Here is a 72,089-nt window from a genome sequence, read left to right as displayed (position 1 = left end):
TGTCCAATCCAGATAATGACCCGCTAGATAATTTTTTCTCCCTGTCAGATGCATCCACGACTTCAGATGATGATGATACCACCAACAGGGATTGGGCCGAGTATGAGGCCGGATCAGCCAGTCAAGGTGAGATTGATGACTGTGCAACAGGGGGGGTATATGAATCTGGCTCCCTCAGATGGTACAGTTCGGAAAAGTAAGATTTTAAGCAGACAAACGACCTCTATGGGTTCCGTTCTAGCCGATAATATCTCTGACCCCCAGGTGGAGAATCTGGTCTGGGATTATTCATTTTCTACTGCACAGCCTTCTGTCCTTGGTAATGATGAGGGACAAAGGATTTTCACCACAGGCAATCCCCCCGATTCCGTGAAACCAATTACTTTGGAGATGATCTATGATACGATGCTGTCACACAGGGCTGAGACCAGGCTTGAGAATGCTAGAACACAGGGGGTTTGTCACAAACTACAAAATGCTATCAGACGCATAAATAAGACGAGTGCCGAGATTGGCACCCGAGTAAACGAGACAGAAAATCGAATATCTACCTTGGAGGATGACTTAACGATACAGAAAGGCATGGTTGACGAACTAAAGAAACAGAAAGATGATACCTCCTGGAAACTAGCCGAACTTGAAAATCAGATGCGGCGTAATAATTTACGTGTTTTGGGTATCCCGGAGGGGGAAGAGCGGGCTGATACGAGGCAATTCATTATCCAATTATTTGGGGAGGCTTCCTCAATGGAATTGGGAGATTGAAATACAACGAGCCCACAGATTTCCTTTCCATAGCAAGCAGCAAACAACCCGTTCTGGACATGACCCTGCCCATTCTCGTGCCATTTTGATTTCAATTAATAACTTTCTTGCGAGAGAAGCTGTTTATGATTTGGATAGGCCGAACCAAAAGAGATTTGCTAAAGGGGTTCATTTTTTTGTTAGACCTGACTTTTGCCATGAAACAGTTGTCCGTAGATGGCAGTTTCGTCAGCTGATACCTCTCTTTCAAGCTAAGGGGGGCAGGCGTTTTTACTTAATCCCGCAAAGCTAAAGGTTGCATATCTGGGTCAGAATAAGTTTTTCTTCTTTGAAATACAGGCTAAAGAATTTTTAAATCAATTGGGCTCTGGGCGTTGAAAGGTGGTGTGGTATATGATGATCTGTTGATTAAATGTATGATCTGTTTTCTTTAAGGGGGGGGTACCACGGGAAGGGTGTCAGCACCAGCTTCCCATCGTTAGGGACCTAGGTGCTATTGCCTCAACAATGGGAGGGTATGGTGGGTGGGGGGCGGTTGGGTGCAGGGGGGGTGGAAGGAGGGTGAGTAGGGTGTGGGAAGAGGAAGGGGTGGGATCCGGAGGGGTACTAAAAAAGAAAAATTATGTTCCGCAAATTGATTTTGGATTTGTATTTTTCATTTTTGTGTTAGGTTTGTTTTGATTTTGTCTAATATTTTGCATGATCGAGACTTTCTTGAGTGGTTCTTTAATTTGCAAAGTTAAATGGCTAATTTGAAGTTAAAAATTGGTACGTATAATGTTTGTGGCCTCAATAATTTTGATAAACGGAAGAAGATGCAGGCTGAATTAAAAATCATTAAGCCTGATATTATGTGTATACAGGAAACACATATTTCTTGGTCCCACAGGCAAAAATTAGCTGATTTAGGATATGTTATATTGGCTGCCTCTAAACAATTGGATACGACAAGGGGAGTTGCGATATTAGCTCGACCTTCTTTAGTGAAGTCAGAACGCTCTTTGGTAGATATACATGGTCGATGGGCTATTTTAGAATGCTTAGTGGGAGAGATACGGTTTACTTTATGTACCGTGCATGAGTCTAACTCAGATGAGGCAAATGTTTTTGACTATTTGAATGGGGAGCTCGCTTTATGGCCCTCACCACTAATATTATGTGGAGATCTTAAAATTCATTTGGAAGGTGGCTGGGCGAGCTCCTCTTCTCAGATATATAGGGGTCGTAAGCCTAAGGTTTTCCAGGCATTAAGGAATTTGATGGGCGACCATGGGTTGGCCGATGTCTGGAGTTCCGTATACCCTCAAGATCCTGGGTATACGTTTTTTTTCTCACCTCATAATCAACTATTTCGACTGGATTATTTTCTTACTCCTGCTGCTTGGGCCTTTTCTAGCCAAATCCAAGTTTTTCCTAGATTATTATCTGATCATGCTCCGGTAGTTATTTCTTTTTCCAATATTGTTATCACTAGACATGCTAAGGCTTTTTCTTTTGATAGGAAACTTTTGTTTGATACCCTTTTTTTGAGTCACATGAAAAAATGGATCCCTGACTTTTTTCATCTTAATCGTGGCACAGCTGATTCTTCGGTAGTTTGGAACTCTTTTAAGGCATGTTTCAGGGGAGAGGTTCTTAGCTATGGTCTCCATGCACAAAAACTATGTAAACAGAATATGTTGCGGTTGTTTACTCAATTGAGGAATGCTGAGGTAGATCTTTCAGCCCAACTTCGGGTAGCGGCTATCCAAAGGATAGTTTGGATAAATTAGCATGCTGCAAAGCGGATATTAATCGTGTATGGGCCCAGGAGATTGCGCTCAAGCATCATCTCTATAGGAGGCAATTATATGAGTTTGGGGAGCCATCAGGGAGATATTTAGCCCAAGATATACGCGCGAAAAATCAATCATCAAAAATCTATTCTATTTATAATGATCAAAATATATTAGTTTACGAGCCTCAGGCTATTATGAAAGTATTTCAACATTTTTATTCTGATTTATATAGCCAGCCTGATATTGATAATCTTCCTTTTGATCTTGGGCTATCTGCATTAGAATGGGATAAGCTTGATCCTGTAGACACGGAGAGATTAGATAGGCCATTTTCTACTGAAGAAATTGAGCAAGCACTTTTTAAACTACCTTCTGGTAAGGCGGCAGGACCAGATTCCCTTCCCACGGAGATTTATAAGGTTTTTTTTGCAGAACTCCGTGAGGATCTGCTGAATACTTTTCAGGTAGCTAGGATGGGATCCTCGCCCCGATCATGGGATGAAGCACATGTAGTTATATTCCCTAAGAAGGGAAAGCCTCCTGACCGGCCAGGATCTTATTGGCCGATATCCCTGGTCAATTGCGATGGCAAACTATATGCCAAACTTTTGGCAAATCGAATGGCTCCGCTCGTTGCTGGATTGGTATCACCGCATCAGCATGGTTTTGTACCGGGGCGAGGGACAGTTGACCATATTAATAGGATCATTGCACTTCTCTCCAGATTTTTGGGTCTCGTCCTGCTCGACGCCGAGAAGGCATTTGACCGGGTCTCATGGGGTTTCCTATGGGATATAATGGCACGGTCGGGATTTGGCTCTGGATTTATACGTGCCCTGCAGGTTTTTTATCAGACCCCTATGGCAAAGATATGCGCAATGGGTATTAAATCGGAGGAGGTTCAGATTAGCAAGGGGACCCGTCAGGGCTGCCCCTGCTCCCCACTTCTTTTCGCTTTTTATATTAATCCATTCATCAAAATGCTTGAACTAAGCTCTCAAATTCCCCCTTTTGTAGCTCAGGATATTCCGTATAGTGTTCTCGCCTATGCGGACGATATAGCTGTGGTTACGGCCAATTTAAATATCGCTTTGCCTGCTATAGAACAACTAGCGGTGTGTTTTTGGCAGATATTCTGGGTACAAGCTCAATAATACTAAGACACAATGTTTATGTACAGACCGATCTATAGTTTCTGACACCAGGATAGTGGAGGAAGTAGTTTATTTAGGTATTAAGATTAGACCCAATTTGGATGATATGATCACGGTTAACTGGAAGGATATTTTGAATAAAACTAAATCTGCTTTGGACTCTTGGCAGAGTCTTCATCTTACCTTGGTTGGTAGATCTAACTTGTTAAAAATGATTATTTTACACAGAGTTCTTTATTTTTTTCGAGCTGTTCCTCTTTTGGTTTCTAAACCTCAGATTTGCCAATTACAGTCGGTATGTGAAAAATATCTTTGGGCCCCGGGGGAGACTCGTAGAGCTTCACGGTTGATGACGTTACCCTTTGCTCGAGGAGGGTGGGGAATTCCGGATTTTGCATTATATCAGATCTCTTGCTTGCTCCATAATATGCGTATTCTATTGACGGGTGAGGAAGTTAGTAGTGTGGCAGAAGCTCCATCGATCTATCAAATAGTGCTTGGTACGTTTGCTAAAAAATGCCTGATATCTGAGATCGATGGTAGCTATTATAAACGCACTCGGTTTAAAATTATTATTTCTGCTTTCACTGTTTGGAAATCCATCAAAAAAATGTGTAATATCCCTAAATATACAGTATATACTCCTCTTACTGCATCACATCTTCTATCTCTCATTTTTGGAGATTCGGTTATGCGATTTTGATACTCTAAAGGGATCACAAGTTTGGGGGATTTTATTTCAGAGGAGGGTGTCTGTTTGTCTTTTGATGCACTGAGACAGAAATTTGATTTACCTAATAATCAATTTTTTAAATTTCTTCAGATTCGCGATTTTCTTACTAAACGCACTACTCAGCTGACATCTATTCGTATTATTGATGTTGTCAGATCTCAACTACGTATAGGATCTATCTATCAGATGCTTTTAGAATCTAGATCAGATGATATCGATAAAATAAACGAGGAGTGGAGATGTCGGCTTTCATCCTCGTCTACAAGTATACAAGATTCTATTAAGATTGCTTATTTGCTTTTTTACTCTGCCTCACTAAAGGCTCAACATTATAAAACTATCTTTAATTTATACCACACTCCCGCGGTGATGATGAAATGGGGCAGCTCTTCTCAATATTCTAATTCTGGGGAATGTTTTCGTTGCAGCGCATGTAATGCTGATATAGTACATGTTTTTTTTCCCTGTCCCTCTTTGTTACCTCTCTTTAACCAAATTACAAGCTTTTTGTTTTATGTTCTGGACAAACCTATTTCATTGTCGTCGAGTATGATCTTATTAGGGATAGGGGGAGAGTTTACTCATGGCCATCCTCTTTTTGAATTTCGTTATTTTCTTTTTATTATAGCAGCTGTAACACGACTATCAATAGCCACAGCCTGGCTTCAACCGCAGGCACCGAGCTTTGATTTGTGGCGTACCAAGTTATTTAATTTATATAATTTAGAAACTAGTATGTATTCGCTCAAAAAACCACGTAAAAGGAAATTTGGCCTCGCTATTTGGCGCCCGTTAAAAGATTATTTAAAGGATTAATAATTGTGTTTTGTGCTAATATCTGTGATAAGGGGGGAAAACTCCTGTCTTGTATTGTCATGATATGCTTTTTGTTAATTGTATGTTGTTATTGACCATTTGAATTTTCCCTGTTTTTTTTTTCTTCTTTGTGGAACAAAAAAAAAATAAAAAGAAAATTATAATTTGAAAGATGCATCAGTACAATATAAAATATGTACTGTGTAAGATGTTGTAGGCATATACAAATGCCACTGTAATGCATGTGAGAGAGCTGGGGCCCACTATTCAAGCAGATAGACTTTTTAGCTGCTTGAGAGGCAAGAGGGAGGAATAAATCACAATCTAAATTTTAATACAATGTATCAAATACAGTAACACAATAATCCACTCAACAACTGAGTCCGAGATTAGTAAAATTAGTAAGTAATTATATATTTAGAAACAAATTGATATAAATCCACCTCAGCATTATTATATAGAAATACAGAACGAACAAAATGAGTCCAAATCTTCTGAAGAGATTTACCCTATATAACAAAAAGCAGACAACTAGTTCAATAATGATGATGCAAGTAATCAGGAAAAAGAATTGTATATTAAATTATATCAAGTAATTCTAAAAAGTGAGCATGACCATGCTTTCTCTCCCTACACTTCCTTAAAAGGGACAACCATAAACTAAGAAGTATTGAATAAGAATGAAAATTAGACAGGTGTCAGCTGTCAGAGTCTTCAGTAGAAGAAACTCCAACCAAGGGTCAGGTAGCATGAAGCCACTCAAAGCAGAAGCAGAGGTCTGTACCTCATAAAATCCTAAAATGTCTCTCTGACCCTCACTATGTTCCAGTGAAATACATTAGTTGTACTTGAGGTGTGTCACATGTTCGTCTCCAGTAACTTTTCACGGTTCCAGCACAAATTGGTTACTGGCACCACCTTTCCCACATTGATAAGTTGCTACCCCTCTTCAGTCAGGATAGCTTGACACCAGTGGCGTAGTGAGCACAGGACCCACGTCTGGGCATACCCTTCCCACATAGGGCGAACAGCGAAACACACAAGACGATGGACGGAATGTTGCACATTGGCAAAACATTCACCCCAGTCACAGATCTGGGTTTAATCCATTGTTATTTTGCTAACCACGCCACCTCAGTTCAGACATGGCCATATGCAAATCAGTCTTGACCCTGTGCCTCATGGGAACAGTCCAGCCCGAACTGCCAAGCCATGTCTTCCCTGGACCGGAATCAAGCATCCTAGGACCGGTTTCGGGGTTTTACCCCTCTTCAGCCAGGATAGCTTGACTCCAGTGGTGTAGTGAGCACGGGACCCACGTCTGGGCATACCCTTCCCACATAGGGCGAACAGCAAAACACACAAGATGATGGACGGAATGTTGCATATTGGCAAAACATTCACCCCCAGTCACAGTTCTGGGTTTAATCCATCGTTATTTTGCTCACCACGCCACCCCAGTTCAGACATGGCCATATGCAAATCAGTCTTGACCCTGTGCCTCATGGGAACAGTCCAGCCCGAACTTCCAAGCCATGTCTTCCCTGGACCGGAATCAAGCATCCTAGGACTGGTTTCGGGGTTTCACCCCTCTTCAGCCAGGATAGCTGGATTCCAGTGGCACAGTGAGCCCAGGACTCACGTCTGAGCACACCTGGCGCACTTAGGACGAGAAAGCAAAAGACACACAATTGATGGACGGAATGCAGAACAAATCAAAACATTCACCCCCAGTCAAGAGATCTGGGTTAAATCCATCATTCTTTTGCTCACCATGCCACCCCAGTTTAGACCTGGCTATATGCAAATGAATATGGCTATATGCAAATTAACAATGGATTTAGGCCCAGATCTCTGTACTGGGGTGAATGTATGACATTGTTCTGCATTCTGTCCATCAACTGTTGTTTTTACATTTGTAACCCCGAGTGGGAAGGGTATACCCAGACATGGGTCCCATGCTCTCCATGCCACTGGAATCAAGCTATCCTGGCTGAAGAGGGGTGAAACCCCAAAACCGGTCCTAGGATGCTTGTTTTCAGTCCAGGGAGGACCTGGCTTGGCAGTTCAGGCTAGACCTTTCCCATGAGGCACAGGGTAAAGACTGATTTGCATATGGATGGGTTCAAACTGGAACGGCATGGTGAGCAAAAAAACGATGGATTTAGGCCCAGATCTCTGTACTGGGGTGAATGTATGACATTGTTCAGCATTCTGTTCATCAACTGTTGTTTTTGCATTTGTCACCCTGAGTGGGAAGGGTATGCCCAGACGTGGGTCCCGTGCTCTCCATGCCACTGGAATCAAGCTATCCTGGCTGAAGAGGGGTGAAACCCTGAAACCGGTCCTAGGATGCTTATTAACAGTCCAGGGAGGACCTGGCTTGGCAGTTCGGGCTGGACTGTTCCCATGAGGCACAGGGTCAAGATTGATTTGCATATGGCTGGGTTCAAACTGGAACGGCATGGTGAGCAAAAAAACGATGGATTTAGGCCCATATCTCTGTACTGGGGTGAATCTATGACATTGTTCTGAATTCTGTCTATCAACTGTTGTTTTTGCAATATAATTTCATATACATCAACATGAATATAATTTCTTGTTACACTTATAAATGCTTAAACATTAATCTACACATACATTTCACCAGTTTCACAATGAGACACATCTAAATGCTAAAGTATCCTAAAATATCAATATGTAAATATTACAAATGCCTTTATTAGTCACATTTCTATGCACACATAAAACTCATTAGAGTTCACGTGGAGTACTTTAAATATACAATACTCCATCTTTTCTTTGTAACATTAATCACACAGAATACATCCAAGTGCTGACTATGCGTGATTATTACTCACTCCTACAGTATCTTCGGATGGGATCAAAATTATGCTACTCCATTTGCAACCACTATTCCTTTTCTTGCTGGATATATAGTCCTTGTTACCGTTGCAAAACATAGAGAATAGCTGCCTGCATCTTTTCACTACCGTGCATCCCAATGGTTGAAACCAATTGAAGGATGTGGGCACATTGTCAAGTTCATCAGTGATGCATGGAAAAGCTCAGGCTGTGTCTCTTTGAAATTTTGCCATTCAGTCAATAATGATCTAGTTAAGTTAGGCACGCATATGTATTGCTCATGGTAGACTGGTGCTCTTCCACTCCAAATGCCTCAATGGTGAGTTCATCACAAGGGCTTCCTTCATGTCCATAAAGGTGGTAACCAGTCCCATGAGACACTAATGAGGATTCCAAGTTGGTTTGAATTGCCTCTTGAGCAGTATGGATGGCTGTCAACAACAGTGGCAGTGCATGTCTGATACTGTATGACGCTCTTGTCAAACTCTATGGTCTGGTCTTCAATACTATTGGCATCCAGACATACTTCTCTTTGCAGGTTGAATCTTAGTGAGTGACTGACATGGATGCGGTTTCTCTGAGGGGCCATAATACCATGTTAGGAGTGACCTCAGGTGGTGCATTGGTGATTTACTCAGATAACAGTGTCACAACTCCATCATCAGTGCATTATAGAATTGGTGTCTCTGTTCTTACAAATTAAAAAATAAGGCTGACTTTGCCTGAAGTTGGTGTACCACCTAGACAGAAGGTTAATATTTGACAATGTACGGTGCTGCTACATCATGCACACCATGATTGGGGTACTAGACTTGCACAGATGTACATAAGTGTGTGACATGATATGGATGTGCAGCCTTGCAATGTTCAATGGCCATTCACCATTGATTTTCTTATTGTTACATGCCATAGCTTCGATGGAGCACACATTGGGGCTGCAAGCCCTTTTGTTCACACTGCAAGAAAGTGGAATATGTGTTGGCTTTCGAGGCGTTTGGATGCTGTGCGAACACCAGTCATACTGGTGTGTATGAGAACTCTTCATGCTCTAACAGAATGTAATACTTCACAGAGTCATATAGCTGCTGTATTATTTGCACTACCTTTGCTATTCTTTACACTTGAGTAACACATTTGTATCCCTATGTGATACATTACATATTTGATGTATGTATGTGAATGGGCAATATGTTCAAGGTGATTGGAATGATCCTATCCCTCACCTTTCTTCTAAGGTATGCGTGTTCATTTCAGGTGGGCACAGTGTGTTTGGAGGGTTTGGGTCCTAAGTATGGAGTGGCTTGCTAAGAGAATGGACGGGGAGCAGAAGCAGATAAGGGTCGGGTGAGGGGAAAGTGGATGCAACACAGGGTAGGGTCGAGTGGTGAAACAATACTGGAGGGAATGTAGAAGAAACAAGGTGAGGGCTACAGGGGACGCAAAAACAACAGGTGGCAGGGCGGGGTGAAAGCAACACGGGAATATGATAGAGGGTGTGGGTTAGGGAAGACATGGAAAGAAGCACGTGGGTAAGTGCAAGAGAGAGAAGGGTGAGGAGAAGCAGTCAGGCAACAAAGAGCAAATGGAGTGCAGGGGGTGAGATGTGCATGAAGGAGATGGCTAGAAAACACATGCACTCTAGCGGAGTGCTTCGCAAAAAATAAAAAAAGTAGCAGATGAAAAGTAAGCAGTGGAAGCAGTGATGCCAGCCAGTCAAAGAGATTGAAATGAGAAAATGCTTCATGGGAGGAAGAAACACTAGATTGACAAGCTGGCACAAAAATAAGAAGAAGGAACATGAGAGTGACAAGGAAAGCCAATTAATGGCAATCAATAGAGTGCTTCCAAGCCCCTTTATGTTATTGGTAAGTCACAATATGCCTAGCGACACACAGTGCATGCACTGTCTAGTAGCCTCACATGTGCTGTCTAGTAAGCTTGACCTACAAATAGATTTGAGACCATCAACTGCAAGGTTCACCTAGGACGCCAGTTGCTGACTGCTAGGCAGGGATTGCTCCTCCACCCTGGTTAAGATCGACCATACTTCCTGTGTAGTTTAACTGATACACTTACTCCTTGACTAAGAGTCACCATGTCAGAACCCCTTTTAGGGGGTCACAGAGCCATTAGGAGCTACTGGGCCCAACTGTAAGGATTTAGGCCTTTTGCTGCTAATGTCTTGATGCCCATTTACTATGGGTCCTGAACAACTAAGCCAAGTACCCATCCACCACTTGACTCTCAGTAGTAGCGTGGATTAAGCAGTACAAGGATTCTCTGGGGCGAGGTAGATGCAGTGGTGTGAACACAGGCTCACTACCCAAAAATACGCTCACCGGCAGCAATGAATTATTGTCCAGTCAAATATTTGCTGTTATGAAAAAAGGAGTGTTCATATATGAACACAAAGTAAACTAGTGCATACACAAACAATACACACATTACCCTGTGTTCGGGGCTCTAGTGTTTGCTCTTTAGTTCACTAATGTTAGTGGTTATTCCCTATTCACTATAGGCGACATTCAGGTTAAGCCCCACTAGTAGTCAGAGTCTCAGAGTCCCACTTTGACTCTTTCAAAGTCAAAAGTGTTCCAGCACCTGAAGCACTTTGCCACAGAACAAGTTCCCTCAGGGCCTTCTAGCCCTACAATCTGTCTTACCCGCTCCTGCAGGGGTTGCGCAATTATAGTTTTAGGAAGCGTTTTACTCTTGGATGACGCTGTGAGCTGCAGCAACTACTGTTCGTTAGTAGCACTCAGAGCTCTATGTGGGAAGCAGACGGGCATCCATGGTGCTTCCTCCAATGAGATGGCAAGGTCCTCTGACCTTTCCCACAGGTGGGGGGTTGATTACCCTGGTTCCGATCATCAGTCAAGGACTAGGGTGCCCACAGGTCACCACGGCAGGCTGTCTGCTCAACGACGGTTTGAACCAGACAACGGTCCTTCTCCTTTCTGGTGGTCCCCTCTGGCATAAGGGATCACCGACCTTACCCCACGGGCTGCCCAATTGGCACAGCAGTAACTTCCTTCACATGGCAACTCAACTCCTTTTGGCATATGGGGTGGGTGTCTTCACTCCACACATGAGCTACGACCCCATCGGCACAAGAGTAATCTTCACAGAGGCCCCTGTAGCATACGGGGTCGCTAATTTCAATCCGCATATGGAAGTCAACCCAATTGGTGCAGCAGGAGTCTCCTCACACCTCGCTACAGGAATCCACTCTCCAGAATCCCCTACTTGACCTTGCTCCCCCCATTTACTGTCCTCTTCCTCACAGAGCACACTGGTCTTGTCAAGCAGGCAGGCACTGGTGATCCAGACTCCAGGGGCAGGTAGTCTTGGATTTCCCTGCTGTGAGACTACCAGGCCTTAGCCCCCAGTCCTTGTCTCAGGCAGATGTTTTGCAGAGACCCTCCTCCTCCCATAGCCCAACTGGCTGCTTGATAGTTAATTATTTTGGGGTCCTCAAGCCCTGCTTTATATAGTCCTTTTCCATTTCCAGACACCATGTAATTTAGTGTCTGAGTCTTTGACGTTTGTGTTAGGGGGTTTGCTTCCTTTTGAAGTGCCCACTCCTCTTCCCTGCTCTCCCTCCAGAAAGCAGTCTGTCACCGCTGGAGTGACTAAATCTTACAGCTTCACAACACAGGCTATGGGAGTGACTAGAGGTTCACACCTGGGTGTCAGCCACAGTAATATGTGTATCAAAAGGATACCCCAGGGCAATTCTTTATGATTTTCATATCAACCCTATCTCCTTCCTGAGATGTACCCTAGACCCGTTTCCAGCGACTTCTCCCTGATTCAAAGAGCACTCTTTGAAGTGTACTGAACAGCCTGGCGCTTCTTCCTCCGGTGTGTGTCCCAAACAGGATGAAGCAATCTACAAATCTGTCTGGGAAGATTCCTCCACCTCCTCATGCTCCTCCAGTCAGCCCTGGGTCTACCAAATGAAACCCAGAGTCCATCCATGTATTGGACCATTCAGACCTACACATACACATAGCACATGCATACAACCACACTCGCTCTGCACAGTACTAACTACTAACTTGATGTCGGCCAATAGTGAGTTAAGCACATGACAGCAAAACTTTACATGAGTGGGCCTGTAGGTCTCCCTCCAGTTACACTGATAAAAAGGCCGGTTCACTCCTACTGATCGCTATACAGTATGCTGCCACCACCTGGTTCGTACGACTTAACTCCTGGTAAAAGCAGTATCCTTTCACCATCATGAGGGTAGCACTTTTAGCACCTCTCCCAGTCCAATAAGACCACAATCCGTGAGGCAGGCTTGTGTCATGGCGTACACACATGATCTGTGTTCACCCATGACACCATAAATCTGCAACAGGGCTCCAGATACCAATGCAGCTTAGATCAGGGGTACACGTCCATCACCATGCGAGGGACTTTTCCGTCCCAACACCCCACCAGAGCAACGTGGTAAAACCTGCCGTCTAGAAGGACAAACTCCTAAAGCTTCACCCACCATCACTTTGAAGACAAAGTGCTCCCCAAACAGCTGCTTGGCTTTTTGTTCACTTACCTGTTTTATTTCCAATTAATTTATCCTTGTTTTTCATACTGTGATCACACCACATATGCCCTTTATTCAGTGTGTATGTACAATATATTTATAATGCATTCTGCCATTAATAGGATCTCCACACACTGCTTTTTTTGTGAGACATGCAAAAAAGACAAATAAGTATAAGAAATGCATGTGAAGTAAGAATTTATGGTTCATTACATGTTTTCATACTGTAGCTACCAGAAACAGCCAGTCTGGTATAAAAGGTGTCTGGCTTGCAGGACAGATTAGTGTAATAGAGTTGCTGAAAAACCATGCACGTTTATTTTTCTATGCACATAAAACTCCTTGCTTTAAAACTACACGCATATTTCATATTCAAGTATCGTAACGAGACTAAACTAGGAATATTTCACCCGCATCACACTGATGTGGCTAATTTTCTTTTCTTTATATGTAATTGGCAAGAAATCGTATCTTCTTTAGCACCCTCTGCTGTCCATAATGGTGTACTATTGTTTAAAGATACACAATGGATAATACTACATAGCCTTCTTTGTCTTCGATTGCTTTATTTTGCTTACTGATTTAAAAGATATGTTTAATGCTACACGTGGCCTATCACTTCACAGCGTCAGTTCATAACGAAGGGCATAGGAAGGCAAATGTCCGAATTCCACAGAAATAATAAAGGGGCTCCTGGTCTGATGGCATTCATTTTAGACATTTACGTCTCTAATTAGTTATATTTATTTTTGCTTTTTTATATGGTGTATTCATTAGAATTTATTTTGTGTTTTGTGAAAAAATTCACCCCAATCCTGTATATTTCCTTATCCATTTAACCGCTAAAACTATACTCGCAATAAAATGTCTCATGAGTCTCATGAATGCCTATATGCTGCATCTCTCATATGCATTAAATTCATATTTCAGTTGCATTTTAGTTCACATACATATTTGCAACTCTTAAAGCTTCATTAGGATTGCTTGACACTTTTTTTTATTAACTTCCCTGCATTTCACTCTGCACATGATTGACCACATCAAAGACCGCTCAAAAGAAGACATATTTGTTTATATTTCTCCATGTTCAAAAATAAATATAGACAAAGAAATGGATAGTTTTCTGTCTGTATTTATCTGTAAAAATCAGTAAAAACTGAAGACTGGCAGTCTTAATTATGGACCAGTCTAAGATGCAGGCCAGATCTCGATTAGCTATTCTTCACTTGCTCCCCCTAGGATTAAAGGTTTAGTTGAAAGCCTGACTGAGAAGTTTGTTTTCCCGAACTAAGGGTTACCAGCGTCCAATTAAAGTTAAGGGCTAAAACTGTCCCATAATTTCAGATTCTGTCGCCCCAAGGGTCTTTTGTCAAACCTAAATCTTTCGAAGACAGGCTGTTTCATCAGCTGGGTCATCTGATTTCAACATATGTACATATTAGGCCATTGTACTGCTGTCTTAAAATGTTTACAAAGTTTTCATGGTATACACCAATGGGGCCAAAATGTTGTCTCCGATAGGTGGGACGTCGAGGATGTAATTGTCAAGTGAATAGCATGTCCTGGAAGGTGACAAAAACATGTTTTAAATCCATAGGTTGTAGCACAGTGGTTGCTACATTACATAGCAGTGTTGAAAATAAGGACCCTCATCGTGACATGGACACATCATTGAAATATAGACATTAGACACAGGAAATAACAAAATAAGGCATCACAGATTTATAGTCATAAACCTCTTCAATTGTGAGCATGTGGCTAAGTGACAGGTGTCATGTAAGGCCGGGGAAACGGCCTTTTCAGCCCGTGTCGTTCCCCTTAACTATAACAATGCTTGCCTGAACCACACATCTGCCTTATCCACGCCTATGCATGGCTAAGGCAGATAGCAGTCTAGTGTCCAAATGGGTGGGGAGAGAAAGAGGAAGTGTTTGAACAGCAAGATCTGGATGCAGACAGGTAAGTGGGGCTGGGCCTGGGTTGGGGGAGTAGTTTTTAGGGGTGGGGTCAATTTTAAGGCTCAGGGCGGGGCTGTTGGTGTAGTTTTTCCAAGGAGGGCAGGGTTTTGGGGCTCAGGGCGAGGGGGAGGGCAGGGGTAGTTTTAAGGGCTGTGGCTGGGTTTGGGGTAGTTTTTAGAGGTGGGGCAGAGTTTTAGGCCTCAGGGGAAGGGGTAGTTTTATAGGCAGCGTGGGGTAAACTGTGGGACTCAGGGTGGGAGGGCTAAAAACTGGTTCTGGGTAGTTTTTGGTAGGAGGCAGGGTTTTAGGTCTCAGGATGGGTGGAGGAGAAGGGGTAGTTTTAAGGGCAGGGCGGGTTGGTTTTAGGCCTCAGGACAGGGTGGTCGAGGTAGGGGAATAGGATTTTAGGGTTTAGGGCAGAGAGGAGGGGTCGGGCAGTAGTGATCTTTACAACGCATATCCCTTTACCAATCATGCCCTTACAAGGAAATTTCATGGTAAAGGCTTGTGTGGTAGAGGCATGCGTGGTAAAGGAATACATGTTTAAGACACATTCATGGTTGGGACCGTGTTGTAGAGGCACGTGTGATTTAGCCATGCGTGCCTCTGTCATACAACTGTAAGGCTGTTATCTCAGCCTCAGCCCACCTAAACATGGTGCCCAGTCACTGCTGAAATGTGCGTGAGTGGTTACTCTTCCAATTCAAGTCTATGGATCGACTAGCAAGCAGGAGAGACAAATCCAAGAATGTGTATTCAGCCCTGAATGTTTTTGAGCATTTGAAGGGACCGAGGATATTGTGCTCAACAAGCATGGCACCAGTGCACCCAGGGATTCCATACAAAAGCTGCACTGCCATTTTAAGAAGCTAGAGAGGTGCAGGCAACTCCAAAACATATGTAACAGGTTAATCTCAGGAACATAGCATCTGGGTCATTCAGGAACTGCATCAGGGGCCCATTTGTTCAGCAATTTGGGAGTCAAATATGCTCTATGGATTACATTAAATAGAATCATTTGAATTGTGAGTTACAGGAGAGTTTATAGGGAGATTCAACGATCTTGGTCCACTAAGATTCATAAACGGCCCTACCCATGTCTAACTCACTTTCATCCTGTGTTGCCGAGAGATATACCTGGTATGCAGTAAGATGTCCCTGTAAAGCCAAGCAATTAGGCACCTGCCTGAACCGATGGTGTGTAGCGACTGTACAAGCATATGTTCAAGTGGCGTTGCGTCTGTGACAGCCCATCAGGTTCAGCAAGTTTACATCAGTTTCATTTGAACTTGAAAAGTGGCCCCAATGAAGACCGCAGACCTCCACCAGTGATTTAAAATGGATGATCATTCCTCCCGTAAGAGAACGCCCTCTGTGCTTAAGCCCAGATCCTTCCTTGCAGCAAAGGTGGCCCTGGGAACGTCCTTCTCAAGTTCCAGTGTGTCACAAAAGGGGATGCAAGAAGCATAGGGAGTTAGATGCATATTAATGCATAGACACAACAGATAGCAGCACAGCACAGCACTAAGCAAACAGTTAGTGGTGATCAGAGAAGCCGAGAGACCGGTAAGAGCAATCTCTGCACATCTGCAGTGGGGACTGAAATCTCCACTAATAGTCGACTAGCCAGCTACCTGGAGGCCCATTGCAATTGGGCTGCTACATAATTACATTTGAAATCAGGATCACCCAGGCTGACCCAGCTGGATGGTATCTTCAGTTTGACAAGGCAGACTCTATACCTAATTGAACTCCATATTAGCACGTCTAACGGCCTGTCTAGAGACTTTTATATATGGTCTATGAAGCAGAAGAGGAAGGTTTGAAAACAAATTAAGAACCCTAGGCAAGATGATCATCTTAGTTAGAAAAATATTGTCAATTGTGGAAAGGGGGAGCAATTTCTGGAACCCCACCTGTGCAAGCACGGCTGCCACCATTTTGTTAAGGTTAGTCTCCAGTAGATCGCTGCTGGCACCGCTGTGGTGTATGGTGATGCCAAACAACTGGAACGAAGGCGGTGACCATCCAGTTTCCCTCCCATCCATATCCAGTGCATGCCTAGGGCAGTCAGGGGAGAGCAGAAAAAGATTGGACTTAGCCTAGTTGATACCCAGTCTTGATAACTCCTTAAAAATTGCAAGTATATGGGATAGCAAGAAGAGGTTGACACATATATCTCTGATGTAAACTAGTACATCTTTTGTGTATAGTGAGATCGCATGTGTGGCATCCAGGAGTGGAATGCCCTAGTCCCACCCCAGGGATCGCAATATTGTGGCTTGTGTCTCCATAGTGAGAGTGAACAATACGAGGGAAAGCGTGCATGCTTGCCCTCAAACCAATATGGACAGGAAAAGTGCAAAAGATGAATGTGCAGATCCTAACCCTGGTAGCAGTACCAGAGTATGACAATTTAATTCAATGTAGCACTTTATTGCTCATGACAAATTTCTTAACACCCCAAATAGATAGGGCCACCACAGGGTGTCAAATGCTTTTTCCAAGTTTAGAACCAAGCATGCAAAGTAAAGTCATGAGTTGAGTGCCACGTCCATAACATGCAATAGTTGCCTTATGTTGAGAAAGTAGGACCTGCCAGGTATGAATCCATTTTGGTCCCCATAGATCAGTTATGGCAAGCAAGCAAGAAGATGACAACACATATTTTACTAATTATTTTAAAGTCTGGACTGAATATTGCCAAGTATCTATAAGAAGAGACGTCCATAGGACCCCTCCCTTGCTTGGTAAGTGATACAATCATCTCATACTGTAGGGATTAAGGAAGCCAGCTAAACACCACCGCAGTGATTTAGCGTTTGGTTAGTCTGGCAGCCAAGAGATCAAGGTAAGTGCTATAAAACCCCATTGGCAGGCCGTCGAGGCCTTGCATCTTACCAGTTACCAGATCCTTGATAGAGCCGCAGACCACTTGGTCAGAGATCACTAAATCCATTGAGTCAATAAAATCTAATGGGATGTTAGTCGTACGTATACAGTCCAGCATCATGTAGATGTTGTCCACAGGAATTACTCAGCCAGGCCGTAGAGGGGCCTATAATATTTGTAGACAGTGGCGTGTAGTTCGCCTTGTGTGTAAACTGTCTCACCCAAGGACCATTGTATGGCAGTGATGGTGGTAGATGATTTGTCATGCTGTACAAGGTGATCAAGGAGTTTACCTGAATCAGAATGAGTTTTGGCAGTGCATGTGAGGGAGTCAAATCAGGTGAGATTCAATTTCCTTGGAAGGCATACTGAGCAGCATCCCTGGAGAATGTGTCAGCTTTGAGCAGTTCAAATTCACTCATTTCAAAGTCTAACACCTTATAGCTCCACACCTTTGCATATATGCAACAGCTATGGACTAATCAATTGGGCAGGGTTTGGGTCTGGGTGTTCACATCAGAGGAGTAATCACTTACCACACATAGGGTGAATCTTCTAACAAACCCAGATGAAGGTTCCACGTGGGGACCTGTTCAAGGCCAGTGCAATAATGATGAGATTATGGTCAGAAATAGTTTTACCCAGATACTCAACATTAGACACAGCCATGTGCAATGTTACAGAGAGTAGAAAATGATCAAGACAGGCATGCAAGTCATGCGAATGCGAGTAAAAGGAGTAATCTCTTTTGGTTAGGTTACGGATTCTCTATATGCACCAGAGAGACCAATGTGGTCACCACTGTAAGAATGACCAAGCTTGTTTGCAGGTGAGTGTGGTAGTGAGGGATGCGATGTATCGAGGGAGGGATTCAAGGTACAATTGAAGCCACCCCCCACCAAGGACTCAAAGCATGGGGTCTCTTCTGCTTAAAACTAGGGACATGTCCGAAAAGAAGGCCACCTAATCTGTATTGTAATATATATGTTGCCCAACAAGATGGCAACTCTAAAAAGCAACCCTGCCACCAAAACATATCTTCCTTTCCTGTCCATCTGTACTGTAACTGGCCTCAACGGGACCCCCGGATGCATTCGGACTGGCACACCACTCGCAAAGGCAGAATAATTGGTATAAGAATATTGACTCCTCCACCTTGTTAACTACATTGCCCCCCAGGATCCGTAAGGTGGGTTTCCTGAAGGAACACAACTTGTGTACCTCTACGCTTAATATATGGATATATGTGATGTCGTTTTTTGAGGGTGTGCATGCCGCGCATATTCCAGGACATTATGGACAAATTTTGATTGGGGCCATTATAGATAGAGTAGTGTACTGACTGGAGTAAGCTCCACCAGTGATGCCACATGATAATGAAGATGCAAACCATGGAACCGCTGGTATATACTCATGGTCTGATGGTAAAAAAGTCTAAAGCCTAAGTCTGACGGTCAATCACAACCTAACTCCACATTCAAGGGGGAAGGAAAAATGCCTTTTCACCAAAAAGTGTACAGAACATAGAACAGCGTAGAAACTTCCCCCAAACAACATACTGAGCTAAGGGAATAGCAGGGTGGCAAAGGCAATGTGACAGTATGTAATTTCATGTATGGGATCTTTTGGGCAGTGCTTGAGCTGTAACAATGTAAGAGAAAATTAGTAATGAGCACAGGTGAATTTGAGTACTTATTCTGGGGTAACACAGGCACTGCCAGTTAGATCAGGTCATCAGCAGTCCGGAGGCCACTAATGAGGGTAATCAGTTGTCTCCCACCGAGTCTGATTCTTCTGCCGATGTCAGAATATCACATCAGCAGCAGCCAGCAGAGCCTGTTAGTTCTCAAACTGTATTGTGGAGGGTGTAGTCAATGAATGGGACCATTTTGGTACACTAAGGGAGTGGCTACTGCACTGGCCATGTCACGTGTGCAAAGTTGGGCACCCACAGGCCGCCATCTGCCAGAATGTGCCTGTCAAACTAGACACTCACCTCCTAGGAATCTGTGAAGAAGTGGCCAACTGGTCCATGATAGCTCTCAACTTTGCAGGGAAGATGAGGTCTTAATGCTTACTGCAGAGCCAGGTCTCTCAGATGATGCTTGACACCATTAAAGTAGGCATGCTTGTGCTGGACAGAAAAGTAAAGTCAAAGAACTGCCTAACTTTATTGAAATTAATGTTGGACTGGACAGCTTTATGAGAATGTTGCTGAAGATTATCTCTGTCCCGACAGTTTAGCAGACTGGCAATCTGGGGGCATCAGGAACCTGGCACTCCCCACCTTAAAGTAACTAAGAGTGAGGCCGTGATAGAGATAGAGATGTGAGGCAGTGAAGAAATAGAGGAAGCAGAAGATTCAAAGAATGTTGATACTGTGTATTACCACAGTGGAAGAAAACCATAATGCAAGTACTTATATCCAAGCATTGTGCACATCAAAAACAAGATTGGGCCCACCAGGAGGAGGAGCATAGTCTCAATGGCCCAAAGCAGCGGCTAATCCTAAGCCTTCTGTCTCATAATGCCAGTCTGGAACCCTGGAATTGTGTGAAAAGCCACAAGAAAGCCCCAGTGAGAGATGCTAGGCCCAAAGCAGAGAGGGGTCAGAATGGTGCAGGAAGGCTGGGCTGCTCCGGTTCGAGGTGATCATGCTATGGAGTTGGGATGGTCCAGTCATAAGAACTACTGATGCACCATTTCAGGTAGGAAATATGGTCCCCAGCTATCCCACCAGGGTCATAGTGAAGGGGAACTTACAATAGATCAATTTGCCAGTCCTCAGCATCATCCACAACAGCATTCCCCAAGTCTGGTCCACAACCAAGGGTCAGAATGCATCACAAATACTTTTTTAGGCTGTCCTCAACCGCGCCACTGGAGCCGCAGCAGTGCAACTGACCTAGGGCTAGGTGCGGCCAATGTGGCACCAGTGGTATGAGGTCCACTGACATGAAGCAGGGACATCCAAGGGCAGGTGAGCTCCCCGTAAAGGAACTTCAGGGTGTCACCATCCTGAAGCCCTAGTGGGCCTCAGTGGTCCTCACCGGAACCGGAGCAGAAAGGTGGCATAACTTGGCTCTTGCCATGAGGAGGGCTGAGGAGACCCTCCATGGAGCTGACTCAGGAACCAGCAAGGGACGGCAGTGTTGGCGGCCAGGAACGGGAGGAAGGTCTAGCAACTGTACAGAAGTGAGAGCTCTCTGTAGCAGGGTGGATTTATAGCAGCAGTGCTGCAGTGTGTCGAATAATGGTAGATTGAGCCGTACAGTTGGAAAGTGAGCTTAAGAGCCACTGCCATGATGCTTGGTTAACCACGTTTTCATTTCAACTATTTTATTGTTATACAACTGAAAACATATTTGATTCTTTATTCATGCTGTTAGCATATTTATTATTTATTACTTAGATGTGTGCTATCTATAAGCTCTCCTATAGAAAGGCCAGATGTGAGTTCACAGAGAGCAGTAATAATGTGGTCTACAAGATGGCTTCCTTCTGAGGTGAATGATGGTCATGGTTTAGTTTTATCAAATAGAAAACTGCCTCTTTGACACCTACTAAGCACACTAATGCTTAAAGTTTGCAAGTGACGGTTTAGATTGCTAAGGGTCATGCTTACGGCTGAAATGACAGCTGTGGTTGGTCCTGGAAATTTGAGGATTTCCATTGGTTCAACGGACATCTTTACAGACATTTTACCCCAGTGCAGCTTTTGCAACCATGGCGGGCATGAGCCTCCCTAGAGTGGGCTTTCTGATGCCATTTACATCGGCTTTGGATCTACATGAAGGATGTTCTCAACTGTGTGTCTGGCAGTAGCTGTGCCGATATGAATAGCTCCTTGACTCAACCTCTAAATGGGGCAAAGGAAGAGACAGGTGAATGTGCTAAACCGCTGCCAATCAACCCTTATATCAGTCAGACAGTCAAACATAGCTTTATTTTAGACCGTAGTCTTTAAAATATTGGTGAAATAAAACTCATTAGTCAGACATTATAAAAATAATGCAGCTCAAAACAGGCCAAGCCTGCAATTAAAAAACCAAAATGCAACTGTCCAACAGTACCATAAAATATTTATTTTTCCTAAAACTTCATTCACAGGCAGTAAAAATCACCCTAAGGCACAGGTTACATTGCTTTAGATCTCCTTTAATATTAAGGCTACATTTACAAATGTTATCCTCATTTAACATGGAGCCTTGACCGTCAGATAGTAGGACATGGTTTACCCAACATCTAAATTTCAATAAGCATCGTCTTAATCATACATTGGTCAAGTTCTCCAAATAAAGAAAGGTCGCCCCTCCATCCACAGACTCATCAAGAGGGATATTGATTTCTTATTCCTTAAATAACTTTGATCTTCATCTCGAGCCATGTGTTTAGTTAATATTTTAAGCTCAGTTTAACTCACCCCTATCTGATCAATCTCACCTTCTATTGTTAGCTTCTAGCAGAGATCTAGGATTCTTCATCTTACTGATATTGCCTAAATTAGTTCACTTATCATAATTTATTTTTTACATAGCAATGAGATTCTGGGAAGCTCCTCGCTATTTATCCTGTCATATGGCTGATAGGGACATTGTCGACACCGCTAAGTTAGCATGTGCTCTGCTGCCATGATGCCACTTTTGCGCACGTTACTACATGGCTTTATTTGTGCAAGACGCTGTTTGTGCCTTTCACATGGGAACCATCTGCTTTGTGCGTTCTCTGTCTGTTCCTGGAGTTTAGTCTGATGACGGTGAGCAAGGTCGATAAACAATGCTCCTTGTTATTCTGTTCTGGTCAGTCCCTAGCACCTAGACAAAACACGCTAACACAGCTGCGGCTGCTGAAGGCTCATGCTTTGAAATTATGGGAATGCATGATTGGTTAACACATACTTGGAGAGGGACCTTTCTAGAGAGAAGAGCCATACTGTTCCTATGATGGAGATATACCATCTAGGGACTGAGGTATGAGGTCTGCTGACAAAGCCCAGAGATCTTCTATTATATAATAATACTTCTTCTTACCAAGGGGAGGGTGGTTAGGCCTTATGGTCCTTTAGCCACTGTCTATATAAGATGACATCTCCCTTTACAATCTATGGACTTGCTACAATGCTAGCTGTCTTAGGATTATGTGTTTTGCTGCTGGTAGTGGTTCGTATAGTGCGTTATAGAGCACGATAGTTAAAATAAACATTTTCAACTATAACAGTGTCTCTGCCAATTCTTATTGTGGACAAGTACGAGTGAGCGAAAAGGTACGTCTCGTTACCACGATTCCTAAGAGAGTCAGGAGTGTTATGTTCTGGGGTGTCTTATCATTTGTATCTTTGTGATTCTATAGGAGAGCGAGAGGAACACTATAACTAGTTGGTCCTGGGTTTGTGGATACTGAGGCGGTAGGAAGGCTCAGCCCCTATACACCGAGGTCCCGTAGTCCAGCGCATAGTTCTGTGTATGTGCAGAATCCCTGCAACAATGCTTACCCAGAATTTTTTTGTCTTTGCGAATGCTAAATAAGTAAATGATGCTAGGCTGGTTTCTGTCCTGACCAACTGTACCATCGTAGAAAGTGGGAGAGAATGCAATCTTTTTAAACACCTGTCCCCTTCAAGGTCCCAATTCAATTTCCCATGAATACCGTAACAAACTATATGGTGCCCCTCCCCCTTTGGGGGAGGGGCACCATATAGTTTGTCAAATTTCATGAGCCCCCACAGAAGAAAGTTCTTTTGCCTACAGGCATTCACTGTGTTCTTTCCAATACAATTATTTGAAAATAACATCCCCAAATATTTGTACTTACTAACTGTCTCAATCTTAACTTTAATTAAAAACCAAACCAACTTTAACCTCTTCTTACCAAAAGGAAGCACTTCTCCATATTTGTGGTTAATGTTTTCTTTGTGCAGAAATCATAGGAAATGTTTACCCTCATATTACTAAAGTTTGTTCCCATAACAGCTGCTTATGAAGATGACAGAGTTCTAATAAAGAACTAGAATGCTCACCTAGGCTACAGTATGTGCCTGCACTGGGAGTTACGCTGCTGGAGAAGACAGCTTTAGAATTATTTACTTTCTTGTGCAAACTACTGAATATGCACATGATTTCTAAAGAGAAATGGGACTTTGCTTCACCTAACCTAGATGAAATAGTGGGCCCTGAACTCTTAGGCTTTTCTCTTAAAGAAAGTAAGGGTCAATCACTCATAGGTGATCTGTGCTATCGTCTTCCAGGCCCACCAAGCCTCTACCTACAATGATTGTGGCTCATTCTAGATTTATAATTCTTGGTGACTTCAACCTATGGTCTGTGAGAGAACCGGGACCGGCCCTAAAAGACCTCCTCAATTCATGTAAGAATTTAGTATTGCAGCAATTAGTGACAGACCGACTCACCAAAATGGACATATCTTAGATTTTATCTTTTCCACCCAGAATCTTGCCTCCATAGGAAATATTCTTCCTCTGTGTTGGACAGATAACTTTCTGGTGAATTTTTCTCTACAAAACAAAAAACCGGTCTTGCAAAAAATATTTCCTGATGCCAGATGCTGTGACAGATCATGGAACAAACTTCTTCAATTACTCAACGATAAACCTCTGTTTAATATTTCTTTCTCTATTGATGTGAATAGGTCAGTGGAACTAAACTACCTAGAATTTGGAAACAGTATCAGAGGAACCCTAGATTAGATTGTCTCTATTAAAGAATTCACAGAGACCCTCAGCTCCTTGGATGGTGCAAAGCTTAAAGAATTAAATATGTGCTGTAAAATAGCAGGGAAGAAATGGTGGAAACGTTATCAGGAAAAGGATAAATTAGCTTTAAAATATGACATACTAAAATATAAGACAGAGATCTCCAGAGTGAAAGCGGAATACTACTCTAGCGCTATCTTGGCTACACCCAACAACACTCGAAGTGTATTGCAAATAGTGCGAGAACTGTCTAAAACGGAGTGTCTAAAACAATCTTGTTCCTGCTTCTCAAGATCTTCGTGACAATGTGGCAATATTCTTTGAGGAGAAAATTACTAAAATATTAGATGGGCTCGAGACCATTCCACCGAACCAGGCCCTTCCGGGTGGCCATATGTCTCAAGGCGATCTCTTACCTATACATTCCACTTGTAACACTGATCAACTGGGGCAGATAAATGTATTAGAACATTTTGAGAACTTGACAGAGGACAACTTCTGAGATATGGCCATGACCATATCATCTGGATCTCTTTAGGACCAGTTACCTCATCGGATTTGGAAAGATCTAGCGGGTGAACTCTTTCCACAGCTGTGAAAAACTTGTTGCCAATCCCCGAGCAGCTGGATGGCTCAAGAGCCCCAGAAAAGAGCTATAGTTACTCTGCTTTTGAAAAAGTCATCCTTAGATCCCACTGCTCTAAATAATTACAGGCCAATATCTCTCTTAGCATATCCTGTGAAAATTCTGCAACGCTTTGTTAGTAAAACACTCTCTCACTTTCTAGAAGGTAACCACATTTTGGAGGACGAACAATTTGGATTTCGTCCAGGTCACGGAACTGCAACTGCTCTGTTCACAGCCATGGATGAACTTAGAATGCAAGCAGAGAAGGGTCATACAGTGCTACTGATCTTGTTAGATCTGCTCGCCGCTTTTAATACTGTCAACCATGGCATTCTCCTGGACAAACTTTCCCAACCGGAGTTGTGGACACCGTGGAAAGGTGGTTGCATTCTTATCTGTCCAATAGACAACAGGATGTGTCTCTTCACCATTCTGTTCTGAATACAGGGACATTAAACATGGCGCCCCACAAAGGTCTTCAATTAGTCCCATACTTTTTAATATGTATATTAGCCCACCCTTCTCACTCATGAAATCGTACATGGTTCATTTGGTTAACCACGCTGATGATATCCAATTGATCTTGTCTCTGGCAGGAGATCAGTCACTGCCACTGGACACGTTCCATGAGTGCATGCAGGAGATTACAGTTTGGCAGCTTATTGGAGACAAGACAGAGATTCTATGATGTCCAGCGTCCAAGGTTCTGACCCCACTTCCACCCAACTTCTGGCCCATGTCCTTAAACAAGACTCTGGTGCCCTCAGAGGTGGTCTGAAACTTTGGTGTAACGTTTGATAGGAAGCTTAGTTTAGAAGCTCATATCAATGAGACAGCAGGTACTTACTTTTCCTTAATCAGGGCACTTTGCAAGATTCTCCCACTGCTTCCTATCTCATCCAGAGCACTGGTGGTACACAATGTGATTCTGAGTAGATTGAAATATTGCAATGCCCTGCTGCTAAAAGCTCCGTATTACCTCATCAAGTGACTCTAGAGAGTTCAAGTAGTTGCTGCCAAATTGGCCTTAAATAGGCTGAGATGGATCACAGCTTCCCAGTTTTTGAAAGAGTTACATTGGTTACCACTAAAATAAAAAGTAATGTTTAAATATCTCTACAGACTAAAATGGCATGTCCCTAACAGGACTTCCTCAGCCAAGATAGCCAGTGTGAATGGATTTAGAAAAACCAAACCAGGGGGACAAGGGTTCATAACTGAAGCAGCTCGACTATGGAATGAACTTTCAGCCCCCCTGAAACTTTCTGCTAATCTAATACACTTTAGGAAGGGTCTTAAAACATGGCTTTTTCCTAAAGGTTAGAGTGTTGCTCAAGATTTCAACATAGTGCGATAATTTGGGAACACCAGCACATTGTATGGCACCTCCTCCTTGTTTCATCACCAAATTATACAGCGGCAGGATACCTGTTAGGTGGCAGTGCGCTTTACAAGTAGTTTAAATAAAATAGATACATAAATAATTGTCGTTTGGAACAGTTGTCACTGTGCTTTAGATGTAGCCTTACTATTCTGCTTTACACTGTTTTAAAATATTTTTAAATAATTAGCCTTGAATGCAGCAATTTATAAAGTATCCAGAGTGGCAGTTTTTTACAGATAATAAATATATTAACATTTCATTATATTTAGCTCACAATAAAAATGATATTGAAGTAAAATCACATTCACACATAAAAATCTAACTAGGACAAAAAAGAAATAGAAACATTTTATATTTTAAAAAAAAAGTCTATTTCCACAGAAACGTAGACTTTTTTTTAAATTAAGGACGTTTTAAACAACTGAGAGGAAGGATAGTCAAACGAAACAAATATGGGAAGGGGATGGCATACTTGAGTAGGATTTCGTTTCAGCCTTTTACAAAAGCCATAATTTCTTCCACATTTTGAAACCAACTGTTTTATATGCCTTCACACCTCCACATTAATTTACCTCAGCCAGCTTCATAAAATAGGTTTTTAAATTAAGCAGCTCCTTTTCTAGCAAAATATTGTTAAGGGGTGTCTCACTTTTGTCTTGAGTTTTCATTAGAACTATGTGGTGGAAGTTACAGTACACTACTAGGGAATCATCTGACAGACTGTTGCTGCTATTATGAGTATGGGCTACTTGATAATATATATAAAATGTGTCCTGATGAGGCAGATATTTGAGAACATGTGGAGAATATGGCAGTATTTTAGCTTTCTGAGCACTAATAAACATTTCTCTGACAAAACTAAACCACTCATTGTACAATGTATCTCCCTGTTTTTATCCTAACTGTATCCTCCCCCCAATGTCCTTTGTTTACCTCCTATCTATGCTGTAAAGCTCTTTGATACCCTCGCGGGTCTGGTTCGTGCTCTATAAAACTCTAAATAAATAAATAAATAAATAAATAAACTCATTTTGTGTGCTTACTGCAGACAACCATTTCAATTATACAGCTCATATTTCAGCAACATGGCTCTCAACATGTGCCTGATTTTTGTCCTGAATATTGAAAGTTATGTCTGTAGATTTTCATTGGAACTCTTTGGTAAAGTGGTACTAAAAGAGAGGGGAACCAAATAGTACACTGCTGCTGATATTCAAAGTACCTGTTTTATAGCAAATGCATCCTTATTTTGGCTTCTTCTGCTTGCCATAATTTCCATGAGAAAATATTAGGAGAAAAAGATTTTCTCTCAAACATGGTTCATCAAACTCCCGCAGAGGATCAGCATTTTTCACAGCATGACATCACATCGGAACTCACCATAAAAAATTTCTAAAAATGAGTATGGCACCACAACCAACTGAAGTATCTATGGGATAAAGTGCATCCTGTTACACATTATAAAGATATAGTAAGTCAATGAGGAGTTCTCTGACGATATAGAGAAAGTAACTGTCGGCAGGTTACTTTGTAAAGTCACCTTTCCCACAAACTGTTTAAATCATTTGTGCATTCACCTCTAATACAAACGTTAATATAGACAAGACGGCATGGTTGGAGACATAAAGAATAAAAGCAGACTGTAGTGTGAAATAACATATTAAAACGCATTTAGTACTGTGTTGCAAAAAAAGAATCAGTTTAATGTAAATCAGATTTAAAAATGTTGCAGCTCAGAATGTGTAGACACATGGAGAGAGAATCTATCTTCGCTGTAATGACTTGTACTGTGCAAGAAAAAAACGTGTTACCACAAATATCTCCTTTCTGCTTATCACTGTTCATTTTGAGAAGATAAAGAAAAGTCGAATTCTTGTTTTCTTGGTTAAACTAAAGCTGAAATTTGGTACTGTTGCCTGCCTTTCACCGTGGCTGTGTGTTGTTTCAACGGACATTATGGTGTCCCAACTCAAATGTCATAACTTATTAAAGTAAGAGCAGCTAAACTATTTCTTTATTTGAGGTGACTACAAACCTTACAACTCGATTGTGAAAAGGAAATTAGAGACTGGGGGGCATATCATCAACAACCGGCGATAATTATCGCTAAGCGCACTTAGCGCTAGGATAATTATTGCTTGTTTTTATCGCCGAGATAGCGCGCTATCAGCGACGCTTATCTCCAGAGCGATAAAAATAACCGAGTTAGCTGCCAAATGTGCAATTATCGCTGGGATTCCAGCGATAATCGCACAACATTTGGCGCTACGTTGTTGATAGGGCAGGGCAGACTTAGCCATGATATCCACCTTCCGTTGGATATCATGGCTAAGTCAAACTAAAAGTAGACGTAAGGAAAGTAGCGATAACTGCGGTTTGCGCTACTTTTCTTATTGCTATGCTTGTTAGCGTGCCCATTGATAATTGGAGAAATGTCGGTTAGCGACATTTCTCCAGTTATTTTGGAAAGGAACGCCCACTTTGCATCTCATTAGAGATGCAAAGCTGGGCGTTCAGGAAACAGGCACTAAGGCATGGATTCACGAGTTAGCGTGTCCTTGCTGATAGGGCGATAAAATTATCGCCGCTTTTTGCCTGAAAACGGACTCTAAAGCGGCGATAATTTTATCGCATCGCCTTGATGATATGCCTCTGGAATTTTTACAGGGATTGCAGGCTCCCATGTACTATATTGTGAATAAAATCTGTTATCACCTTTTCAGTATGCTAATTTTTGTGAGCCTCAAAACAACTAGGGGCCTCATTTATGAAAAGTGACGCATCGCTGCATGAAAACAGCGATGCATCACTTTTCATTGCGCCGTCCTTGCAACATGCTGGATGTGTCATATTTACAGTATGACACATCATGTCGCAAGGAATTACAGATACATCAGTATTTCTGATGTAGCTGTAGGCGCAAAAATGGCGAATTGCTAGAGTGTGTCACAAAAGTGACGCAACTCCAGCAATCTGTCATTTCACATGGGAGAGTCCCATTTCAAATGTGCATGCGCCAGTCTTACGCCTGCTGTAAGGCAGGCGTAAGATATTGACGCGTCCTACAAGTGGCGCAGTGGAATCTCATAGATTTCACTGCGGCACTTCTGGCTTACTTGAGTCGGAACGCCCACCCTGCATACATTATACCTAGCGCAGGTATAATGTGGTGCAGGGGTTTACAAAGTGACGCATCTACCTAGATGCATCACTTTGTAAATATGACGCAACACGGCGCATTTTTTACACCGCTGCTGCATCACAAAAAGTGATGCAAAAGCGGAGCAAAAGTGACGCAAGGACTCATAAATAAGCCCCACAGAATTCACTACAGAGATTTCACTGGAACAAGCATAGTGGAGCCTTGTCACTAAAAAATACAACAGGTATTTTTTGTAACCTTCCCCTTAAACAACACAACAGGATCATGTTAGAATAATACAGCAAAAAATACACAGCAGCATTAAAAAAACGTAACTTATTACCAAGGTCAGGAAAATAACACCAGTCAAATTGTTTTGTGATCCATCTCAGTGTATTATGTTTAGTTTTATGAGTGTGTGGTGGATATGTGATCTTAAGCGGACCCTTACATGATCCCTTTAGCACCCTTGGTCAAAGTGCACACATGGTATCTTGCCTTTGTGTCTCGAAATTGACAATGGGCTCCAGAGATGGTTTAAGGCTTGGGCAAAGTGGACATTTACCAAGGGCCCCCCTTCCGAGGAGCCCTCAGGGGAAGGCAATTTTTTCTCTAGTTCACGTCAGTGTGTTTTTGTATCTTAGGGGCATATGTATCAAACTCCCCTTTAGCGAATCCTAATTTGCGATATTTTGCGAATCGCAAATTCAGATTCGCTAAACGGGATGTAAAAAATAAATCGCTAATCATTTGCGATTACTTAAAAGTCGCAAATAAATCGCAGAATCCCGTTTTGCGATTTCTTAATAGCGAAATTCGCAAATTAAGAAATCGCAAAAACGGGAATCTGCATGCCTGGTGCAGCCTGATGACATCACAAACAGGAAACTGGAGTGATTTCCTGCACCTGCTCACCTGAGCCACACCCAGAGGCTGCTTGTGGAGTGTGAGGAGGCTTTCCTGGAGACAGCAACCAGCAATGGATCCCACCCAAAAACAGCAGGGCAAGGATGCTGAGAAAAGAAAGCGAAAACACAAGTTTTCTGAAAAGGAGCAGGAGGTCCTCATTGAGGAGATGGTCTGCAGCCAAGAGCTCCTCTTCAGGAAGAAGGCACTGCGTGTCCCAGAGGCCAGGAAGAGAAAAATCTGGCTAGAAATACAGAGCAAGGTGAATGCTGTTGGAGTCACCACACGTACCATCGAGGAGCTGCGCAAGCGGTGGTACGACATGCGCCAGAGGTCCAAGGAGAGGGTGTCAGCCAGACTGAAGGATGCCAATCAGACTGGGGGAGGACCATCCACTGCAGAGCAGCCAACCCCCCATGAGGAGCTCGTGAAGTCTACCCTCCTGCCTGAGAGCGTCGGTGGTGTTGCTGCAATAGACAGCTCCGACCCCTCATCCAGCAGACAAGGTAAGATGCATGCTAAATCAACCTGCACTCCTCCCCATCCCTTGCACACTTCCCCAAATGCGCATAGTAAACTCCCAAAATGTCAATCCAGACCAGGTCTCACAGCACACCCAGAAATGCATCATGGGACTCGTAGTACTGTGTCTGACTGTGTGTCCATGACACCATCAAAATTAAATGCAACATGTGTGTTTTGGGGATAAGTGAATGAAACTGTGTCAGAGGTTAGCCTTTAAAGAATTGTAACTTTATTGAGTGCCACATGCAGACAGTAACACAAACTCATGTAGTCCCCTTTACATCCACAGCACATGGCATGCCACAAGAAGACAGCGCAGAGGGAGAGGAGCCTGCAGACCCTGCGGACTCCAGCGATGACACAGACCAGCAGCCAATTCAGCGCAGGAAGCGCGCACATGTGCCCCCACTGCCTCCATTTGAGGAGGAATTCCCAGCAACAGGGGATGACACTGACAGGAGAGAGGGGAGTCAGGGTGTGACAGAAATGCCCTGTCATGATGCACAAACACCAAGGCAAAGGGCACAGGCGACATCCAGATCAAGGCCCAGGAGCAGCACTGCAACAGAAGCAGAAGGGTCCGTGTTCTCCGGCTTGGAAGAGAGCATGCTGCAGGAACAGCGCCTGCAAAGTAAGGCACTGCGGTCAATAAATCGACAGCTATGCCGCATACATAAGGACAATAGGAACCTGGCAGCGGCAATCCATGAGCTCTGTGCCACTTTGAGGGACACCCAAGCTGCCAATGACAGGGCTGGACGACGTGCCAATGCACGCCTACACAATTATACGAAGGCAGTGAACCGCCTCTGCACCACCACCAGTGCACTCACATGCAGAAGCGTAACAATGCAGGTAGACATGGCACATTGCTGCCAGGACATTGCACGAGGGCTTGCGCAGGTAACCACTGCTGTGGAGCAGCTGCAGACAGCCAATGCTGGTAGCAGCGCACTAATGGCCTCTGCTGAGAGTGAGGACACATCAAGTCGCAGCAGCATCACTCCAACCTTGCCAGGTGAAAGACGCCGCAGTGCCAGACAGGTTGCAGGCCAAGGGAGCACCATGGGGGGCACTCACCCTGGACGGCACCGACGGAGGTGATCATCTGCGGGGACACTGACTGCAACACGGGTGCATTAACCCGAAAAGGCTGTTTGCACTATTACTTGTGCCTTCTCTGCACTGTGTGTACAACATGTGCTGGGGACAATTACTATTTCTTGCATGTGAAGTGTGATTAAACACTTGACACATCATCAAGCTTTGTTGTCTCATTTCATCATTACTCACCTAGAAGTAGTTTTGTGTGATCTCAGTCCGTTTCTGGCGTCCAGCAGCTGCCCCAACTCCTGCTGCTGGTCTGGCAGGGGGAGCAGGGCGCTCGTCATCCGATGTGTCTGTATCGGTCACATCAATTGTGGTGCCTTTCCTCATTGCCATGTTATGTAGCATTGCACAGCTTGCCACGATTTTACAGCAGGTCTCAGGGCAGTATTGCAGTGCGCCTCCACTTTTATGCAGGCACCTGAAGCGGCTCTTCAGGATTCCAAAGGTTCGCTCAATGACGCAGCGTGTAGATCTGTGTGCCCTGTTGTAGCTCCTCTCACTTGCATTTGCAGGATCCAGGTATGGGGTCAGGATGAAGTCGCGCACTGCATAGGCACTGTCACCTGCATGGAAAAATACACAATAGGTAAGTCAATGTCTCCCCCTCAAGTGATGTAGTGGATGTATTGATGTGTGCAATGTATTTACCAAGCAGGTACCCCTCCCCAAAGTCTCCAGCACTCAGACGTCTGTGTATTCCACTGTGTCGGAAGATGAAAGAGTCATGTGTACTGCCGGGGTATTTGGCTACGATGTCTGTGATGAGATACTTAGCGTTGCACACAATCTGTATGTTGAGGGAAGGGTAGCATTTCCGATTCCTGTAGACATATTCAGTTTCTGCTGGGGGTGTGATGGCCACATGGGTCCCGTCAATGCAGCCAATGACGTGGGGGAAACGTGCAATCTGGTAGAAGTCCAGTATTGTTTGCTGTAATGCCTGTTGGGTGGTGGGGAAGTAAATGTGATGTGAGAGCCTCAGTAGCATTGCATCTAGGAAGGCATGGAAGAAGCGCGAAAGTGCACTCTGTGACACCCCACCAACCTCCGCTATGACCCGTTGAAAACTCCCTAACGCCAGGAGGTGCAGGGAGCACAGGACCTGCACATGTGTGGGAATTGTTTGTGTCCTGCGTGTAGGGTGCTCCAAGTGGGGTTTCAGCTCCTCAATCAGGTCCATTATGGTCTGTGGGTGCAGTCTGTACTTGTCATAGATGTCCTCTTCAGTGTTCTGGAACAGGGTGATGCGCAGCCTGAATATACGTTCCTGTCTCATTCTCCTGTGAGCAAGGGCCCGAATACGCAGCCTCCTGGCTATCACGTACATTGCAGCCATTGTGGGTGTGTCTGCTGCATTGTGGGGTGGTTTATGTACCTTGCACCAGTTTACCACCTGCAAGCAATTGGTGTTAATAGCGATTTCTTAAATTGCGAATTCTGTGGATTAGCAATTTGTGAATTTTTCATACATGAGATTGCGATTTCTTAGTTTGCGATTTCTTGTTTGCGATTTTCGCTAACCTGAGAAATCGCAAATTAGGAATTTGCAACATTATTCGCAGTTTTGATGTTTCGTAGCCTAAGGAATCGCTAAATTAGCGATTTCTTATTTTTCAATGTGGAAGTGGGTCATACATCTGAAATTGCGAAAAATCAGTCGCAAACGCTGTTTTTTGCGATTCGCAGCGTTTGCGACTAATTTTTCCTTTCATACATATGCCCCCTAATCTCTAAAATGCAATTTAATATTTTAGGCAACATTGGGCTTGAATTTTAAAAAACTGGGTATAACATTTTAAATTTGTTCCAAACATGGGCCCCAAAATATTTCTTATGCTGGGCCTCCAAAACACTTAATAGAACACTGATGGAATCATCCCCCTAGACCTGCGGGGCTCGGGGTCTTCCCCAGTATACTTGTAATTATGGATCTACTGTCCGATCTCTAAGTCATATGGTGTGGTTACAAGATGGTATGTTTGGTGTGATATAAAGCAAATGAGTTAGAAAAATATTTTAAACAGGGCAGTATAAACAGACAGAAAATGCCATAAACATAGGAAAATCGAAAAGAAGAAAAACAAATCAAAGGGTACAGTATATATTCTGATTAGTGCTCCAAAGAAATGAGGAGAATGCAAGTTGGAAAAGAGGGAACAGAGAAAAAGAGACACAATGAAAATGAGAAAAAATAATGCATCCAGGAGACAAATCGAAGAACAACATACCGGGAAATAGAGAAAATAAAGAAAAGAAGGGGTTACAAAACGAAGTTATAGGATATAACTTATTTTTTACTTTTGTTGGTCTAGAAATCAATGCTATTCTGAAGCATGACAGATATTTATTTATTGTGCAGGGTCACAATGAATGAGAATAGATGCCTAGTCATAATGTGTGTGCAGGAAATGCTTTTAAAGCAGCCAAGCAAATCCTGTAAAACCATTTTTTCTTTAGTTTAGCAATCTTCCAAAATGGCAAGGACGGCCTACAGGGATCTCGGATCCAGAGCTGGGATCATGGCCGACTTCATCTTGTGGTCAGAGTAAATAGATTTTACAGGAAATAACCCTTGTGCCTGGTAGACAATCACCTCTGTTCCCGGAAAGACAGCAGAACCAGAGTGAGAATGTGCCATGGTCGCTATGCCTGTTGAGGTGCAGGCTTTCAAGCAAAGAGAACAGCAAAAAGTTGCTTTCACATCTTATTCTGTGAGGTCTAGGAAACAGGGAATGTGGATTCTGTTAGAAATTGTATTAGCAATTGGCATTGGTGACTACCCACCTCAAAGAATAATCATAACCCTTGTCAGGGCGAACCCTTGAAGTCACTAAATTAACCTGAGCTCAACCCCATGGTAGCTGTGGCGCAGAGCAGACAGGTTTACCATAGGCAATGTGTAAAAAATGTATGCAGTACCAAAACAGTAATCAAGTTGACTGCATCACAATAACAATTCCAAACCAAATTAGAAACATTTTGTAAAATGTAACAAAATGTCACAAAAATGACATAAATTGAATAAGGGGAATCAAAGAAATTATTTTTTTAATGTAACGTTTTATGTAGGAATAGCTCAGAGAAGTATAAAGTGACAATGATAGTTATGGTCACAGTAGACCGGTACCTAGGCGCAATTAAAGGCTGACTGCGATAGAGCGAAGGTTGGATACACCAACCTGGTTCGTCGAGGTCAAAGATTGTCCCTTCAGACTGTAGTACATTAAGTGCCAATCCACTGCTGGAGTGCCCTTCTAGGGCTCTACGGAACCTCAGGGGAGCTACTTAGTGGCTCACAGGGTGTCTGTCAGGCAGAGGCCAAACAGCAGGGTTCAGTCCAGGTCCATTTGTCACTTTGCAGCCGTGCAGTTCCAGGAAAAGGATTCTTGTAAATTGCTGTGTCCCTGTAGCTTTCACAGGAAGTCAGTATTATGACCTTGGAGTTCAATTCTTTGTCCTAGGCACAAGAATCTTCTTAGGTCTCAGACAGTAGGTTCAGTCATCTTCTGATCTTTCCCTCAGGTCCAGAAGTGGGTGACTGGATGTGCCATGTTTATGCCTGGCAAGAGCTTGTGGTTGGGAATCACTCCTGGGCATGCTCTAACCAATGGAGTGAAAGTTCCTAGGGTCAACCCTATCCACTTTAGGCCTTTCCAAGATGACAGAAGTCTTTGGCCACACTAAGTTTTGGCTCTGAGAACTGGGGGTATGTGTAATACCCCTAGTGTCCTTCCATATCTAACACTAAAACCCAGTTTGAAGCAGTTACTGTACCCACAATAAACACAGAAACAGAAGCCTTATAGAGCATAGCAGCGTGTTTCCAGTAACCAGACAGTGTATACAGAAGAACTGTTTTAGTATCCTGTTTTAGCCCTTTGAATTGCTCCCAAGCATTATACATAAAACTGCAGCTGATCTGTCAAGCAGGATTTGGCATCCAAGTAGGGTTTAACACTGTAATGTCAAAAAGGATGCTCACAGCCCAGCCCTACATATGCTGTCAGATTCATAGGGGTAATTTCTGTCCATTCAGTTCAGCCTATTGTTTGCTCCTGTGAAGCATTTCCCACCCATTCATATGTATTCAAATGTTAATTAGTGGCTGGCAGAAGTGGAAGAACAAAAGCAAATGGGCCTCTAGAGGCTTTCCTAAAGTGCCTTTTCCTTAATATTTATCAGAAACCCGACTTCACTATTGAATTGGATTCTTCTTAGCTATTAAAATAGTTGTTTAATTATTTTTCTAACTGTTTCCTGACCTAAATTAGCATTGCTAGATGTAATAATGTAGCCCAGTGTTTTGCTATGAAACTGCAACCATTCTACTGTGAAAATAGCTTTTGGGGCTTTTTTACTGTAAGGACATGTTTAACATTGAATTCCTACGTCTTATTTTTAATTACCATGTTGCCTGCCTTATGAGCAATAAGGCCTACATAGCGGTGACATATGAATATTTAAAGGGTTTTTACCTGTCAAAAAGAGTTATTTTAACAGGTTGAATTTGTAGTTTAAACCTGCAACAGCCAGGCTACAAATGGAATGCCTGCAGTCATGTTTGCACTGTCACAGTAGTGGATGAGACAATGTGTGCTACAGTCCATTAGTGACATTTAACTTATAGGGCCCGAGTACCCTTTGTTCCGTTTACTAGGGATGCACAGGTAAGTTAAATATTCTGATTGGGGTATGCTAATTTAATCATGTTGCTAGTAGGAACACAGGTACATTATCACTGTTTAGCAGGGTTAAAGTGCACAGAATTCTAATTCAGCAAAAATATAGTGTCCAGCAAAAGGAAATCACTGTTGGGTGACCCAGCAGAAAAGCCAAATTCCCTGCAATTTCATAACACAGATGCACAGATTTTTTGTCTACCATAATATCATTCTTATGTTATGTTGTTTTGTTATATTAGGTTGTGTTATGTTTTGTCTGATTTTTATAGTGCTCTAATGCCCAGTGAGGGTATCCAATAGCTCTGTAGCTGGTGTGTGAGGCCCCAGTCCTGGGGGCTTACTTGAAAAGTCAAGTCTTCAGCTTCTTGCGAAAGTCATGAAGAGAGAAAAAGCTAATTTAATTAGCTGATCAATTTGTACTGCATTGTTAACGCCATTCGTCCACTTCCCAGATTCTAAGAGTCACCTTGTAAAACATGCTTAGAAGGTCTGCAGTTAGAAAGGTAACTGTTTTGGGAAGTATCAAGGTCAGGTCATTGCTGATGATGTCACTCTGGGTTCCTGTGTGCCTTTCAGAGACCCGATCTCTTTTTGAATTAATTAGATTGGTCTAGATTGTGGTTGTACAGTTTTTAAATTTCTTCTTGTGTTCAGTGGCAGCTGCTCACATTGCTAAGGGCCAGATTACGAGTCTGGCAGTCCTCAGCTTGTCAGACTCAAGGTGGCTCGGCGGTAGCGGATCCAGCCATCACTGCAACCATGGTCTGACCGCCCGATTACGACTCGGGCAGTCAGTTCACACTAGGACTGCCGGCTCTGCCAGGGAACCGCCGTTCCCTGGAGTAGGAGCGGCGTTCAGAGGCCGCAATATGCTTCCCGCCAAGCATATTATGAGTTTCCTCTCAGCCAGGCTTTACATGGCGGTTGAACCGCCATGATAAGCCTGGCGGAGAGGAAACAAAAGGCCCCTCTGTGACACAGAGATATATGTGGTTGTACAGAGGGGGGGGGCATAACATGTGCCCCCCTCTGTGCATGCGCATAGGTTTCGTACATGTCGTGCAGGAACCTTGTGAGGCGTTACCTTTGCAGTGCCTTTTTAAAAGGGGGAACCGCCATGCCGCCCGCCCGCCAGACTGCGAACAAGTCGTAATCTGGAGTGCAGGCAGTGCAAGCTTTGGCTCCACCAAAATCTCGTAATAGGGCCCTAAATAGTGGTGGAGCGGGGGAGGGAATAAAAAAAAAAGCACGGAAGACATAATTAAAAAATATAAAATGTTACTGACGTGTCACTCTGGCAGCCACCGCCTTGCTCCTCTTTCCTGATCCACGACTCCAGCAGTCCAGGGCTGGTACACACTGCGCCGGCTCCCAGAAGCCAATCCAGATGCTTCTTTCATGCTGGGAATACTATTTCCCAACATCAGAAAATCACTGGGATTGGTCTGAGCAGCATGGTGTGGCTATCAGACAGTGCCTGGGACTGTTCTCTACCCGGCTGTGTAGCACAGCCTGGGTTGGAGAAAGGCTAATTGCGCATGTCGATTTGGCTGTCCTATGATGTCCATCAAAACCTACATGAGCACATAACAGTGCTCATTACTCCACCCTAAAGCTGAGGCTAGCCCTGCCCGACCCGGCTAGCTCTGGCTCAGTGAATAATAAAATTGTTTATTATCATTTTATTTTTCACGTTTGCCTCTGCTGGCTGTCAGAAGTGGGGCAACGCTACTCCGCCATGACGGAGGGGCCGCCCCTGCTTGTTTTGTTTTCGTGTATCTACAGGTTTTTCCTGCCAGAAGTAATGTTGAGCAAATTCCAGAATCACGACCCCAGCCATTTCAGCAAACAATAATTGAGTACATTCTTTTTTTTTCCTAATTAAGGATTGTTACCCTTGTGACACTTTTTATATATCTGATGTCGCTCTGCAACAGACGGAAAGATCATAAAAATAAACAGCGCCTTATTGTGGAGGCACTATAAATGGCAATTGCTGCTGGGGCTCTATGTTTCCTCTAATGGCAATATATACCTTATCAGTGCTAGAGTACAGCTGACAGATGACATAAATATAGCTCATGTCAGTTCCTGAAGGTGTGCAAGAATTGTCTGTCACATACAAGTATTCAACATTCCACTCTACAACATAGAACAAAAAAGCTGATGATCTGAGGTAACACAGAGAATATGCAGCTTATCTCAATCAGGAAGCAGTGACTCAGTGGCATGTGAGACGGTGGTTGGAGCTGGACCATTAAGACTTTCCAGGGTAAAACTTTTGCCAGAGCGGGTTCCTCCTCCCTACTCTGGGTGGTGTGCATGTCTAGTTTTTCAGGATGGTCACTGGAGCCTTAACCGCACACACCGGCATTTGTTGAGTGTTGCATTTGATGGAGACTGAGGATGAGTAACTGGCAGTGTTCAAAGAATGTGACAATGAAAGTGTGATATGAGCTGTTCTATGACTATGGTGTCTTTGACCAACGTAAAGATCTCTAGTTGCGCTTGGAAGGGCGATGGAAATTTGGACATATGGTGTAACAGTAACAGGAGTGAGTGTTTTTTGGAGACTTGAAAGGAATTTCCAATCTTGTTGCATGACACTCGTTGTGGAGTGTCATTGTAAATGATAAGCTGATAGCCTGGCATCTTTGCACTGGATATACAGCATTTTCAAGCACACACTCAGTTGAGAAGAATAGTGTTGGACAAGGGGCAGGTTATGACAGGGTGCTGGTTAGCTGCAGAGTGTCAGAGATGGCTGCATGGATGGAATATTGATCTGTCTATTCCATCTGTAACATATTTTTGAGTTTTTGCGTGAAGTGTTCAGCTTCACCGTTGATGCAAGGCCTGTGGGCAGTGTTCTAGAGAATATGGAATGCCAGATGGAATGCAAACTTGACAACGTTGTGGCCTTGTGGTAGGGGTAGGCACTGTTGATAACAGCCATGCTGATGTGTTGAGCTCAGTAAAGATGTTGACGACTGGAATGGTGATTTTTCTGGTGTGTAATACCAATAACAACTGGTTTCATGAATAGTTGTCAATGATCATGACAGTGTGGTAGCCTGTTGAGAGATTACAGAACTCAGTGCCAAGGATCATAAGTATTCTGGATTCTAGTGGTCTGTGGCCTGGCTGAGAGTACAGACACATAATATTTGCTCGTTGATTCTTGGGCCCAGTCCTTACCCCATGAGTGCCTTGGGTTTAATGTTTCTTTGGAGACATTTGTGGATCAAGTCGGTGAGGTGATGATACAGGGAACACAGTGCCATGCCTTGAAAGCCTTTGAGAGTAGGTCCTAGTAATTTCTTTTAGCTTTTGCCAAAATTGGAATGGTGCTGGCTACCCATTTGCCACTATTTTACATTTTTATTTGACTACACATTATTACACTTTACATATAATCTTTGCATTTTCCAATTTCAGTGTGATTTTATATTTAGATTGACCATAGTAAGGGATTTTCATGGTAACAGTTAACCACAGTTACAGTGTGCTCACATTAAGTTAGCCATAGTCACTGTAGGCCTTGATTTGAAAGGCCTGTGTTTAATGAAATATTATGTTTCTGCTCGCTATGCACAATCTTTTCTCTTCATCCAGAAACCAAGTTCCAGCAGTGCAATTGTTAACTGTACTGCTATTGTTAGGTTGTGTGTGAAGGCCACAAAATGTATCTTTTAATGAGCTGAAAAGTAAATCAGGTCAAAGCGCTGGAAATCTTCCATTGCATGACTCGTGAGAAGACGGCTTTCATAAATGTTTAGTTTGGATTCGTTTCTTCTCTGGGGAGCCATAGGAATGTGTTTCTGGTTGATTTTTATGATTTAATTGGGCAGTTTTGTGTTCAGCAGTTAGACTTGCTCCTGTCCACCCTTCAGAATGGACGCCCTTTTGCCATACTTGAGACTCCATGCTTCTTTTATTTCTGCTCATAGAGTTAATCTCTGGAGCGAAACCCTTTCTCGTTTTCTTGATTGGAACCTTAATTTGGTTTTACCTTAGAGTCTTTGTTTTGCTGATGCCTGCTGCTTCAAACCTCCCCATCTTAACTTCTGAAACATTAGTTTAGGGAATTTCTTTTAAAGAGAACCAAATCTTTTACTATTTGCCTACAAACATTCTTTAAAAACTTGGCTTTATATTTGTAGTTCTGATCTACTTATATTGATTCATGCTGTTCTAAAATTATTATTGATAAAACTAAATTGATTGATTTGAATTTGTAAATTACTAATCTGCTAATTAATCTGTATAGATTGCAAGTCTGACACTCTCTGTCCTTCCTGTGGGGCAAAATGTGCTTCATTGTTGTTGATATGCCATTGAACAGTTAATGTTAGGATTCAATGTGAGTCAAAGATCCATCCATTTGTATACAGCTGTGATTTGAGATTTACACCAACATTTGAACAGTGCAACACCATACTTATCTGTTATATATGTGCTTTGTGTATGATTTTTACTTAGGGCTTCTCAGTGGGAACAATGACATGAGTGTGTACCAGGAGTTGCATGAGAATTATTCGGTAAGCAGCTGCCTGCTGTCACCTTAAAGATACTTCCAGCACAGTTATTTAAAGGTGAAAACTTTCAGCTCATGTAAGCATAAATCCATTGTTAGCTGTGAGCATTCATCTTTAGAGCATACCTTGGACATATTGATGGCTTTGGAGAGGGAGTGCTGCCCCATTAAACTGACGTGTCCTTCAGCTCCCACTACATCATTATCTCTCATCTTTGTTGATGAGTGGCAGACGTTGACCTGGTTCTCTGACGCTATTCAGTATGTAATACAGTAGGCCTGATGCTGAAGCTCCAGCCTTCTAATCTGGCTTGTCTCCTCGTCATGGTGCCATTGACTATGATGGTGGGATAAAGGATAGTTGCTTGTGGTTGATGTCAAACTTGAAAAGCAATCCAAGGATGTGAAAAGCAAAGTGTTTGCACCCTCATACAGTGACCCCAGCTTCAATCAGTCCATGCGTAGGGCTGTTTGTTTGGCACATGGTCACTGCTGACTTACACTATGTAGGATGAAATGCTTAGATGTGAGCTTTCAAGCACTGTTTTGGGGCCTACCATACTGGAGTGGACTGCAAGCTCTGTGGTGACTGTAAGTCAAAGTGTGCCCTGGTGGTGTATTCCACCAATGCAGCTTTGAATACATTGAATGTATGCTAGGTTTTCTCATTTCCATGCCCTTGGGGCAATGCTATGAAAAGGTCCTGGAAAGGTTCAGTTAGCACTGGAAAAACTAAATGAACACTGCAGTGTAATTCATAAGGCCTAGGAATTTATACTTCAGTGACTCACGTCAACTTAACAATTTTGCTGGAGTCGTGACAATCCTTTGGATGAGAAGTCAAGTCCAAATAAACTGGTATTTGCTCTTGTGCAGCATTAGCTCAAAGTTCCCATACTATTTCCATGGTGGAGGAAGCTCTGTTGACAGATTCTCCATTGAATTTAACATTGCCTCTGCATTTATATTGCCACTTTCTCTATAATCATGCCCATAAAGTGACGAAACATAGACTAAAAAAACTACAGCCAAAATATCTATCAATCATTGACATCTTCCTATCAAATTGTTTACCGGTTTTGACCCCTTTCCCAAAAGTTCTACTGAATTTGGTTAAACTTGGCTGGGGCAATTCCTTTACCATTTGTATGACCTGCCCATGACATATATACACTTCATAAATGCATACCAGGTACAGCACTTTATGACATATATCTATCAAAAGGGCACTCAACGTGTTAAATTCCTAAACCCATGCCAACTAGTTTCAAACCAATTGTAGTACTGAATTAATTTACTATTCCAAAGCCTGTCACAGCCTGTTTGGGTGAAAGTCCCTGATATTTTGCTAGCTACATACCAACTTATTTGCTGAAAGATATTTCAAATTGGTAGATATTTGGCAGCAGATGGTTTTAAGTCTATGTTTTTGCAGCCTGTGTTTGCTCATCCTACCTTGCTATGGGCAGAGGCTCACTATGCTGTTCGTAAAAGACCTCAGTTTGCCTTGCTGTTCGGTGCCTAAATGTATAGACCTGAAACAAACTTTGATATCTTGGTGAAGAACAGCCATAAAGAGCCATACATATCACTGAATAGGTCTCTTGAGGAAAATAGCTGAATGTCTCATTAAAGCCCAGAAGCCAGATTTTAAAGTTTTTTTGCCCATAAAACATTAGAATTTGTTGAATTTAGACAAATCAACCCGGCACTAGCCAAGTGTTGGCTTTGAGAACTTTGGGTTGAATGTGTCATGCATTTTACCAGTGGTAAATGGCCCGATTTGCAGAATCTGGCCGTTTGCAACCGGCACAATGCATTTGGTACGTATGAGTTCCAATTAGCGATCAGGTAACGTTACCAAATTTCAATTTGGAATTGTAAATATACACCGCTTTGGTGTTAAGAAGAAGGCAAGTTTAGGGCGTCCCTTCTTAATGTCGAATTGCAGAGGTATGTAGGAATGTTTTGCGACTGAAATGTGGTCGCAAAACATTCACATTTTACCACCTACTAGGTGGTAATCCATTCGCAAACGGAAGGGGTTCCCAATGAAGCCCTTCCCCTTTGTGAATGTTCGTAAAACTGTTTTATAAGAGCAGGCAACCACGGACCACTGCCTGCGCTTCAAAAATGAAAATACTTCATTTTTCTTTTTTAAATGAAGTCCTTTTTCCTTTAAGGAAAATTATTTGCATTAAAAAAAATATTATTTCATTTATAAGCAGTCACAGACATGGTGGTTCGTTGAGCCCAGCAGGTCACAATCCCTGTGATTTTAGCAAATCCTAATGGGCCACAAATTGAGACCTGCCTCATTAATATTAATTTGTGATCCATTAGGAAACGCTAAATGAAACTCTTGGAGTTTTGTAAATTCAAATAGTGATTACCTAATTGCACCTCGCATTTGAAATAATGATGCATGTGTACCTTTGTCATTTGCTTGCAAGTACTGAACAGTTTTTAACTGTCCACAACGTCATAACTCAAAGTCTACAAAAGCCAAAACTGTGGAGGGACAAACTATGCAAAAACTACCAGTTAGTTTCAAGTGACCTTTGAAAGACCGAGAGGCACACAGAGTCAAGCAGGTAAGGCACACACTCCAACATTTTAACTCTACAAACGTTCTTCATCGTATTCTCAACTAAGATGATCTAGAGCTTAATATGGTTGAAAAGCCTGGAGGTCCAGACAAACTCCAACTAGTGACTTGTCACACGACATTCAACATTAGCAGCTGGAGATGCCTTCGCCCCCAAGAGGTTTCACTGAATGAAGTATTCTTTATTGAGGGCATCCACTGAGCAAATCAGAGCATTGAAACTATCTCAGACAGCACCTCTGACCAGCTCCCACTTGGGGGATTTTTATAGGTCAATACCAAAAGTTTACACACTACACCACCAAGTTCATGTCTACTATGGCACTGGTGAATAATCAGCCAGTCCCCAGTAAAATCCTTATAAAGACACTTTCCAGACTTTAATGGGCCTCAATTGAGATTTATCAACACAAAAACGTATCTTAACTGTAATAAATAAGGCTTTTTATGACTTTTTCCCCAAATGTGATTTCTAAACCTTTAGCGCCATTGCTTAACACATTTTTTCTTAAGTTCATTGGTTCATTTTGGTTTCTGCATCATCCAGAACCTCCAGCAAATCTGAGCCTTGAGTTCTGCTTGCACTACTATTGGTCACCTAAAGGTGCTTCAGCAGACATTTGATGTATCTCTCTTTACAAACTGTTGACGTGGTTAGTGTGGGTTGGAGAATTTGTAAAGCTTCTCCACTGTGATCCCCTTTTTTTAAACTTTGCATGTTTTCAAAGTTTTGTTTGCAGGAGGTACAATAGGTGCACAAATAGTAGATTGTGCCCAAAACACCACCCCAAGAAGCCAGATAGTCTATTTTTTATTTTCTATAAAAAGGGGCATGGGTGAAGGGGACGCACAAATTCTTCTATGAAAACCTTTTCTTGCACAATTCTTTTTTAGATGAAGGTGAGGTTTTGTGAGAGTGACAAACTTCACAACTTCATAAGATTGTAAAGTTTAAACACATTACAAAATTATTCAGGTAAAACTATGTTTTTTCCTTACACGCACTACCAATGCATTTCCTCATTAAAGCATTTAGGGGCATATTAGCAAGGGCTGGCGATTTAATTATTGCCGCTTTAGCGTCCGTTTTTGGGCGAAAAGCGGCGATAATTATATCGCAATATCATCAAGGACACGCTTCCTTGATGTAGAGCCCGTTTTTTCACAGCTTTGCCTCGCATCGCTAATGAGATGCAAAGAAGGCGTGGCTGTGAAAACAACACATGTTAATATCGTGAAGGCAGCTTCGCGATATTAATAAGGAGGTGCAGCGATGCAAAAAATCGCGCTACCTCAGCTTTAACTCAGGAATTTAACGTTTGTTAAATTCCTGATTAAGGCATACTTTTAATGGGATATGGATTATGCTGATAGGATCACAGGGTCCTATCAGCAATGTTATCGCTGTTTTCAATGGAACATCGCTGGAAAACCAGCGATGTTCCATTGAAAACACCGCTATCGCTGAAATATTATTGCCATAGCGCTATGCGCTGTAAATATAGCGTTATCATGGCGATAATATTCAGCGATAGCCGGCGACAATATTTCTATTGCTATGTACGGCCAGCGATAATTATCGCTGGCCGTTGATAATATGCCCCATAATGAGATACAGAGAAAGAAAATAGAAGGCTGATTAGGCTGGGACAGAGTGAGCGTCATGTCAGTATCTGCCTGATATATAACTCACTCTGTCCCAGCCCCACAGGCCTTTTAAAGGCACTAGACCATCCAATATTCTCCCTATTGGACGTTTAGGCCCTTCAACTGTTGAGGCCTAAACAAAACTTACTGTGCGTCATGTAGGTGTGGATCACTCCACACCTTTTCATGTTCAATGTTATAGATAAGGCCAGGGCTGAAACCCTAATACATGACAGCACGCTGATACCAGTTACAACAAACCCACTTGTTCTTATATCACTGATTCTTACTCAAAAATAGGTGTGCAGGTACAACACATTTTTACTAAACAAAACTTACGTCATTTTTCAATTTTTCAGTAAATCTCATATCTAGATCTTCAGACAATATGCCCCAGATGGTTCACCTAAAACGTGTACAACTGAACTGCGTGAGGTGTGTCCATTTATTACTGAGTATGAAGTAATTATTACAAGGATATTGCTGCAGCGGTGAGTGCAGCACGTTCAGAGTGAGGCCTACAGGAATCGCAGTATTCCCCACGCCACCACACTATGGCGGGAAAGCTTCTTCTGCAGCACGCGCTTGTGGTCAGGAGTCATGACTCTGGGTTTTAAACCTGCTTCGGATGCTTAAGCCACCGCCCCACAGAAATCCATGCCGTCACAATTAATTAAAGACATTACTTACCGCGCCTTGTTACAATAATTTAAGCATAATAGACGAGGGACGAAAAACCACACTTCCATTATTCCAGACTTGCTACGTTTTGTTGGTTTTTCATTAGCCCACCGTCTTACAATAAGTAATTTTCTGTAATGCCTCAAATCGCTCTTGGTCGTGGTGTGGTGTGTGTGGCCAACGTGAGGCATTCGGAGGTCACAGCTGACGCGCCGCTCCTCGCGTGGAGCCTCATTAGATGCGCGAGACCACAGGATGGAACGCTGGAGAGGCCAGGCTGCACTGCCCACTAATTGCATTAGCGAGTTTATGTTATTACCACAGTTTCCCCTCGCTGGTATTAGTACTTGTCTGTTTAATCCAGTGCCCTTCATTGGGATTACTTGAATATGCAACACAGTCTGCACTGTGAGCACAGGCTTCATGCGAGCCAATATGCGTCAGCACAATATGACTGAAAGGCTATATGTATATAGTTTCACTCTGTTTCGTGTTTTATTTATGAATTCTTATTATCAGGAAACATTCGGTGTTGATTACAGTGAATTATTGGTTTTAAAAATATTAAAAGACTTCTATTTCCATATACTTCATAATCGCTATTTTGGCAATCATTTCTCCCAGTCGGATATTCGTTCTTTGTAAATCAAAATTTAAGGAAAGACATAAAAAGAAAAAAGATTGTAGGGGTGTAGGAAAGTCATCATTTATTACCTGATCAACCCAATTTTTTGACTGATGCTGGCAGTTACTGACTCTGAATGTGCCCTGGGCTCTGCTATCCCGAGCCCCCGGACAGTGTTCTGTTCTTAAAAGGTATTATATTGTAATTGGTATAAATCTAATTGGCCAAGACAACCTATCTGTAAGTCCCTACTATACGGATGGGCATTTAGGTTTGGAGACCCTAGTGGACTTAATTCACTTAAGCGTGCACTGCTGTGGTGTTTGCTGTTATTTTAAAGCCAGACCTGGCTTGAAATTTAAAAATAAAACTATGCCCAAACTGGACTTTGTAATTAAAAGTATTTCCAAAGTCCAAAACTATCTTTTTTCATATAAGTCACCTCTAAGGTCTGCCCTAGATGCCCCAAGGGTAGGATGCATTGTTATAAAAAGCAGGGACAATATATAAAATGCTTTATATTCTCTGCTAGAGAGAAACAACGAAAGTCGTTTTTCCCCACTGTAGTGCTGCTAGCCCCATACGGGAACATGGTATGGCTATATAAAACTTTAATAAAGTCAAATTTTTGATTTGAGTTAGCTAGCAATAGGATTCAAAGGGGCATATTTACAAGCCCCTATCGCCACCACAATGTCACTTTTACAGACGTTGTGGTGGTGATACGGGCTTCGCCTTATTTACAATGCAGTTTTGAACCACTTAACATATAGCTACATATAGCGCCAACGCAGGGGGAAACGCAGGGCTGCACTATATTCTTGTAAATATGGTGCAGCTCAGCATTTCTAAAGTGACGGAGCATGTCGTTAGTCTTTTTTTTTTATAAAACAATTTTTATTGAAACAATACACAGGTTCTTACTTTAACAACAAGCCCCCTCCTCAAGTCACAAGGAATCACCCCGGCCCTAGTGTGTTTTCCCGGCAGTGTCCTCGGGTGAGTCGGTATTTTGAAGTGGTTGACAGAGTATCCCCCTACTCTCGTTCCATTTCCCACAGATCGTTGTCCATTTGTGGGGACCCTCTGCTCTCGTAGATCTCTCTTGCTGCTTGCATACGCCAATCCATGTAGTTTGCCCAGTTGTGAAACATCGGACTGGACCCGACCCCCCATTTGTGCGATATGTTACGCTTAGCTATCATAAAGCCCAGTGTGACCCATAGTTTCTCTCCCATTATTGGGTCTGTTTTACACCAGACTTTTAATAGACACTCTTTTGGTGATATTGCTAGGTCCTTGCCGCATAATTGTTGCATTTGCGTGGCGATTTTATTCTAGTATTCTCATACTTTGGGGCAGTTCCACCATAGATGTAGAAAGGTGCTTTCTTGGCCGCAAATTTTGGGACAAAGTGCAGAGTCAAGTCTGTTCATTTTAACAAGTGTGGTGCATGTATAATATATCTTATGGAGTCGTTTCAGTTGTATCAGTCTGAATCGAGACCAGGTCGCCACTTCTCTGGTGAGTGCCTCCAGCCAATCCTTGTCATCCAGCCTGCCCATGTCCTCCTCCCATCTGGATCGCAATTTCTTCAGCATGTCTGAGGAATTATTTAATCTCTTCTGATAGGTTAGCAATATTGCTTTCTCAATTAGATAATCCTCTAGAGCCTATCTTCCAAAGGGTAAGAGGCCGGAAGATCCGCACCTCTCGGAATTTAATACGTGTCTGACTTGAAAGTATCAAAAGGTGTCCTTTGGAGCCAAATCGTAGAGTCTATAGAGATCGGCAAAGGGTCTAACCTTCCCCCTAACCCAAAAGCCGCCCACCTTGGAGAGGCCGATCAAGTCCCATTTATCAACGCCCAGTTGGTTCCCCAGTAATCCCACGCCTCTAGACTCCTACAATAGCATAGCTTAGGTTGTCTTGTCTTTAGAACCCAGCGCTGTTGATGCTGTGTGCCATTTCTTAGTTGTCGATGATGTTGGGGAGTGGAATGGTGTTGCCAGATTCCCACCATATCTGGCTCTGAGGTATCCTCTTGGTCTCATATTATACCTGTCCATATTGTAGGCTGGGTCATTGTGGGCTACCTGTACCCATCTATTAACTACTATGAGTTACGTTTTCCTGTAGTATGATTGTAACGCCGGGAGCACAACCACCCCCCATCATACCAGCTCTTGGTCTGTTTGTTCATTGGGATCCGCGGAGTACCTCCGTCCCAGAGGACTGTCCTTATCTCAGCCTCTACCGCCTTGAATTATTCCAGGAAAACTATGTATGGCGTGTTTTGCAATACAAAAAGAAAGTGGGGAAGTGCTATCATCTTGTAGAGGGCTGCCCTACCCAACAGTGACAAAGGCAATGACCTCCAATGTCCCACGTCCTCTTGCAAATGGCGTAGTGGGGGTCTACATTTTGGCTATGGAACACTGATGGATCCTTGGTTACATAGATTCCTAAGTACCTAAATCCTCTGTCACCACCCGGGCCACACAATCTCTCGGATTCACACCCCACAAAATATATATAAGAGATTTATCCCAGTTTATGGTATATCCTGTGTGATTTTGATATTTGAAATATGTAGAACTTTGTGTAGGGAACAGTAAGGTTTGGCCAAATAAAGGAACTATATCATCTGCGTAGAGGGAAATTCTATCCTCCCAATCTCCCGTCCACCTAAGTTCTCTGATAAGTGGATCCCCCCATATCCGTACAGCGAGGGCTCCAGCACCAGGGCAAATAATAGTGGGGACAGGCGGCAGCCCTGCCTAGTACCTCTGTGGAGTATGAAAATTGATTACCATCCTCCGTTCACTGTCACTTGCGCCAGGGGCTCAGAGTATAGGAGCCTTATCCATGCTATGAAACCACCCCCAAAGCCCATCCTTTCTAGGACGGCAAATAGGAAGGGTCAGTCTATCATATCGAACGTTTTCCTAGTGTCTAGTGATATTACAACTGCCTCTTCTCCAATTTTTCCGGCCCTTCCCAGCACTTGATGAAGTTGTCTAAGCTTGAGCGCCTTTTTTCTGTTCGGCATGAATCCTGATTGGTTTGGGTGAACCAATTTATGCATCAACAGGGCCAGGCGAGTCGACAGGATCTTGGCGAGAACCTTTACTTCTGCGTTAAGCAGAGAGATTGGTCTGTATGACGAGCAGTCGTATGGAGGCTTCCCCTCTTTATGGATCACAACAATATTGGCAGGCCACTGGTTCTCAGGTAGTTTCCCCACTAGGACATTTTCCTGAAACATTTTCAATAAATTCGGTGCCGTTGTGAAGGCCGTCACGTTGTATAGCTCGATCGCTAGGCCATTGGGGCCCATTACTTTCCCAGTTTTCAGTGCCTGAATCGCCTGTACTACTTTGCTTTCTGTCAGCTCCAGCTCTAGACTGTCACTATCTGACTTATCGAGTGTGGGTATATTGAGAGTGGCCAGGAGTTCCCTCGCCTCAACTTGAGTGATTTGAGTTGATGATGTATACAGTTGTCGGTAATTGACTGCAAAGGTATCTGCAATTCCCTGTCTGTCTCTGATCCGCTCCTCCACGTCTGAAGGGACCTCGAAGACCCACCTCAAGGCCTGTTCCTGTCTGTCTAACCGCACCAGAAATTTAATCGCTGTTTCGCATACTTCGTAGAGTCGGTGCAAGGTTGCCTGAGAATGTGCTTTGGCTTGTTTCTTGGCTATGTCCCTATACTCCTTCTGCTTAATCTGTAGCTTATGTTGCACTTCTGGGATATCCGAACTCAGCAGTTCTAATTCAAGCTGCGTAATCTCTTCTCCTATATTCGTGAGCTGCCACGCCTTTTCCCTCTTGTGTGCGGAAACCAAGGAGATGCCCTGACCTCTGATTACAGCCTTAAAGGCCTCCCATAGGATTTGATGCGAGTCCACCAACCCCTTGTTTTCTTCAAAATAATTAATTGATGTTTTCAAGAAATCTTCTCTAATATTTGGAATTTTGAGATACCATGGATTGAGTGATATGTGAGGTCCCGGCATTGGGGGTGTGCAGCCGTAGGTCACGCTGATTGGAGAGTGATCGGAAATGCCCCTTGGGAGGAGGGTGGTCTCTCGAAATTGTTACAGCTGTTCTGCCAACCTGAACACATACTCTATTTGGGACATACTTCCATGCACACCTAAGTGGAAGGTGTATTGTCGGGCAGAGGGATTGCGTACCCGGCACACATGTAGAAGGCCGATTGCTGAAATGAACTTGGCCAGGGCGTTTCCTGCGCTGTCTTTATGCCTGGCCAGCCAACGATCCATTTCTCCATTTAGGGCTGCATTGCAATCCCCCCAATCAGTAATTCACCCTGTGGTAACTTCACTAGATGGGCACCCAAGTCAGCCAGCGCGGGGGAGTGGAGCAGCAGGGGGACATATAGCAAGACAATATGTAATAGTTTACAGTTCCAGCTCCCCGACAGTGTCACAAAACACCCGAGTGGGTCATGCATTACCATTCGAACCGTAAATGGAAGGGACTTGCATAGCAAGATGCCCACCCCTCTTGAATCTCTGGTTTGCCCCGCATGTGCCGCCTGTTTATAGACTCATCTTTTGAGTGCGCAATAGGACGTACTTTGTATATGAGTTTCTTGAAGCAGTACGATATCAGGGACTTGTCTCTTAATATACTTCAATACCACTCCCCTTTTAATTTTGTCCCCTAATCCAATTACATTCCAAGAGAGTATCACCAGTTGACTGGGGGATACTCCTCTATTTACGTTATCTTGCATCTGGATTATGTAGAGATATGGTCAGGGGCATGCCCGCACCGCAGGCATCGATAATCTGCCCGCAATGAGTCGAGGGGAGCGGTCAGTGGAAGACTCGCAACCTGTTGTCTTGTATCATGTCTCTTGAGTGGTTGTGATGTGCGGCCTGTTGTATTTCCTTTACTATCTGTGTAGCGTATCTACTGAACTGAAACTTCCCAAGAACAAAACTATCCCCCACCTCCCCCCTCCCTGCATCCCTGCAATGTGGATGCAAAACTGCTCTCCCCCAACTTTGCAGAGTGCCTCTAATCCCTGCACCCCATTTTCCAGTAACGGGGAGTGTGGCCAATCACCCTCCCATGCATCAGAGCCCCTCCTCCCCCCAACAAGTGATGAGTGTCCCCACAGCATAATAATATAGTTACGATTAATTTGATCTCAAATCAACTCCAGTGCAATTCTCTCAACGATTCTGGGATATCTAGTCACTTCAGTCCGAAATATCTGTCACCTTCGATAAGGTCACATACATTGTTGGGCGTCATTTGAGTCTATTACTGATCCTTCAGTGATGGTGGCGTGTACAAGCATCTCAGTCTCGATCTGTATCACCGCCCACCAGTGGGATCTGCACATTGTACAGGTGCCGACCCTCCGTAGTTTTTTTGTCAGCTATCTCTCAGTCTTCGTTTCGGTGTTGTCCCGGCTGGCGCCATTCCTTCTCTCCTCTCTGTTGATGGGAGTGATTCCTGTTGTCTCCCGGCTTTCTCCAGCCATCCAGCCAGTCCCACACCTCCTCAGGAGAGTCGAAGAACCATATTTTTCCCTCCGCCACCACTCAAACCTTGGCGGGAAAAAGCATCATGTACTTCAGTTCCCTCTCACGCAGCCATTTTTTTACTTCCAGAAATGAATGACTTAGGCTCTGAACCTTGACTGTAAAATCTGGGAAGAAGGTTATCATAGCATATTCATAGTGCACTGGAGGTGCAGAGCGGGGTGCTTGCAATATGGTGTCTCGATCCCTAAAATTAAAAATCGTCGCCAGTATGGGCCAGGGAGGCACACCCCGTACTCGATAGGCATGCTGCACAGAAAAATAGTTAGATAGGTTCCGGGCTGTAAATGTTTTGTTATAAGTTCCTCCACAAACAAATCAGTTGACGGGCCCTCTGCTTTCTCCGGTACTCCCAAAATGCGGACATTGTTTCTGTGTGTGCGCCCTCATAATCCTCTAGTCTCACTTCAAGTGCAGTCACTGTGGCCTGGAGCTGTTCCACATGTGTCTCAAGCTCTTTAGTAGTCATTTTGAGTGTGTTTATAGAGTCTTCCGTGGCTTTACCTCGGGGTCCCAGATTTCGAAGGTCAGCATGCATCAGCAAAATCTCCGAGGCCACCGTGTCGATCTTGGTTTCGAGCGTTGAGCGAATTCCCTGATTGGCAACCATTAAGTCCTGCAGTGTGGGGCCACCTTCTCCTGCTCCTGACTTCGGGCATTGCTCCTCCCCTTCTACTACCTGGGTGTCTGTTTTGGAGTGGGTAAACGTATCCAGTTTTGTTTGATGGGACATCTTTGCACCTTTATCGTCTGCAATTGTCTACCTTCCCAATGGGTGGGTTGGGGCCGTCTCCCTCGTCTCCCTCTGGCCACTTGCCTTACCTCTGGTGTGCCACTGTTTGAAGCGCAAAAGCCAACCACCTCGGAGGTCCCTCTGTCACTGTGCCGCCGCCACCAGGATCAGTCTTTTGTGCCTCTGGCTCTCAATCAATCGGTCACACTGCTTTTGGGCAACTGCGGAAGTGCTATTCTTTCAGTACTGAGTGGGTTAATGTCTCTGATGTCCCTGGCCCGCGTAGAGACTGCGCCTTTAGTTCTCTGTCTCCCACCTTATCATCAGCCGTGCTCTTTTGCTTTCTTCATGGGAGGTTCAATACTGCTTGTGTAGAGACTCATCTAGCCGGGCAGCTCCCAGGCCTGAGATCCCTGTTGGCAGTAACCAGGGCGATTTTGATCACACAGTTTGACCGCACCCCACCGGTGACTTCGCAGCTGCCCACCCGCCAGCTCGATGTTGTATTCCTTCAGTCGTGGCTGCAGCGGCTCCTGTCGATGCCTTCCCAACACCGAGGAAATCCAAGTCACCTTGGTCAGCACTGACCGGCGGGGTTCCACTTCCCATGTATCTTCTGCTCGGGACCAGTTAGTAAGTGTGGCGATCGCTGGCAGCCCCCGATCGTCAGTTCAGTCCGATAATGCCTCCTGTGCTCTCCGTCTACCATTCTTACCAGTCAGCACGACCGTGTCTCTGCATAAGCGCCTCATCGCTTTTTGGTGTTTCAGCCTGTGGGCCGCTGCTTCCCCTTCCCATTGATGGCGTGGGGGAGCCGGGTCACATAACTCCTTGATCGCTTGTCTTTCACGCATTCACTGTGGCTCTCCCCCTCTACAGGATTATCTCGATTGAGAGTTTCTGCACCAAATCTGAGCTTTCGAATTTCGTCGGGCTGCTCTACGTGATGCCCGGATCTTCAGGTTGCAGTGTAGTGTGCTGCAGTGGATATTTTACCGGATATTATTGGAGGTTTGATCGGATGCTCGACAGAGCTTTCTCACAGTGCGGCCATCTTGGTTGGTTGCTGGCCATGCCCCGGTTATTAGCCTTCTTTACTCAACAACACGATTCTCTACTTTCCTTGTACATATGTCCCAAAGTACCAAGATTATTGTTACAATAAATCCAACAACTTGACAAGGTCGGATTTATCATAACTATTACAGGAAAGTTTTTTTAGAACTTACTATCCTGAAGTTACCTAAAACAGCCCTGTTGCAGCCTCTTCTGATTGGTCAGTCTTTGACAGCCTAAGCCAAGCTATTTCCTGAGTAGGTGTGAAGAGGCGTGGGGCTACAACAATACAGCCATTTGGTGGGAGGAGATTTGCTTCCTGTAGAAGCCAGGGAAAGGGAAGGGGCTGGGTGGATAAGCTGGACTTAAAAGGCAGGACAACATATGTCAGAGGCCCAGGCCAGGCCGTATTTCCTTGTTCCCCAGCCAAATGGGAGCCCTTCCTAATTAGATTAGGAGAGGGGCTGGAAGGGGAGAGTAGTGAATTGTTAGCTACACTTTGGGGTTGGGATAAACAGACATGTACTCCAAGGGGAGAATTTCTCCATTTTAATTTTTGGGAAGCTGTGCAGTCTGGCTTAAAACTATGTCACAGTTCTCAGAAAGTGGTCATAGCCGAGGGAGGCAACTTTGCTGATATTAATTGCGTAAACCCCCCCTCGCCTGCCCAGAATGGAGAATAAATACTGCAGAGATGCAGGAACTCCTCAGATCACTGTCTGGAACATCTGAATAAGAAGGATGGCCCTGCCAGACTTTTGGACTGCACCACAGAAGGCTTTCACTCAGAAGGAATACACCTGCTGCACTCTCAAGGCTCGACAAAAGAAGGACTGTGTGCCTGGTTCAAAGAAAAAGGAGCGGACTCTCTGAGCAGCAACAGGTAGAAAAGTACTGGAAGAGGCCAACTGCAACAGCCAAAGAAAGAACTACTCCAGCCTACCAGCTACTACAACTGGATTTTCCTGGACTGACTAGGTGCATTGTGGGAGATTGAGTCCTAGACCTCCAGAGGCAAACCAGAACTTCTGAACCCTGGGCTGGTTCTGCTGGACACTTTTCTCCCCAAAGTAAACAAGCAAGACAAAGTTCTGAAAGTTTGGGAACGTTGTACTAAGTTTTGCTAAAAAGCTCTAGGAGGAGGCTGACTCACGTCGAGAGTTAAGCCACCAACGCCTAACTGCGATTGAGCCTGACCATGCTGGTTTGTCCCACTGAAAGCTCCAGAGCTCCTCGCTGTCGACCCCGAAGACCAAGACTTTCATAGGTTCAGTGAAGCATTGCAACAAACTCAAGATTCAAGGAACTAGATGGCTTGACATCGAAAGAAAAGCTCCAAGATAAAGACTAAGGGCCAGATGTGCATAGGTTTAGCTTCGCGATTCCCAAATAGTGAATTTTTGTAATTCACTATTTGGGATGGGCAAACACCCATGTACTATTGTGTCTTTGACAGATTTTGCGATTTCCAGTGGGTCGCAAATAGACCTACCTCATTAATATTCATGGGATAGGTCTTGGTTTGCGACCCTTTGGAACTCGTTTCAAAACACACGGAATGGGACATGCCAGGGTCAGCAGACCACCATGTCTGTGACTGCTCTCAAATAAATTAATTTGTTTCTCTTTATACAATGCAGCCTAAATGAATCAGGTTCTAGCTCATTGAAAACCAGCAGTAGCCCGTGCACGTAAGAGCAGCGGGGCAGGATGGGGGGGAGATTCAACAAACGAAGATGAGGATAAATTAATTATTTATTTAATTTTCCCTCCTCGTATATTGAATACCCTCCCACCCCGACCCACCACCCCACTGCTCTTACCTGCATGGGCCGCTACTGTTGAAAACCCAATCTTGGGGGTAGACATAGTCATATCAACCCCAGGTGCTACGGAGACAAACCAGACAGGAGATGCGAGCTATACTAACACTATCTAACAAAGCTTAACAAAGGATTTTCCGCCTCAAAGTTTGCCATCTTCTTCCAAGGCACAATACTCAATGTATGCAGTCGGGTCCTCTAATGAAATGACCAGGCTCCCGCCAGTATAAATGGGCACAGTAAGTCAGAGGCCAGGCTGGTTAACATACAGCTTCCTCTGCTATGCCCTACTCTGATGGGGATATTTCTGATGGCCCTATAGACACTTGTTGTAGTGCTCTAAACTCCTATACTGCAGGACAGGTTTAGAGGCTTTCAAATGGTGGGTGATTTTTTAACTTATTTATCTTGGAAGGACATCTGGTGAAAGGCTACTTGTGCTAACAACAATTTGACTATGTGAGCTCTGTTTCTATTTGAGCTCCCTGGCTACCACTAGCTAGCTGCACGTTGCTTGCTTTGCCAGAAGGTGAATGCCACACTACTACTACCATTATGTGGTCAATGAAATTATTGTGCCAGTTAACCAAAAACAGAGAGGCAGCTGTAGTGTCGTGTGATCATGTGCTGTAGGATCCTCGTGGTCCCAGACAGACTCTTTACAAAGTTGTGTAATCGGTTGGGACCGATTTGGGTGTGCCTGGGTGTGGTCACTAAATTCTATGACGCAGTGTGTTCAGTTAACGGTTGCATGCCAAAGAATGAAAATGTGTATTACAGAGCTCTGTGTGTGGCACAGTCATTTGCATGTTACAGAGCTGGGGAGGATGCTACAACTGGCAAAGAGTTGGGGACATGTTCCCCCGAATAAACGAGACCACTCTCCCTGAGGGTTTGCAGAGGTCCAGCAAGGTGCTCTTGCATGCCACATGCGCCCCAAGAAGCAGACTATTGTTAGTGTATGTGCAGTCAAAGTGCTGCTCTAGCTCATACAAGGCCCTCGAAGAAGGTGAAGTTTCCTACAAAGGAGCACCATCAGAAAGCCCACCAGAAGCTTACTGGTAAGGCTGAAAGAAGAGATACTGTGCCACAGAGTAACACAAAGCCATTGTCCATACAAGGCAGAGGCGTTAAAGGCAGCAACAGCCAGGTGCAAGAAAGCACTAGAGGCAGAGATGAGCAAGTGCAAAGAAACACTAAAGGCAGCAACAACCAGGTACGGAGAAGTGCTAAAGGCAGAGGCAACCAGGTGTGAAAAAGCGCTAAAAACAGTGAGAACCGGGTACAGAAAGTACAAACGTACTCACCAGCTCGAGCTTGGGAAGTGCCATGCGACCTCGAATCAGGTGTGATTACCAAGCCTGGTTAAGCAGTCGATGTGAGCAAAGCACAAGTGGCATCCAATACACCGAAAGGCTTTTGGAATTGTGAAACTTTTCAATGGCTGCTGAAAGGAGTGAGAAATATGGCCAAGTCTCGTTCCTGATACCACTGCCGCAATTCGATACCCCAAAAAAGAAGAATATTGGCGCCAGATGGACTGCATGGATCGAAATGTTCAATCACTTAATAGATGCTCTAGTAGAAGTGGATGATAAAAAGATCATCAAATACTTAACCTTGCAGGTGATGGTGTGAAAGAAGTGATAAAGAAAATATCACAGGCTGATGAAATATCGTACCGTCAAATCAAGAAAACGTTGGAAGCCAAGTTCAATCCAATGCCGAATGTTGATTATTAAAGATACATTTTCAACCAGATAAGACAGCAAGCTTGTGAAATGATGGATGATTTTGTCGAATGATTTGACACCCTCACCAAGTAATGCAAGTTGAGTGAATTCAATGACGAAGAAGCCATGCATCTTAGAGTCACCTATGGTTGCCTCTCCAATTTATTCAGATGGCGCATGCTGAGAGAGACACTCAGTCTAGAAAAGGTACTCATGGCTGTGACACCTGAGGAATGTGCCGATCAACAGGCTGCTGATATGGAAGCTGGAACAACCCAGAATGAATCAATTTTGATCATGAAAAGCAAGCAAAAACACAAAGTGGAGGCTGGGGAGACAATGTCCCCGAAGAAAAATAAATTGTGTTTCTAATGTGGATTCTCGTTTCCACACGGAGGTAGCTATCCCATCATTGGACAGATGTGCAAAGGCTGTGGGAGAGACAACCATTTCATAATGGTCTGCAGAGCAGAAGTGCATCCCAGCGAGAACAGAAAATGGGCACCAAAAAGTTCCAGAAGCATTCTAGCCACACTCACAAGGCCATATGGCAACATCAGTTGAGGCAAGTAGAGACTAAACAAAGTCGATCATCACCAAAGTCCTCTTTCACATGCTCTTCAGCATCATTATTGATTGACAGGGAACACGATGGGTGTGCAATGGTGATGTTGACCTCAGAAAAACATGCAGAAAGAGACGATTCTCCTCCTCTGCCTCTCTTGCCTGCATTTGTAAATTTCCTGGAAATCCATGTGTCATAAGCAGGTAAGCGGGACATGCTCCCCAAATTCAATCCCACAAAAAAGTCTCCAAGTGACGGGAGCTACCATCCCTGCAGGGCAGCTTCGGAACGGGCAAGGAGAAGCCTGTAGTTAATCATACCACAAAAGAAATGTAATGAAGCCCAACTCAATGGCATTCAGGCCTATTCTTCTGAATAAATCTGGCAGCATGTTCGTTTCATTACTCGTTTCGGTTATTAAATAAGCCTTGATCACAGGTGAGCAAATCCAGGTGCTTTTTATCATAATGAACACGTGACCACTGGTAACATCCCACAATCACCACAATGCATCTGTAATATCATTGTAATGTCCAAGACCTGTGACTTCAAATAGATAGAGTTTAGATGACACAGTCTCCAAATAAAGTTAATCTGCATGCATGTGATTAAAATAACAGTCAAAATTGTTTTCAAATATATTTATGACCTTGCTCGTGTCCTGCTGCCATGGAACACATTCCTTAGTGTGCTTGAAAAGGCTCCGTTCTGTCAGAGTCGGCATGCAGAGTCGATTTTCCTCCTCTCGCTTTCTCGCCTGCATGCGTAAATGTCCTGGAAATCCATGTGTCACAAGCAGGTAAGCAGGACATGCTCCCCAAATTCAATCCCACAAAAAAGTCTCCACGTGACGGGAGCCACAGTCCCTGCAGGGCGGCTTCGGAAGGGGCAAGGAGACGCCCGTAAGTTGTTACACCACAAAAGAAATGTAACAAAGCCCAACTCAATGGCATATATATTTATTTTAACAATAAGTAATATACACATTTGTTAAGCAGATCTACAGAATATCTACATATTAAAAAATATAGTTATTACACATATGTTTTACAAAGAAATACACAAATCTAGATACATGCATATAATCAAATTATAAATGTTTCCATACACAGGGATATGCTCTATATTAGTGTTTGAGCATGGTGGTTATGTAGTAAAGAGCCAACCCATGAGTAGTCTTTGGAAGATAAGAGAGTTATCCGTTGATCGTATGTTTAGGGATAATTAATTACATAGTTTGGCAGCCTGAAGAGAGAAAGATGTACCATCTATGGTCTTTTTCTTCTATGGCGGGGTTTTGAGCCACGGTGCCAATCTTAAGCAGAGGTTCCTTTGTTGAATGTATTTTGTTATTTTATTCCTGATGAAAAGTGGTCCTGTTCCATCTATTTCTTTGTGGGTTATACAAAGCAGCTTGAAGGTTAATCTTCTGGCAACTGGTAACCAATGTAGGGCTCTCAAGGCAGGGGAGATGTGGGATTGTGGCTTTACATGTAGGAGTAGTCTAGCAGCAGAATTCTGAATCTGTTGTAGTATTTTCATAGTTCAGAAAGATGATCTGTGGTAAAGGCCATTGGTGTAATCAAGTTTAGAGGGTACAAGAGCGATAGTAGCCTGGACCTTGTGTGAAAATCCCAGGTGGGGGAAGACGCGTTGCAGGGTTTTCATCGTGATGAAGCTTGATCTTGCTAATTTGTCCACTTGGGCATTCATTGATAAATTGGAGTCCATGATAATTCCAAGGTCTCTTACTTCCTTAGATACTTAAGAGGTGGTCCTAGATCGTCAGGCCAGGCGCAGAGCTCGTCATAATTTTTCCAGTCACCACATGTGAGCATTTCAGTTTTGGAAGCATTCAATTTGAGATGGCTCCATGTCATCCACTAATCAATGGCCCTGAAGCAACTGAAGAATTTTGAGTTTCCAATGTCTTTGGGGCTTTCTAGTTTTAGGAGTATTTGTATGTCATCCAGGGGCGGTTCCTCCATGTGGGCGGTGGTGCGTCACCCCACTGCTTTCTCGCAGTGTGAGAAGCAGAAACATAAAATGGTATTATGAATACCATTTTATGTTTCCGCTTCTCGCACTGTGAGAAAGCATAAAGAAGGGTTTGGTTGGGGGCGAGCGGGTGGGCGATCCTGCTGCAGGGCAGGGGAGGAGTGGCTTACCCACTGTTGTGGGTGCTGACAGATTGGGCATCCCCAGGGCTGACCAAACCAGTCATACGCACTGTCCCATTTTCTCCATGTAGGTTGCGTGCAGCCTGCATGGAGAAAACAGCCTCCCCATAGACGCCTGTGCGGTTGCCATCACAGCCAATCACAACGCTGCCATTGCAGTGTTGTGATTTGCTTAGGGGAGGAGAGGGAGGCTGCCTGCTTCCTGGCGCTCGGAGCAAAGAGAGGAGGAGGCGCGACATGGGACTGGAGGCGAAGATAAGGTTTGATTTTTAAAAACAAATAACAAATTACTCCCCTCTCCCCGAGAAACCCCCGCTTCCCCACCCGCGAGTCATGCCGACCGTGACTGGTGTCATCTGCATAGTTATAGCATGTGAGCTGAAATTCATTGATCATTGGCCATAATGACTTCATGAAGATGTTGAAAAGCATAGGTGAGATGATAAAGCCTGTGGGGCCCCTGCTTTTGGATGAGAAAAGTGGAGTATTGATGACATTTGTTCTGTTTTGAAAGTAGGATGTGATCCAGTTGAGAACAGTCCCCTCTATGCCTGCTTCGTAGAGTCTTTGTATTAGTGTGTCATGGTCAACTGTGTCGAAGGCAGCTGAGAGGTCCAAGAGAAGTAGTGTAGCAGCCCCGTTCCTGTCTACTGCGTTTTTACGGTCATCCCAGATGGCAATGAGGGTAGATTCTGTGCCTCTGTCTAGGTGGAATCCGGTTTGGTAGACTGAAAGTATGGAATTATCTTCACTGAATTATGACATCTAGGCGAACGCTGCTGTTTCTATCAGTTTACCCAGGAAAAGTCCATTTTCAATTGGTCTGTAGTTGTTGGGATCATGCGAGCGCAGGTTTGTTCTATTTAAAAATGGGCATATGTATGCATTTTTTAGGTCTTCTATGAAAATTTCCAAAGTCAAAGAATTATTGATGATTCTTCTTACTAATGTGGCAGCAGAGGTAGATAAAAGAATGTTCTTGAAACTTTGTGGTGGACAAGGGTCAGAAGGACAGCCAGATGGCCTTCTTGCTTTGACCAGATCCATAAATGAACTTTGTAATAAAAGTTCAAAGGAATGCAGAGGCTAAGTTATCCTACTCTTGGAAGGTATTTTTGGAAATGGGTTGGTGCTGGTGGTTTTGCTTTGTTTTAAACAGAAGTTCAACATGTCTGCTTGGTTGTGCAATGATTTGCCAGTTTGTCCGTGAATTTTTGAGAAATCGGACGAGTTCCTTCGGTGCATTTAGGTTTACAAAATTCAGTGAGAATTTTATAAAATTCTTTATTTACAGATTTAGCATTTAGAATTCTGACTGAATAGTACCTTTTGTTTAGGTTTTTAGATTGCTGATTTGTATATTCTGTTAATTTTGCGAAGGTGAAGTTTGTCTTGATTGCTGTTTGTTTCGAGCCAAATTCATTGTAGCCTTCTCAGTTGCTGTCATATATTTTTTAGTTTTGTATTTGTCCAAGGTGCTTGTTTTCTTTTGTCCTGTTTTGTTTTTCTAGTGGTATGGATATTAAAAACGTCCTGTAGCCACTCTTAATGTTTTTGAACTGAATTTATTTTGTCTAGATCTGTGTTGTTTAGGTCATGAAGAATGAATAGATTGAAGTGCAGTGTTATAAGGATTGAAACTGTGTCTAGAAACGTGTCTTGGAATGTTGCATTTCTAGGTGGTGGTCTGTAAATGAGGAGGAAATTAAAGGAGGAAGTTGGTGTAGATTTGCATCTGATGATGAGGGCCTCACAACCTTGTATGGAAATGTTGTCAGTTCTGGTGAGATTTATTGTTTGCTTGAATATAACAGCTAGTCCACCTTTTTTTTACCTATATGATTTTGTGTGATAGTTTGATAGCCTGGAGGAGAGGCTTCATGCAACACTGGAGCCAAGTCATATCCCAACCATGATTCAATATGAAGAGTAGATCAGGTTGTGTGTCAGTGAGTAGGTGGTAGATGTGGTGCAACACGCCAAATTTTCTTATCGGCAGGACACGCTGAAAGTATTTGTCCCAATATGGGAGATATTAGACGAGAAGCAGTCTTGTTATGAATTGGCTGTTGGAAGGATTGTCATCGCTGAACTGACATTGTTAATATAAGAAGTATCATATTTGAATTTTGATTTTATGGTGAAATTGAATACGAGGAGTGTTTACATTATATATACCGCTCAAGCCCTGAGGAAGTCTTTTGGAAATTTACCATAGACGAAACACGTGTTGGCTGTACAAACTGAAAACGGCTGTACAAATTGAAAACAGAATTGGCTGTATTATATTAGACCGGAATTGTGTACTAACAAGTCTTCCAGAGGAATTACGGAACTTGAAAATAAAGACTGTGGTTACTTATTGGACATTATTAACTTCTATTTTGGATTTATGATTGAGAAATTTCTTTTTGTATAATATGGACACATACATTTTGTTATTGCTCAGGGAATCATCTGTTTAGATGTGGTGCTTGTTTTTAGCGAGTGATCAACCATTTATTAGTATGCAGTGTAGAGATTAACCCTGGGCGTAAGACTACGCTACACATGCGTAGTTTGCGTAGTTTGTGCAACTACGCGCTACGCGAATTGCACGTAGCACAGTGCAAAAATGGGTAGCGGCCCTCAACGTCAAGTTGGCGACCGCGAGCGAGCAAAATAACATCCCGGCGAGACTTTTTCTTCGTTCGCGATCAGCAACATCAAGCTGCAGATCGCGAGCATGGAAAATAAACCTCCCAGCGAGATTCTCAACGCGGGGAGGTCAGGTTTCTCATTGGGAGGGGTCGCATATGCTCGTGACCGCTCACGATGAGAAACTACCAGTCCCTGTTGAGAAAGCTGCCGCTCGAGTACAAATCTACTCGAGTGGCAGAAAACGACCGCTTGCACTGTGCAAGATGCCGTTTGCAATGATTGCACAGTGCAGACAAGCATCCAGCACTGTGCAATCAGTGCGAACAGCATTTTGCACAGTGCACTACGCAGTTCGCGTAGCTACACGTAGCTTGCGAAGTGCACTTCGCGTAGCTACGTGTAGCGCTACTACGCGAACTACGCACAGGGTTAGTAGAGATTGTGTTTTGGTATTGGTGTGACTTTGGTTTCTAGAAGAGTGAGCAGTATATTTTGAACTTGTAGTAGGTGTGTCATTAGTGCAGGTATTAGCTGCATGAGGGTGCAATAGTGTTATTTTTCTATAGTCCTCAAAGAAAACTGAACAATGCAGCATGCCCATAAATTGTGATAGATAACCTGCATAGACATCCAGCTATTTGAACACAGAAATATCTATAGCAATGTAGCTCCAGGAAGAATGAATCCATATCTGATAATCAGGCTAACCATTGAAAAAAAGATTTATATATATATATATATATATATATATAAGAAGGGCGCTTTCTGAACCAAGCACTACCTTTTTGCCAAATTTGGTGTAATTCCGTTCAGCAGTTCGAGCTGTAGTCTTGTCTAAAGTTTTCTATGGGAAAATCATTTTCCGACCTCCTTTTTTATAAATTTTCAGGAACTACTGAACGGATTTACACCATTTAGCAAAAAGAGTTCTTTCCGAAACAAGGGCTACCTTTTTGCCAAATTTGGTGTAATTCCGTTCAGCTTACCGAATCACCCCGAAACTTTCAGGATAAGAGCTGAGCGGAGCGCCCCATGAGTTTTGAAAATTTCACGAAGATTCGTCATCCAGTGCCAAAGTTATTGGGAAAATAAAAACGCTTTTCCTATGGAAACTAGGTCCTAACTATAACTACCTACTGGCGACCGCCAGTCGGTTTTATATATATGTATATATATATCTATATATAAAAAAAATCCACAAGTACCGGTCCAACGAGTTACGGTCTGTCAGCGGCGGTCCGAGTCCGGAAACCGGAATTCCGTAGTAAATTCACTCCCCAAAATCTCCTTGTACTGAGAAAATACTCGGACTCCAAAGTCGAATGCAAAGAAGTTTTAATCACAAGTGCAGAACGACGCGTTTCGCCATTACGGCTTGTTCACGCTCAAACTCGTAATACACTACTCCATGTTTAAATTACATAAATTAGAAGATGGACTTAACACACCGAAGTAAGGAAAATGCATGTCTAGCTGGCGGCCATATTGTAACAATAGAATACCGATAAACAGTATGAAAATCAATTCAACCTGTACATTATACATGAATATGTGGAATGTAGCAACTTGTCATTTGGTTAAAATAGTGCGCAGTATGTCTTATAACATATTTAAACCCCAAATCGGTAAACCTATAGTGTAATAAATAAATCATTGACATTATAGCCCTAGTGGGCCGAAGATCATAGATATCGCTAAACTCCATGTCGGTACATCGGTTGCAATACACCATATGGTGGCCAGGTTGTGCGTGTTCCGGGTATAATAAAGTTTCCAAAATGAGGAATGACACAGTTTATCAAATCGGCAACGCACGAGAGAACCTATGTTCGTAGTCTCGTGTAAGCTGCACAAGATTCGTAAAATACGTTAATCACAAACCTCACCAACCATCTAGCCCAAGTGGGCTTAGGTACGTGAACACACCTAGAAAACACAACTATGTACGGGTTCTGTCCTGCTAGCAGTAACCAACAATAACATATGATGTCACATATACAGGTATTCGATGTATAATAAAATTACCGGTTTATATGCTACATAAACATTGAATGTACCAAAATTATCAACATCAATATAGATTACACATCAATCATGGAATTCTGTCCAGATTAAAGTACCCACAGGTAGCGTGTGATAGCACATGTCTGCACGTATAGGTACTGTATATACTCAGAATGAAAATAGAGTTAGTGGAAATACCGCCCAAGTGGGCAGAGTCCAATTACATCCACAGATAGAAAGCATTGCATCCTATACAGCCAAACATATAAACATTTTTTACAATAAAATCAGCTACAGAACCATATCCAAATGGGAAATTCATTTGTTGACAATGATGGCAATACATATCTAATCAAATGCTTCCTCCTTCATATGTAAAATTCGTATGACACCCGGTGTGACTCCATCTGGAATAAAAATACAATACAAAATTTTAAAATCTGCTAAACAACACTGCTGGCAAACCCTTCTGTCATCATCAATGCAGATGTACTGCAAGTTCCTCACTCATATTTAAACCCTTAGGGGCTACACTTTCAAAATCCACTATGTACCGGGATTCTAGTTTCCTCAGGGAAAGTTCCCTATTGCCCCCTCTTAGTCCCAAATCTACTGAATCAATCACAACCATCTTGGCCTTAGTCTCATCCTGGAGGTGTTGATCAAAAAAGTGCCTCGCAATGGGGTATGTTCTATTGTTGTTCTTGATGGCACGGAGATGTTCCAACACCCTTTTCTTGGCTGTGTGTTTGGTGCTACCCACGTACCATTTCTCACAGGGACAAATAAGGACATAAACGCAGTATGTAGTGTTGCACGTGAGTTTTTTCCTAATGGTGAATTCCCTTTTGGAATTCGGTACTTCCAGTTTGTCACAATCTTTGCTGTGTCTACAAGCTTTACATTTGTGACAACATCTAAATCCCCCATTGTCTGTACACATAAGGGCCCCCATCTCTGTGATGTAATTATGACTGAGTTCGTCTTTCAGGGAACGTCCTTTTCTGAATGTTATCTGGGGGTTGCTCCCAAGAGCATCCTTTTTTTTTTTTTTTTTTAAAACCTTTATTCGTGCATCTTAAAAGAACAAATACGGGCCTACAACCGTCAGGCCGGCCACGATACAGTAAAGCACTGATACCCACATTACAGCCCCCGTGCATCAACGGTCAGGATTAACAACAGGTTATGAGTCACATACTGGAGATATCTTTGAAACCCGGGGAAGGAGAGGTGAAGGTTAATTTTAAGTTTTTGATGATTTTATCAGAGAAAAAAGTCAATGAAGGATAAGAGCAAAGGAGATTCGAGTCCGCAAGATAGCTTCACCACACGGGCGAGCAGCAACATCAGTAAGAACAACAATGGAAGTAAAATCTCAAACAGTGAGGCGGTGCAGAGATATATCAGGATAGTCACATGAGCAAGTACGCGCCCCTCCAGAGCCGCCCCCACTCGATCCACCCCACACCCGGACCCCGAATCGAAGAAAGTAGAGCACAGAGACATAAAAGAAGAAAGGCCCATAGAACTAATTGAGAACAGAGTATTACCCCCCCACCCTACACCAATGCGGAGGCTACGGCCTACCCCCCCCCAGCATAGTGCCTGTCGCCCAATGAACCCGAAATATAGAGAAGAGAGAAAGTAGGAACAGAGTAAAGAAGGGAAGAAAACAGAAAAGAAGGTGGGGAGGAGCCCACTGGACACCAGAGCGCCCCGAACCATCAGCCAGTTATGGCCCCCACACACTGAGAGCCCTCTACTCCAAAAAACGGCATGCAAAGATACCATGGCACCACAGTTTAAGCGAAGGGATACAAGTCGCGACGAGTGCGCGCAAAACATACATACAGTTCCAGTCCCAGGCCAGCCCGTCCATAAACCATAGCGATAGAAGTCAGTCTAGCCCTGGCCCGATCGCGGGCTTGGGATTAAACCAGCTCCTGCGTGAAGGCCCCGTGTCCCGAGCAGACAAAGACAAGATGGCCGCTTGTGAGAGGATGGTGAAGTAGGATCACGAAATGGCCACTGACCATCGATTGAGGTCCCTCGTTGCACCACATAAAATCCAAACCTGGCAAGTAAGGTACAGGAGTTCCACAAAAAGGCAGCAGTGGGCCACCGCGGACGGTCCCTCGAAGCCGTCAGGTATCGCTCAGCAGGATAGCCTCGCGAACGCGGTGAGGCAGGGAACAATGAAGCAGGCAGCCATGACCAGGGGGACAAAGTATCCGCAGTTGAGGTGGAGAGCGGTGGACCCTGGGCGCCGGGAGCGCTAGATGAAGGCACCAGTGTAGCACAATCATACACCGCCGTTGCGTCCCCGCAAGAGGACAAGAGCACCGGGGGACCCACGCCCCGTGGATGACAAACAGTGCGCTCACGACCCGCAGCCGACAGTATGGGGTCAAACCGCTCACTCAGCGCCTGCAGGCCAGCGCACATCTGTAGTTGAAAGTCCCGCAGGACAGCCAGAACGGAGCCGCATGTCAGCGGAAGCTGGGCCCCAACATCGGCAGCAATCCGGGACGGCACTGTGGAGGTGGTGTCCGGAAGAGGGAGGGCGAAGTGGGCAGCGGGCGAGACCGGAGTATCACCCCCCAGCCGCGAGCAGGCACTCAGCGCCATGTTTTGCCGCTATACGTTGCAATGGGAAGGGGGGGGGGTCGTGGCAAGGGGTCAATTCCCCTCAGGTCTACGCCGCAACAGGAAAGGCCGACAGTCGCTTCTCTTCTCGCCGGTCCCCCTCGCCGCTGGCTAGGCAATAGGCAAAGGGGGCAGCAGCCTCCCACAGCTCGGTCCTCAGAGCGGGGCAGGAGACCCACCGCACCGGGGCCCACCCCACAGCTCCAGCCCGTCAGGCACAGGGTGCAGAAGGTGTCCGGCCGTCTCTCCCCGGGCTCATCCGGCAACGATCCATGGTGCGAGGCGAGATCGGGACCGCGGGGCTCAGGTTAGCGCTAGCTGGTCCGGTAACTGCGGAGCTTCCAGGAGGCCGGCAAAGGCCATAAGGGCGCAGGGTTTCAGTGCCGAGGACAAAAGCACCCAGAACTCGGGCATCCGGGCGGGTTGAGACTCCGGGAAAGCAGCAGCGCGGTCAGCGCGTCTTCGCACACGGTGCACCTCGAGAATCGGCGAGGATGGGCATCAGGATAGTAGTCCGAGGCCACGGACCGACGGAGCCGGGCGCTCAAGCGTCTGCTCCGGTCGCCATCTTGGCTCCTCCTCCCCCAAGAGCATCCTTAAGATGTTCATCGGTAAGGAGTACATGCCAGTGTTTCTTAAATATACTGCGTATCCCCTGAGCTTGTTCTGAAAAGGTAGTGATGAATCTAATATTGTCTTGTTTCTCCTCTTTGGGTTTGGGGAAGATGAGATCACTCCGGGATTTAGTCCCAACTCTCAATTTGGCTTCATTTACAATTCTGGCACTATATCCTCTCTCTTTAAACCTCCCACACATGATTGCCTCCTCTTTCTCGTATGCTTCCGTTGTACTACAGTTTCTTTTGGCACGGAGCAACTCCCCATAAGGGATGCTCCGCACCAAATTGCGTGGATGTCCGCTATTAGCATTTAAAATGCTGTTACCCGCAGTTTCTTTGCGGAATAACTTGGTGGTTAGTTGATTGTTTATAACTTCCACACGAACATCCAAAAAATCGATAGAGTTTTTACTAATATTTTCAGAAAACTGTAGGTTATACGTGTTTATGTTCAATTTCTCAATGAACATTCTAACTGATTCTTCATCTCCACACCAAATGAAGAAAATATCATCAATATACCTCAGCCACAGGGCAACATTGTTGAATTCCAGCATGTTACTAGCCACCTGCTCCTCCCACCAGCCCATAAACAAGTTTGCGTAGCTGGGGGCGAAGCAGGTTCCCATGGCAGTGCCCTGTGACTGACGGTATATGATGTCATTGAAGATGAAGAAATTATTTTTGAGGCAAATCTCAATCATCTCATGTATCATTTGAGAATGATGTAAGAGTGAGATGGATCTACTCTTGAGGAAATGAAGAACAGAGTTAAGTCCAAGATCGTGCTGGATGCTGGTATATAGACTACTAACATCTAGGGAAACTAAGATGAAATCCATCTCCCAATGTGTACCGTCAATTATAGTAAGAAAATGGGTTGTGTCAATCCAGGGAGTAAGTTCAAACCCAAATCTGTGTTTCTCCCTAATGTCCAAAGTGAAGCCATTGAAATCTTTGAAAAAGGTGTCTTGTATGACTTAAAGAAAATGAGATATAATAAGACACCGTGGAATAAGAAAAACCTTACTATGGAACAAATTACAGCTATAGATAATCTCAAATCAGACCATAACATCGTCATACGGCAATCAGACAAGGGGGGGAATGTTGTCGTTCTTGATAAACATAAATATCTATCAGAAGGACTGAGACAACTAAGTGACCGAATGTGTTACGAGGTAACAGATATGGCGGAGGTATGCAAATCCAAAATCATGTATAGAGAGAAACTGGTTGGGTGGATGGATAAAGGTCTACTGGAACAGGAAGAATTTAATTACCTATACTGTGCACATCCCAGGCTGCCTATTCTGTATTTACTTCCAAAAGTACACAAGAGCATGCAAAACCCGCCAGGTTGACCCATAGTATCATCCATAGGGTCTCTATATGAGAATACATCTAGATTTATAGACTACTTCTTGAGGCTCTATGTAGTGGCATTGCCCTCTTATCTAAGAGACACAACCCATTTTCTTACTATAATTGACAGTATACATTGGGAGATGGATTTCATCTTAGTTTCCCTAGATGTTAGTAGTCTATATACCAGCATCCAGCACGATCTTGGACTTAACTCTGTTCTTCATTTCCTCAAGAGTAGATCCATCTCACTCTTACATCATTCTCAAATGATACATGAGATGATTGAGACTTGCCTCAAAAATAATTTCTTCATCTTCAATGACATCATATACCGTCAGTCACAGGGCACTGCCATGGGAACCTGCTTCGCCCCCAGCTACGCAAACTTGTTTATGGGCTGGTGGGAGGAGCAGGTGGCTAGTAACATGCTGGAATTCAACAATGTTGCCCTGTGGCTGAGGTATATTGATGATATTTTCTTCATTTGGTGTGGAGATGAAGAATAAGTGAGAATGTTCATTGAGAAATTGAACATAAACACGTATAACCTACAGTTTTCTGAAAATATTAGTAAAAACTCTATCGATTTTTTGGATGTTCGTGTGGAAGTTATAAACAATCAACTAACCACCAAGTTATTCCGCAAAGAAACTGCGGGTAACAGCATTTTAAATGCTAATAGCGGACATCCACGCAATTTGGTGCGGAGCATCCCTTATGGGGAGTTGCTCCGTGCCAAAAGAAACTGTAGTACAACGGAAGCATACGAGAAAGAGGAGGCAATCATGTGTGGGAGGTTTAAAGAGAGAGGATATAGTGCCAGAATTGTAAATGAAGCCAAATTGAGAGTTGGGACTAAATCCCGGAGTGATCTCATCTTCCCCAAACACAAAGAGGAGAAACAAGACAATATTAGATTCATCACTACCTTTTCAGAACAAGCTCAGGGGATTCGCAGTATATTTAAGAAACACTGGCATGTACTCCTTACCGATGAACATCTTAAGGATGCTCTTGGGAGCAACCCTCAGATAACATTCAGAAAAGGACGTTCCCTGAAAGACGAACTCAGTCATAATTACATCACAGAGATGGGGGCCCTTATGTGTACAGACAATGGGGGATTTAGATGTTGTCACAAATGTAAAGCTTGTAGACACAGCAAAGATTGTGACAAACTGGAAGTACCGAATTCCAAAAGGGAATTCACCATAAGGAAAAAACTCACGTGCAACACTACATACTGCGTTTATGTCCTTATTTGTCCCTGTGAGAAATGGTACGTGGGTAGCACCAAACACACAGCCAAGAAAAGGGTGTTGGAACATCTCCGTGCCATCAAGAACAACAATAGAACATACCCCATTGCGAGGCACTTTTTTGATCAACACCTCCAGGATGAGACTAAGGCCAGGATGGTTGTGATTGATTCAGTAGATTTGGGACTAAGAGGGGGCAATAGGGAACTTTCCCTGAGGAAACTAGAATCCCGGTACATAGTGGATTTTGAAAGTGTAGCCCCTAAGGGTTTAAATATGAGTGAGGAACTTGCAGTACATCTGCATTGATGATGACAGAAGGGTTTGCCAGCAGTGTTGTTTAGCAGATTTTAAAATTTTGTATTGTATTTTTATTCCAGATGGAGTCACACCGGGTGTCATACGAATTTTACATATGAAGGAGGAAGCATTTGATTAGATATGTATTGCCATCATTGTCAACAAATGAATTTCCCATTTGGATATGGTTCTGTAGCTGATTTTATTGTAAAAAATGTTTATATGTTTGGCTGTATAGGATGCAATGCTTTCTATCTGTGGATGTAATTGGACTCTGCCCACTTGGGCGGTATTTCCACTAACTCTATTTTCATTCTGAGTATATACAGTACCTATACGTGCAGACATGTGCTATCACACGCTACCTGTGGGTACCTTAATCTGGACAGAATTCCATGATTGATGTGTAATCTATATTGATGTTGATAATTTTGGTACATTCAATGTTTATGTAGCATGGAAACCGGTAATTTTATTATACATCGAATACCTGTATATGTGACAGCATATGTTATTGTTGGTTACTGCTAGCAGGACAGAACCCGTACATAGTTGTGTTTTCTAGGTGTGTTCACGTACCTAAGCCCACTTGGGCTAGATGGTTGGTGAGGTTTGTGATTAACGTATTTTACGAATCTTGTGCAGCTTACACGAGACTACGAACATAGGTTCTCTCGTGCGTTGTCGATTTGATAAACTGTGTCATTCCTCATTTTGGAAACTTTATTATACCCGGAACACGCACAACCTGGCCACCATATGGTGTATTGCAACCGATGTACCGACATGGAGTTTAGCGATATCTATGATCTTCGGCCCACTAGGGCTATAATGTCAATGATTTGTTTATTACACTATAGGTTTACCGATTTGGG

Source organism: Triturus cristatus, chromosome 3_2 (genome assembly GCF_964204655.1).
Source record: "Triturus cristatus chromosome 3_2, aTriCri1.1, whole genome shotgun sequence".
Classification (NCBI taxonomy): Eukaryota; Metazoa; Chordata; class Amphibia; order Caudata; family Salamandridae; genus Triturus; species Triturus cristatus.
The sequence above is the reverse complement of the archived record's forward strand: the minus strand, read 5'-3'. Positions refer to the sequence as shown.